This window comes from Bidens hawaiensis, unplaced genomic scaffold (assembly GCF_021521415.1).
Source record: "Bidens hawaiensis isolate Kalapana, Puna unplaced genomic scaffold, B.hawaiensis_p1.1 tig00043655_1, whole genome shotgun sequence".
NCBI lineage: Eukaryota > Viridiplantae > Streptophyta > Magnoliopsida > Asterales > Asteraceae > Bidens > Bidens hawaiensis.
In genome coordinates, this window is record NW_027497749.1 from 82942 (window position 1) to 155030 (window position 72089).

The following is a 72089-nucleotide window of genomic DNA, read 5'->3' on the forward strand; positions in this document are numbered from 1 at the left end:
CCTGAAGCTGGTCAAATAAATCATCAATTCGGGGTAAAGGATAACGGTTCTTGACCGTCACCTTGTTCAATTCCCGGTAGTCGATGCACATTCGGAAAGTCCCGTCTTTCTTTCGAACAAACAAGACAGGGGCTCCCCATGGCGATGAGCTAGGTCGGATAAAACCTTTATCCAACAAATCTTGCAACTGGGTGGACAACTCCTGAAGTTCCGCCGGTGCGAGCCGATACGGGGCTCGTGCTATGGGTGCTGCACCGGGTGTCAACTCGATTTGGAATTCGACTTGACGAATAGGAGGGAGTCCGGGCAAATCCTCCGGGAAAACTTCCGGAAAGTCTCGCACAACCGGTATGTCTTCAATTCGTTTCTCCTCCGCGGGTTTCTCAACAATCTGCGCCAAAATTGCCGGATGACCCTTTCGTAGATACTTCTGTGCTTTCATAAGGGTGATGATGCTGTTGGTCATGCCGCTTCTCTCGCCTCGGACCGAAATGATCTCGCCGGAAGGGGTGGTAATATGGACTATTTTATCATGGCATAAAATCTCCGCTCGGTTCTCGGATAACCAGTCCATGCCGACAACGACATCGAAACTACTAAGCGTAAAAGGAATAAGGTCGATGTCAAAAACATGACCTGACAGTTTCAACTTACATCCCGCAAGTATATGAGTTGTTACTACAGTTTTACCATTAGCTAATTCAACAGGAAACTTAGCGTCTAACGGGGTTGGAGTAAGGTCTAAAAGTTGGCTAAAGGCTTTCGACACAAAACTCCTATCAGCTCCAGTGTCAAACAAAATAGAAGCAAAATAATCGTTTACAGGGAACTTACCGGACACCACATGCGGATCATTGCGGGCTTGACCCGATCCAATCACAAACGCTCTTCCTTTGCCATTTCCTCCACCGTTACTGCCACTTCCATTGCCCCCATTGTTGTCATTATGTTTCAGCTTGGGGCAATCCTTCCGGAAATGACCTTCCTGTCCACATTCAAAACATCCCTTAGTCGTCATCGGTTGCTTAGGAGCACCCTTTGCCGCAAGGTCTCCTCTACATTCTTTCGCTTGGTGACCTATCTTTCCACATCTTTGACACTTGACACGGTCACACTGGCCAACATGATGATAGTTGCACCTGTTGCACTTTGGATACTTCCCAGCATATCCGCTCGAAACCTGCCCGCTACCGTTGTTGTTGGAGTTGTTGTTGTTGTGATTCTGAGTGTTAAAGCTCCGGGTGAACTCGGGTTTACGGTAGTGTTGTTGCGGTGGGAGGTTCGAGGATGAAGATCTGGTGTTGTCGAACTTTCTCTTCCCGCTGTTCGGGTTGCTGTTGTTGTTACTGTTGCTGACGTGGTCATTACTCGGGTTGTCACGGGCTTTAACAGTCGAACCCCTCGGTGGTAACGCACCCTGGGTCACAGCCTGATCCGTCAGTTTGTGAGCCAAACGGATCGCTTGTTGGATCGTGGCTGGTCTGGAAGACGTCACCATACCCTGAATCTGTGGTGCTAACCCATCAATGTACATCTCTATTCTCTTGCTCGGCGGATCCACCATCCGCGGACACATCACAGCCAACTCGTGCGAACGAGTAGTGTAGGCTTCAATCTCCGAACCTACCATCTTTAGTGACCAAAATTCTGATTCTAACTTCGAAATTTCTTCCCTCGGACAGTACTCCTCTCGCATCATGCTTTTGAACTCCTCCCAGTTCATCGCGTTAGCCAGTTCCAATCCAAGGATCTGGACGTTCGAATTCCACCAAGTGAGGGCGGAATCCTCAAGTGTCCCAGCAGCGAATTTGACCCTACTGGCAGGGGGACAGTTACACATCTCAAAGGCCGACTCGGCCTTCTCAGCCCAACGCAGGAAGCCTATAGCTCCCTCAGTGCCCTTAAACGTACTGGGCTTGCAGTCACGGTAGTTCTTGAAGGTACACGTTCCATTCGGACCTCCTGTTTGATTCTGAACGTGTGCGGCTAAAGCGGCCGCGACATGGTCATTCAGCAGAGTTTGGAGTTCAGCTGCAGTCATGCTGATGTTACCACGTCCTCGTCCAGCGTTTCTTCCAGCCATTTCCTAGAATCACAGTATAAAGATGTTAAACATGAATTTTTCTTTCATATACAACACACCATACATGTAATGAAAAGATAAGTAAGAAAGAAATAAGAGACAACATCACATCACAACCACACATTAGTCTAAATAAAAATTCATGATTAAAACCATTGTATCCGCCACAAAGTATTTCCAATCAATCCTCAATTCATAGAAAAATAATAGTTAGGATGGAGACAACCCCTCCATCTAAGCATCATCATTACTAGATGTCGTCATCTGAGGACACCTCTGAGTGTGCCTCCTCCTCAGCCGGTTCTTCCTCCGGTTCTTCTTCGGGATCTTCCTCGGGATCTTCTTCGGGATCTTCCTCAGGCTCCTCTTCGGGATCTTCTTCAGGTTCTACTTCAGGCTCTGCCCCAGGCTCGGCCTCAGGCTCTGCCTCAGGGTCGGCTGCGTTCTGAGCAATCTGCATTTGTAGGATATCGCAACGCTCTAACGCTATTTCGGTTCGGGTCCTTGCTTCTTGGAGTTGCTCTTTCAAGTCTATCATTTCGGCTTGCATCTTCATCATAACCTTCGTTTGTTGATCACTAGCCCCTTGCATATCCTTCATTGCCGCCGCCATGCGGGCAACCTCCTCCTTATTCTCGGTTTCGTCTTTTAACAATCTGGAAACGTTCTCTCTCGTGTAGCGCATGTAACCCACATCACGCTCCAAACATGAAACAACGGCTGCGAGAACTCTCTCTACAGGTTCGGTTATGGGTGGTAGGGTGTTGGGATAAGCAGGGTGGTTCGGGTGTGGCAACGGGGGAACTTGTTCACGGTAGACCATACGTCTGATCATGTTAGGGTACCAATCCCAGCTAACGTTGTTTTCGTAAAGGCTTCCGGATAGGCGGTACCTCTTCGGTGCGGGAGCTGCGAGTTCCGGGACTACGCGGGGTGGCGAGGCGGTAGGTAACTGAGGTTCCTTCCCGTGAGCATGCGTCATCGAATCGGATGATGATGAGGGTGGCGTCGACATTCCTACAGGTAAGCCGTGTATGCGCGCGCGTATGAGCGAAAGAGGTAAGAGATAAGATTACAAGACTACACAAACCTATGCAGTGCGTATTATTATAACTAATGGGTCGTCGCGGTTATAGTCTAGTATGCATGCAGTTTCTAGTTCGCTATAACCAATGGCTCTGATACCAATCTGTCACACCCTCAAAATCCACTAACGGAGTTTTACCGTCAGAGGGTGTGAACTGGCAGGATCGGAATCATTAGTTATAACCAAACCAAAGAAAACGTTTAAATGAAAAATAAGTGCGGAAGCGTAAAACCTTAATTCAAAAGTTGCGTCACGCAGGACGACTTAAAACCAAATGTAAATGTTAAAATTAAGTTTGCAGAGTAAGATGTTTAACAATTAATGCATGCTCCTAAACCGCGCGCCCGCCTCGGCTACCTGAGAATAACATACTAAAAGGGGTCAACACGAGGTTGGTGAGTTCACAAGTTATATAAGATAAATCGTTTAGCGTTTGAGTTCAGCGTTTTCGTTAAGTGTTTTGCGTAACCACGTTACGGCGTTTAAAAGTTTTGCGTAACCACGTTACGGCGTTTAAATGTTTTGCGTAACCACGTTACGGCGTTTAAGTGTGTAACCACGTTACAGCGTTTAAGTGTTACCAGATAATGTTATGTCAAATTATATATCGATAGGTAGCTAATCTATACAACAAGTATTACTAAGTGGTTCGAGACCGAAGCTGACTGTTTATCAAGTGCCCGTCACCAGGTCAACCCAGACCATGGTAAGTGTTAGCCAAAATTACACCCACTCAACCTCCAGTTGAGCTTAGCGTCGGGTGGGGTTTGTCAAACCCAGTAGTACTACTCAACAGTGACTCGCTATTCCAAATATTAACCGGTTCGATGCGTGGGACTTCAAGGGTTACGTGCCGCTTAGCCTCTACAAGTGATATATATAATTTATAACAAAATCTTAAATATGTGTTTATCTCAAAAATGCGTTTATCGGAGTATGTTATCTCCCCCAAGTGAAAAACGTTTGAAAACAGTTCAAAGAGCGGGGTAAGTGAACTCACTGTTTGCGAAGAATATTCCAAATTAGATCACCGAGTGATGCGCGTCGTAGAAAACTCTCTAGCGTTCTAAAATAACAAAGAGATTTTCTAAGTATCGGAACGTTTAACGAGTCTCTAGACTCGGCACATAATACCTATGCACGTATCATGTTTCGTGTTTCGTTTGTGAACCGTGTGTGATTTAAACAAGTACAATTGTGATACGATACACGAGTGAGCAATTACTTTCGTGTCATGTATTAATAACATACTTACAAGCAATTATTCCCGTAAGGGCATTTTGGTCAACAAACAAAGACTAACTAACCATTATTCCCCATAAGGGCAATTTGGTCAATTCATGGCAATCAAACTAGCAACTATTCCCCGCAAGGGTATTTTGGTCAAAATACAACAATTATATAAAAACTATCATATTTCATGCATTCCTACACAACTCAGCAGCTAGTTTCATTGTGACAGAATTTCTACTTGAAAGATTGTACTATTTCACCGATCATATCATCTCAATTAATTCACCAAAAATCACCACTGAAACATACATGTCTTAGGTTTCCAGAACATATTTTATATTATTTTTATTCCATATAGATTTCTCATAATGATCAAAACACTACAGTAAACTCATATCAGTCAGATTCATGCACAACAGAATGTTATTTGCAATTCCCGGTAAACGAAAAATCCAATAAATGCAAGACCACTTGGGTTTGGTTCCTAACTCAGTGAGTCAACTTCCAGAAGTGGAACCAACCCAATTGGCCTCGTAGTTCATGAGATATAGAATTTACAATATAACCTAACAGCAGGTCTAACAGCTCAGCTTTGCATCACGTTTTTGTAAAATCATAAAAGTATACTTCCACTTATCCAAAAATTACGAATTTATACTTTATAGAAACTAGACTCAACCTAGTTTACTGCAGTACCCACAATCTCAATCAATTTTCACGTTTACACTTCGTTACAGTCAGTTAAACATCGTATATATATTCTGTCCAGAATCTGTTCACATCAAAACTCAACATCATAACAATCTATGAACTATCATGCATCCATATAACCCTCTAGACACCATAACTACTATCCATGCATATAAATCACACCATACATACAAGATTAGGGTTTGTGTTTTAATTTAAATCAAGAACAACAATCAATCATGTATCAATATCAATCTAGTTATCACTTTATCATCAAATCAATTCAAGAATCACATGAACAATATAACACCTAGAATCGGCCAGCTAGGGTTTGTTATTAACCCAACAAACATCAAATTCAATCAACAAGGATGTGAAGGATGATCAAATATACCTTCCTAGCACTTAGTTCTTGGATCAAAGACTTGAATTGATGGTGTATGTGGGTGTTCTTGTGGACGGCAGCCGTGGAGAAGGGAGGTGAGAGAGAGCCGATCGGAACTTGTAGGTTAGGGTTAGGATAATAATACTAGTTAGGGTTAAGTTAATAATATATTTATAGATATACAAGTTACATTCTAATCCCTCTACTTTCCAAGTGTTGTTTTTCTAGAACATTCTATCATACTTGCACAATAAGTTAACATGACCATAATATTATCACATAGCACATAATCCTAACACATAGTAATCACATAGTTCGTGTTTTGACGTTTGTCGTTTATTTATCAACTCGTTTGCGTTTCGGTGCAAATCCCGAAAGACTACTACACATGTAGTAAATGTTAAGCGTCATTTAAACCTTAGTTTAAATGTAATGAAGTATGCGTTATAGATTCAACGATCTTTAAAGTTTGAATTAACGGAGTTGAGTTAACGAGGTTAACCTGGAATTGACGATTGTCACATCATTCCCATGTTAAAGAATTTTCGTCCCGAAAATTTGAGTCAAGTCGTGATGAGAGCCTGAAAAAAGTAAGAAGAAAAATTTTCAGTTTGTCATAACTCAATACATCAAGGTTGATGATTAATAATCATTCATGTTCTTGGAGACTAGAAATGGTAAAAAGAATATCTTGATAACTTATTCAAGATAAAACGTGGATCCTTATATTGTACTTAGAAATGATGAGATATAATTCTGATATACTTCTCTAGTTTTGATAATTCGGAAATAACATCGTTAACAAGATTGTTTAGGTTATCATGCTAGTTAAAGAAATCATATGTTAATGGAATGTGTAATTATAACATAATTAAATCAACCAATGGGAGGTTGTGTGAGTTAACTACAATCACCCGAAGTTGTTAGAATTGGTATTTGAGAAATTGAAGTCAATCCTAATCTTTCTACTTTTCTAAACTACTTGTCTACTTAAATTGACATTCTCGTGGTAGTATGAGATTAAGCAAGGATGGACTTAAAAATACACATGCTACTTTCTTTTATGTCATATAATATGTTAACTTATAAATGAGGGACTATACTATCATATATTATTAGGACAAATTTATCACATGTTTACTTAATAATCATCAAGAAAGAATGGAGTGGATTCTTGATCTTAGATTATAACCTTCATATGGTTGATTTAATCATTTAGAATTTCTTTTCTTGTCACCTATACATTATATATAAGTATTTTTATTAAAGTTTAAAAAATCAACCTAAAAATGATTAAAACCCTCCGACAGAACTAAAACGAGGATTTATTATTAGGAACATTTGTGTCCAAAGATCGATACTTGGTTCTTACCAATACTATTCTACATATACGATAGGTACACTTGCCTATTTTGTGTGTGTTCAGTCTTAGTAGAAATCACTTTTATAAATTTAAAACACGATCTTGTGCGAAAGCTAAATCTCTCTCTTTTATATTTTACCACACCGCAGGCACACATCAGTCGGTTTTTGTCACTCCCCGACTTAGAACATAGAAGTGTGCCTACCGGTTGGTATATGTTTTGTAAATTTATCAGAGTATAACGTTTATTTTAGCGGAAGACTTTTATATTAAAATATTATATAAATTGAAAACTTCTCTATAATTAAACAGTCGAGCAATAGTTTACAAAAGATTATTTTAATAGTACAAGGATTTCATTTGTAACAAAATTGAGCCATCTGGGAACACGCTTAACTATCATTCGGTATAGCTCCTAATCCTCGCATTTACCTGAAATTTTTAGAAAATACGTCTATCATATGCTGGTGAAACGGTAACAAAATCTATAAAAATTAATAATCTTTTATTGAATACAAAGTTAGTTTTCTATACAACTCAATGGAGATATCTGATTTATTTTCCCCAGGTTGTTACAATTGTCCTACACACAATATTCAAAGGTTCCTCGGGATTTGCGCCCATTGGAGAACTGGTTGAGACTGATATACAGCATGCTTGCTAGTTAGTAATGTATGAATCCAGATACATGTGTAATTGGTTCGAGTGTTTTTATTTAATGTTTTAGAGATCACGTAATCGCATATAAACATTTTACAACTCTTTAAGACAAATAACCCGTTTATCTTACAAAGTAAAATATGTTTAACTGTTTGTAAAGGTTTAATGTATTCACCCTGTACTGTTCTATTGGGTAACTGATTTAGTAAAAATTTTTGTTTGTAGGATCTTTAACCTATAATAAATAGGTTTACATAAATAATCGGATCGTATTTTGATCAAACGACAGATCATACCGGCCTGGTTTTTTCGTTTCAAACCTCGTTTATAAAGCCTAGTTTGGTTTATAGATTACAACATTTTAAATAAAATATTATAATTTTTGTTGAGACAAACCATGAAGATGAGACGGTCCTATGATCTGGTCTTTGATTGAACCTTAGTTGTGACAGGGTGTAAGTAAGTTTAGATAGTCCATTTTAATGAAATGGACTGTGTCGCAGTGAGACGGCCAGTATAAGCTTGTGACAGGTTGTCTACCTTTTGACTTTAACCTGTATGAAAATATTTTATGACGAACTGTATGAAGGGTTAGGCGGTCCATCTAAGCTTTATGTTTGGCTCGATTCTGTTAAAAATCGTTTAAATCATGCTTCCAATATTCTCTTACATGTTCTATGACTCTAAACATGCTTGCAACTACTTATGCAACTTTTGTAACTCATCTTTACCGAGTTTTGATCTATTATAGCTCGATCATGGCTTAAACGAATGATATAAGAACTTAAACGAGTTCTAGATGCACTATACCTTACTTTTAAGCTACAACAGAACCTAGGATGAAATTGACAACTCTTCTATAGCTACTGGAACACTTGATCAACTCTTTCACAGTAATTGCACTTGGTCAAAAGCATATCTTCTTGCTTGTTCTTGCTCTTAATCATTTAAAACACTAGTTTGGCTTGATTTTGGCGTAGGGAATGATAATTAGAGGTTGTGAAATTACCTATATTTATAGGCCCATGCATGAGGATGAGTCATCAATCGAGTTATGACACTTTAGGTATCAAATTTCAACACGTCTTGCTGACAAAGCAATTATACAGACCGTTTTAATGATGACATAGTCCGTCTTATTACTAACTTTGAGGTTTAGACTGGATTAGACAACCCTATCTCAAAACAACAGGCCCGTGAGATGGTTCGGCTTAAAAGGTAACTTAACATCCAAGTCATACTTTATGATGACAGTCTCATTGATTAAACAGTTTGTCTAATTTGAAATTGCCTATTTACATATTAGATCCTAGGCATAAGCTTATGCTCGGGATGAGCCGGGTGTGGAAGGAGGCGTCACAGATTCCCATCGTCCTTGAATACGGTTTGAACTCTGTCCCTTACGGTATGCTCTGTCTTCTTTGTTGATTTAGGTTTTTCTGCTAACTGTTTCTTTTTTTTTATTTCAGAGGGGAATGACTTGCAGTCGCTCCTGCATCCGCGGGAAGCCGATGGTCCCGCTCGGATGGGTACTCGTGCTCTTGATGAGAACGAGTTGCCCATCTTGGAGCAAACGAGGGATCGGTTTGTGGAGGTCTACCCGCCAGGCCACCCGATTCTGAGCGCCACGCGGCCAGGTAAGGAGTTATTCAACCCTCGACCTCTCAATGCTGAAACCTCTGCTGGAATTCCTCTAATCTTGCCATCTTCTGACGAGGAATCCGCAGATGGTCCTTGGTTGGTGCGGAAAAAGAAGGCTACTGGCGCGAAGGGCAAGGCGAAGGTTGCCTCCACCGCCGATCCGGTTGTCCGGTCTGACTCGGAAACCCAGAGCGAGGAAGCGGCGGGGAACCCTAGTGGTAGTGAGACCACTGTTCCGGAGGTTGAGACGGCTGTCACCTCCGGGCAGCCCAGTGTGACGACGGTGAGCGGCGTGAAGAGGCCGGCTCCATCAGGTTCGTCCCCCGCCTGTCAGAACCTTTAGGTTCAAGAAAACCCGTAAGTATAATCTTCCTTTACTTTAACTGCATAACTTTCCGCCATTATACTTATATATCCTTTGTGCAGGCGTGGATGCTACCGCATTCCAGGGTGGAGCGGGGAGGAGCACCTCCGGACCCATGACGGTAGGCTTGGTCAACCTACCTGAGGCGATGACCCAGGCGACTGCGCGTGCTTCAGTTGGTTCAGTTGCTCACCCAGTTGAGCCAACTGTTCCAACTGTGATGACATCTCCGCCGGCTGTCAGTGCCATATTCACTGATTCCTTCACTGAGCCGGCGGTGAGTGTTACTGTGGATTCTTCCGCAGCAGCGGCCACAGTTGTGAGTTCACCTCTGGTGAGTTCACCTCCGTTGGTTTCTACCGCAGCGGCTTCGACCGTGCCTCCCGCGCCGGCAACTACCTCGCCCCCGGCCGGTTCAGCAGGTATGTTTGGGGCTTCAAGCCCGTTTGTGCCTTCCCATCTGCCTGACCTCTAGGATGGATATCCGTTAGGTTCAGGTGATGGGTTCGGCGGCTACCGGCCTGTTGTCGACCCTACAGGTGCGTAGGGTGAATTTGGCCTCATGTTTTTTTTTTATCTTTTCCTAACTGCTTTTTGTTTTTGCAGTGTCGGATTCGAATGAGGTGTTTGTTCCGCGGTGGAACATCCGCCGGGGAACCACCCTTCGGACGCCTGTAGACTGCGTCGAATGGGCGCGCCACGCCGCCCCCGCTGGTGCGCTGGGGGAAGCCATGTCCAGCTACCAGGAGGGTAGGCTGTCGAATGAACTGCGGATTCTCCTTGCCCGGATGCAGCCGCGCGTCGAGTTACTTTGTCGTGAAAACGACAAGTTAAAGACGGCGGGTAGCCTGGAAGTGGCTCAGGCGCGGGCCATCCGGGAGGAGAACTAGAGGCTTGCCGCAGTGGCTGCGGAAAAGGAGAAGGCCTTCCAGGCCCTTGAAGTTGAAGTTCAGGCCCGTCTCGAGGCCCGTTCCAAGGCTGCCCAAGCTGTTAACGAACAGCTTCGGCTGGCTAAGGAAACTGCACGGAACGCACTTTGTTGGTGCGGAAAAAGAAGGCTACTGGCGCGAAGGGCAAGGCGAAGGTTGCCTCCACCGCCGATCCGGTTGTCCGGTCTGACTCGGAAACCCAGAGCGAGGAAGCGGCGGGGAACCCTAGTGGTAGTGAGACCACTGTTCCGGAGGTTGAGACGGCTGTCACCTCCGGGCAGCCCAGTGTGACGACGGTGAGCGGCGTGAAGAGGCCGGCTCCATCAGGTTCGTCCCCGCCTGTCAGAACCTTTAGGTTCAAGAAAACCCGTAAGTATAATCTTCCTTTACTTTAACTGCATAACTTTCCGCCATTATACTTATATATCCTTTGTGCAGGCGTGGATGCTACCGCATTCCAGGGTGGAGCAGGGAGGAGCACCTCCGGACCCATGACGGTAGGCTTGGTCAACCTACCTGAGGCGATGACCCAGGCGACTGCGCGTGCTTCAGTTGGTTCAGTTGCTCACCCAGTTGAGCCAACTGTTCCAACTGTGATGACATCTCCGCCGGCTGTCAGTGCCATATTCATTGATTCCTTCACTGAGCCGGCGGTGAGTGTTACTGTGGATTCTTCCGCAGCAGCGGCCACAGTTGTGAGTTCACCTCTGGTGAGTTCACCTCCGTTGGTTTCTACCGCAGCGGCTTCGACCGTGCCTCCCGCGCCGGCAACTACCTCGCCCCCGGCCGGTTCAGCAGGTATGTTTGGGGCTTCAAGCCCGTTTGTGCCTTCCCATCTGCCTGACCTCTTGGATGGATATCCGTTAGGTTCAGGTGATGGGTTCGGCAGCTACCGGCCTGTTGTCGACCCTACAGGTGCGTAGGGTGAATTTGGCCTCATGTTTTTTTTTTATCTTTTCCTAACTGCTTTTTGTTTTTGCAGTGTCGGATTCGAATGAGGTGTTTGTTCCGCGGTGGAACATCCGCCGGGGAACCACCCTTCGGACGCCTGTAGACTGCGTCGAATGGGCGCGCCACGCCGCCCCCGCTGGTGCGCTGGGGGAAGCCATGTCCAGCTACCAGGAGGGTAGGCTGTCGAATGAACTGCGGATTCTCCTTGCCCGGATGCAGCTGCGCGTCGAGTTACTTTGTCGTGAAAACGACAAGTTAAAGACGGCGGGTAGCCTGGAAGTGGCTCAGGCGCGGGCCATCCGGGAGGAGAACTAGAGGCTTGCCGCAGTGGCTGCGGAAAAGGAGAAGGCCTTCCAGGCCCTTGAAGTTGAAGTTCAGGCCCGTCTCGAGGCCCGTTCCAAGGCTGCCCAAGCTGTTAACGAACAGCTTCGGCTGGCTAAGGAAACTGCACGGAACGCAACTGAGAGGGCCACCAAGGCTGAAGCTGTTGCTGAGCCTCTACGCATTGAGAATGAGGAGCTTAAAGCCAAGCTAGAGAGGCTCCAGCAGGCTCATGATGCCTTGGCTATGGAAGACGCCAAGAAGCTCCAAGAGATCTTGGACCAGAGGGGCGTGCTTGACCACACTGAGCGGAAGCTAAAGGGCGTTGAAGAGGCTGCTGCTAAGGAAGTGTTGCTCGCCAACCTTAACAAAAGTGAAGCCGAAAGCGCCCGTAACCAAGCTCAAGCTGCCCTCCAGGAGGCTCTGGTTGCCAAGGAATGGCTTCTTCGAGAAGCGTTGTCTCAGGTATACGTAATATTATAATATCTTTACGCTTTTCTTTGTACATAGAAAAGGTTTTGATACTTGTATTTTTTCTTGTAGGTTGTGCATCGAGTCTTCACGGACACATCATATGACGATGCCATGAGCGCAGCCCTCAACGCTTCTCATGAGGATGGGGAAAAGGCCGGCTTCCTGCTTGGTCTAGGATTCGTTGAGAAGGGCATCCCGCCTTCCAACTTCCCTTTATATGATGTGGATACTGAAGCTGTATATGACCAAGCAGTAAACCAGTATGCCGCTTTCTCGCATCCGGTGGTGGAGAAGGTGAACGAAGTTGCTGCTGATGATGATGGGCTAACCATTCTTAAGACCTTCCTTGAACCGCCACAGCCAACTGATGGTGCGGGTACAAGTGGGTTTGGAGGGAGTGGTCCTGAAGCTTGAACCTTTAGATCCCTTCCCACTGTTAGGATAGGTTTACATTGTATAGATTTATATTCTTGTAGGCGGGTAGTTACCCAGCCATTATTGTAATACTTGAATTATTATGGAATACAAATCTTTGTGCGGGTAGGACCGCTACTTTCAGTGGATGACTTGCTTTATAAACGTTATATGACTTGCTCATGCATACTTTAGTTTAAATTAGCAACTTTCCAAGTGTTCTGAATAAGTTAACCTTTGAACGTGGTAGATAATAGGTTGAAGTTTTGCTTCCTTCTTCATGATTGTGCGGGTAAGACCGTCACTTGCACTTAGTAGGATGGCTAAACTTTACCTATATCTGACCTGCGTGGAGGTTTTCCTCGTTTTTTCGTTAGAAATTTTCTAAGTGTTTAGAATAAGTTAACCTTTGAACGTGGTAAATAATAGGTTGAAGTTTTGCTTCCTCCTTCGTGATTTTGCGGGTAAGACCGTCACTTGCACTTAGTAGGATGGCTAAACTTCACCTATATCTGACCTGCGTGGAGGTTTTCCTCATCCTTCTGTTAGAAATTTTCTAAGTATTTTGAATAAGTTAACCGTTCGACGCGCGGTTGTCAATAGGTTAGTTCGGTTTCCTCTATCATGATTTGTGCGGTTAGGACCGGCACTTTCATTTAGTGGGATCACCACACTTTACCTATGACTGACCTGCGTGAAGGTTTGTCGTTTTTTGTGTTTATGCGGGTTTTTCCGCCATCCACACGCAACGACTTTCCACGTGATTATGCGGTGAATACCGGCATATCAGTGTTTTGAATAAGTTAACCGTTCGACGCGTGGTTGTAAATAGGTTAGTTCGGTTTCCTCTATCATGACTTGTGCGGGTAAGACCGGCACTTTCATTTAGTGGGATGACCAAACTTTACCTACGACTGACCTGCGTGAAGGTTTGCCGTTTTTTGTGTTTATGCGGGTTTTGCCGCCTTCCACACGCAACGACTTACTTCCCCACTTATGTATGCGGTGAAGACCGGCATATTAGTGTAGAAAGTTCATAAGTATAAACGTAAGACCATCAGCGTCAATGTGATAAGGAGAATCATTTCCATTAGAAGTGGCTCTGGGCCTTTTCTTTTACGAGTTTGGAATTGATCTACATGCAGACTGTGTAATTGAGCTCCCTTCCATGTTATTGGGAGTGTCATCGAGCCTTTCGAGCCGATATGCACTTGGTTCGGAATCTCGTTGTTTACGCAGTATGTAGTCTCCGACATTGAAGCTGCAGTTTTATTCGTGTTTTCCCCAACTGGGGTTCTACACGCATTAGCCTGCTCAGCGTTCATTACGCCACGAGGTGCGCGAGGGTCCCATCTCTGACAAATGCTTCGACGATGTCCTTCAAGTCTGTGCATTCTTCAGTGTTGTGGCCTTTTGTCCTGTGAAAGTCACAGTATTTGCTCCGATCAGCATTGTGACGATGTCGGATTATTGGAGCCTTTGGCCATGGGAGCTTCTCAGTGGCGAATATCTCGGTGACGCTTTTGGTGAGTGGCGTCCATCTGGAGTTCTGGTTCGACTGTACGTTATCCCTTCCGCCTAACCGATGTTGCAAGCCGGATGAGGTGTCAAAGTTTACCCTTAACTGCCAAATGCCTAGCTTCCGCTTTTTGTTTAGTCGGGCGGTAAGGACGTTGTCTTCTCTTATTTTCTGGGTGTAGAGGTTTGTACTCTGGGGGAGATCTCTACCCAGTTGCTTCTCCGTTTCCGCAAAGCGTTTAGCTGCTGTCATGATGGCATCCCATGTGGACGGCATGCCATCTTTACCCATCAAGGTGCGGATGAGCTCTGGGTCTTTCGCGCCCTAGATGAAAGCAGCGCGAACAAGATCTTCGCTAATAGTGCCCAGACTTAGCTTCTTTGAATTGAAGCGCGTGATGAAGTCTAGTAAAGACTCATCTTCCTCTCGGATGCAGTTGAGGATTGTCCATTGCTCTTCGGTATACTTTCTTTGTTGGCTGAAGTGTTGGCTGAACTTCTGCTGGAAGTCTGCCCAATCGTAGATGTGGTGGACCGGTAGACGATCGAACCACGCTCTAGCTGCCCCAACAAGCGTCATTTGGAACATGTAACACCACGTAGGTTCCGTCCAATTACTGACGGTTGCCCCCGCTATGAATCTGTTCAAATGATCATCTAGATCAGATATACCATCGTAAGTGCCGATGTTGGACATCTGTTTGGCACTTTTCGGGGCGATTGCTTCCGCAATGTCCCTTGCAAATTTGGACGTTCCCGCATTTGCAGCAGTTGGTCTGAAGGTTTTGGAGAAGTCACGTGGGTTTCCACCCGGGTTTTTTTTGTTTGAAGGTTTCTCCAAAATGCCTTCTCGGTGGGGAGTCCGTTTCCTTACGCTTCCCTTTCGCCCTATGACGAGGGTTCGCGTCACTATCGGATTCCTCCGAATCATCGTCCAAGTACTCGCCGAATTCATCAGCCTGTTGGAGTGAACGTAAGCGTTCATCCAACTCAGCTTGGAATTCTTTTTGACGTGCTTCCGCCCACGTTTTAACTTCATCGAGTGTTTGGCGGGGGAGCCTCGTCCGTTGTCTCTCTAACTGGGTATCGGTGAATCCCAGTGAAAGATTATTTACTGCACTTGCCCCAGCTCGGGTAACTGGGGTAGTGTTCGTAAAATTTACTGCACTTGCCCCGGCTTGGGTAACCGGGGTAGTGTTCGTAAAAACTGTGTAGTCGCCGGTATTCCCCCCAGTAGCTGGGGTTGTGGTTACCGGGGTTTCTTGGTCACTCGTTGGTTTTGGGACCGGAGTAACTTTAACCATCTCTCCAGAAGTTTGAAAAAACTGAAAAAGAAGTAGTTCTAGCTTTTATGCACGGATGGCGCCAATGAAGAAACACTAATCGACCCCGTGGGCAGATTAAGGATAATCTGGGGGTTAAATAGATGTTTCCCACGAGGGGTTAGATCCGGCGAAGATGGTTCTTCTGATAACCTGCAAAACAGACACCGTGAGCTCGTCACTGAGAAGGGGGGGTACCTCCTTGTGACCACCCTCCGGCGTGAGAATCAGACTAGATTGCTCTTGAATATAAGTATATATTAAGAGAATGACAAGAGCAGATATCAGGTAATATATCAAGATATGAGATATGAGATAAGATATAAGATAATACCATTCCAAGGTGTTGGAGTATTTATAGCCGAAGGTAGGTTTCCAAGCAGGTACAGCCGGCTGAATAGTGTTCCTGTTCTGCCAACTGTGGGCTACGCACATGCCATGCTGGTGGTTGGTGGGTAGGCAGCGGCTGATAGTGACCAGGCCGGCTGTGTACTATTCCTGTTCCACCAACTGCAGGCTATGCATGTCCTCCGACAGGTTGGTGAGTAGGCAGCGGCTAATAGTGACATACAGTACAAGAGCGTGCTGCTCGTCATACTGTTGTCAGTGAGCTGTCGTATCTTTGGTCAGATCTTTTGTCCATACCTCGTCAGGTACAGTACAAAAGATCCTCCAGTATCGTACGGACTGGCTCATTTGGGCGGGAGTATTCCCGGCTTTGCTCATTCCTTCTTCAGGTGACATTACTGAATTATTTTGAGAGTTTAGTGCCTTGTGCGTGTAGCCTTGCTGCGCGGGTAGCCTTCTCTGATGGCTAGTATCCGCTACTACGGGAACAGGCGGAGTACGTCGACCATTGGGAGGCGTTTCCTGCGGGGACAGCTTGCGTACTGCACGTAGGGACGTCACGTCTCTGAGCATGGTGGGTTCTGCGGATCCAGTTGGTCTTTGCGCAGACGTCCCTTTAAGTTAAGTCTTGCGGGTTCAACCGCGCAGACGTCCGTTAAGGAGTCTTGCGGGTTCAACTGCGCAGACGTCCCTTTTCAAGGTGAGTCTTGCGGGTCCAACTGGGCTTTGCTGGGACCTACCTCTTCACACCCTAAACCTAATAAAATTCTTGGCATAGTGTTCAAACATTATTGAGTCTCCTAAATTCCCCACATTTTCTACGTGCCAAAAAGCAGTAGTGATTGATTATTGACTATGGATAAATCATACCCTGAGACCATTCACATTATTATTGAGCAACATTCGCACATCACGACTTCAACCTCTTGATGTTGGCCAATCAGTTAATTGATACGTATATTTATTCGGTTCCAAAATTATTTTCCATTAGTGGGAAAACACACTGGAACTTTCTTTGACCGAACTATATCAATATATCATCATACTTCTGCTTATGTTCATCCTTGCTTGATCAAAGTTAGGCAAGCTTTTTTTACTTCTTTCTTGAACGACCAACAAAGTTTGGTAACCCAGAATCACCCATTGACAAAAGGTCATCCACTCACACAAACGCAAACAACATAGGTTACCAGACTCGTCAGCAGTTCAAGAGGAAACCCATCACCCAAAGGGCCACTATGGTAGAACCCCTAGCTCACACACGACGTTTAGACACAAATAATACTCGAACCGATAACTTTTCCTATAAAATGTCACCTGAGTACCCTTTAAGCAATAGTACCTTTGGTTAGCGACCCAACTTTTTGAATATGGTGTGTTTTTATTATATTATAGGACAACCCAACTTTTGGAAATAAGGGTGTTTTTTGGGTAGTTAAAACCATGTCAAGTTATTTTATAAATGAAGATAAAAATAAGAAGGATTAGAAGTATTTGCAGCCATAAAAGGAAACCCTTAAAAAAATGAAAAATTAATTAAAAAAATCATAACTTAAAATTTAATAAAAAAAGAGAAATGTAAAAACACAAAAATGTTTCCACCGTCTTCCTCGTTAAATAAATAAATAAATAAACCTTGAAAAAGACACAATGCGAGGAAAAAAGATCATTTGTCTTTTTATTTATCATTTGTATATATATATATATATATATATATATTTGTCATTGATTTTGCATTTTTTTGTCTTTTTTATATTGTGTTATATTACTCAATATTGTGTTATATTTTGCGACATATTGTGTCTTTTTTTATTATCATTATGTTGTTTGTTCATTTTCGGCACTGTGTCTTTTCGGCGTTTTTTTTTTTTTTTTTTTTTGTAACAGGAATGAGGGGGGACATTTTAGTTTTTTAAATTTTTTTCGTTTTTTATTTATATTTTGAGTTGTGACTTTTTTATTGTTTTTTCTAAAGGCTTTTTATGTAACCACAAATCCTTCTTTGATTTCTCATTTCATTTTTGTCCACCATTGCATTTTAACCTTTCCCCGTTAAAACCTTTGGTATAATAGATGCATAACTTTTAAGTGGGGCATAAAATATCCAATTTTTTATTTAAAAAAAATTGCATTTGAAGTAAGTGAAAATAAGGCTGTATAAGAAGAAAACAAATTCAGATTATGTAACATGATATAATATATTATTTCTTTGTTATATTAGTGAGCACTCACGCTTCCTCAAAAAGGGGTGTGAAATGATTTAAACAAACAAATTCTTATGAAACTACTAACTAATTCGTCTGACGAAAACAAAAATGTGAGTTTTTAAATGGGTAACCCATCGGAGACAAGGTGCAAAATATCCTAGTATAATTTAGTTAGGCTCTTACAAATGGAATCCAAGCCACGTACTCATGTTCGTTTGAGATGATGGGGCAAAACTCAATCAGGACGGTAAATCCATAACCAAGTGATTGTAATGATACAAAGTAGATTGACATGGTGCATTGTAACATTTTACACAAATCTTGCATCGACCGTGATCAGGAGAGATTCGTGATTCATAAGGAATGTCATGCCTTGAATATCGTCAACACGTTTTCGTCTTAGTTTGTTGTGGAGCATATGAAAACTTCACAATTAAACATGCTCAGATGGGAGTAGTACCAGGATACGTGACTTCCAATGAAGTCTCTAAAGAACAACAATAAACAAATTTGTGAGTTCCCAAATAAGCAATCCAATGTGAGCAAATTAAGCAGAGAATATTGGTGATACGAGACTGGTGTTATCAGTGACTAAAACCATATTTAACACATTATAATAACATGTAGTAACCTTACTTGAGTTTTTGAGTAAGCATAAAACGAATAAAGCAAATAAAGCGGAATGTCTAGCAGTTCAATCCATTTTAACGGTTACGTATTAGATGTTTTGAAAATCAAATGATGACCTCATTTTTGCAAGCGTCTCCATTTCGGTATCCAGAGTGGTAAACAATACAAAAACGGCCTCCTTATTAGTGAGCCTTAATCGGAAAAAGGGGTGCAAGCTTATATTTTATTAATTTCCAGTTATAATTGTTTATTTGTATTTTTATATTTGCATTTCTGGTATGTTTCGGTCCTTTACTATTTGTAGTGTTCCTATTCTGTCCTTAATGATGTTGGCGTTTAAAAAGAAAAAAAAGAAAGTACTGCAACATAATTAGTGAATGGATCACGGTACGTGAAGTAGATAATAAATCAACTTAATTGAAATAGAATATAAGAAACTAGCTTTTGAACTAGTGAACTATACGGAATTTTTCAAATAAGCGAAATTCAAGAATTTAACCATACGTAATTTAATGATTTACTTTGAAATTTATAAATTAATTATAATATTATCACATACATTTCAAATATTACGTATTTAAATTTTACATTTTGCTAAGATTGAAATAATGTTTTTGACATAAAATCAAATATTATTATTACCTAAACATAATAAATGTATTTTATATGATCAATACAAATAGAACTTAAATAGTGTTTCACAAATTGTAAAATTATAAATATTGTATTTATTCAACGAAATTTGACGCGCACACATAATTAAATATATATTATAAACGTAGATCGTTAGTTATATTACGATAATAGTTTGTAAATCATTATTTAACTAATTTAATAATTCACTATTTGATTTTAAACTTATTATAGATATTCAATAGTTTATATTAGTTTTAAAAAAATAATGGTCAAACTTTTGATATTTATTTAATAGTAAAATCAGATGTAACAGGTTAAAAAAATTAGTATGAATTACATTAAATACCTTTTTTTTATATAGGTTAAAAATAAGCTTATGACCCACAGATAACATGGATTGAGAAAAATAGAGATTAGAAAATATGAGAAAAATTGAAGTTAGTATTGAACGTGGTTAAGACATATCATCCTTATTAATTTTTTTGTTTATTACTATAGATAGATTTCTTTTGTTGAAATTGATTATGTCATAAATATTTGTGAAATTAAAAAAATGAAACTGACGTTTCTGAAAAACAAACATCATGAACGTATAATGTTTTTACCAAAAAAAAAAAAAAAACCTGAATCGATAATGGTTTCAATGTCTACAGGTTTTTTTAGAATGATTATGTTTAGAAATTAAATTAAATTTTTAAAATTAAATAATCACATTAATTAAAATTTTAAGTTAAATAACATAATTGATAAAAACTTTATATATATGAAGTGAGAAGCTTTACATAATTCAAACACAAGTATTATTATTAAAAAATGCTTAATTTTTATAATGAAAAGTAAGATACAATATATATGGAGTATAATTATATTTTAACAAAATAGTAAAAGACGTCATTTATGTTTGAGTGTTTTTTCAATTTAGTCAAAAAATAGCAGAAAACATACTTTATGTTTCAAATTCTTTTCACGTTAAATCCTTTGGTTATAACATAGTTAAATTTTTTTGTTAAACCTAATAATGTTTAAGGCATATGAGGGGTAGTTTTGTAATTTTATAATTTATTTAATAATTATAACTAAAAAAATAAAATTATATAAATCTCTCTTTCTCTTTCTCTATATACCCTCCCTTTCCTGCCACCCACCTCCACCAGCACCGTCACCCACCTTTGCGATAGCCACCACCAACCACTGCGTCTCCACCATCTACCCAATACCTGCAACCGCCTAATTGTCGTCGCCATCCGTCCACGTAATCTTTATCATCACCATCCGAATTCCAATCCATCATCACGACAACCAGTTTTTCCAGTGGGAAAATGATTTAGGGTTAGCGGGTCCGGTCAAGCCAACAACCACTCGCGACGGCAGCGGTGACTTAGGGTTTCCCCGTCGCAAGGATCCAACTCAGATCCGGCTTCATCTCAACCTAGGGCTTTCAATTTGAATGTAGTCGAACTCAAATCCGTCTATACCTCGAAAGCCTAGCCGAAGGTGAATAGGATTGTTAGAATTTGGGTAGAAAGAGAGATTTTGCTCAAATCGTGGTGGTCGTCGTGGCGTTCTTCTTAGACCGGTGGTGGTCGTTCATCTGAGACGGTGGCCAGCGACGGAGAGGATTGTCAGAATTTGGGTAAAGAGGTTGTTTTCCAGATCTGTGGTGGTCGTCATGGCATTCGTCTCATACCTTGGTGATGGTGATGGTGGTGGTGGTGGCTGTTCGTCTAATATGGCGATGGTCGTCATTCGTCTGAGACGGCGTTGGAGTCGTTGATCTGAAACGGTGGTGCTGGGACCGTTCATCTGAAACGGTGGTGGTGGCGTTCTCCATTCTTCAAATCATTAGACCAGTGATGTGTGTATATAATGTGTTTATAATAACATTATAGTATAATTATAATTATAATATAAAATAATGTGTGATTATATACATATATTGTATAATATAATATGAGTATTATAATTTATTAAAAAGGATATTAATATGTTATTGATATTTTTAATTAATAAAATGATGAAATGACGAATATACCCTCATGTGTCTTGCACATGATTAGATTTAACGAAAAACATTTAATTGAGTTATGGCTAAAAGACTTAACGTGAAAAGGATTTGAAACATGAAGTATGTTTTTTGCTATTTCTATGGCTAAAGGATGTTAACTGAAAAAACGTTTAAACATAAATGACGTCTTTTGTTATTTTATCTTATATTTTAGATATTATATTGCTGTAAATTGTCATTAATGTGCGTATAATATTTTGAAATATATTGAAAATATTGTAACTCATGGGTCAAATCATTTTTCACCCTTAACCTATAGATAGCATGGATTAAGGAGAAGAGAGATCAGAAAATTAGGAAGAAATTTTATGCTAGGAATAGGATTGAATGTGGTTAGATAACTAAACATAATTATTTTTGTTTATTAGTATATTAAGATTAAGATAAGATGAATCATTTAATTGGTGTTGTAGACTCTAGTAGTTAAATAAATATTAAGTCAATTGTTCTCACGACTTTTATGGTCAAGATATCTATTATAAACCTTCCAATCGAAAAACTGTGAGCCGCCGCCATGGCCGTAACGTTGATCCACGCATGTTATTTATGTCAATGATTTACTCTTGTTCAAAATTCGGCAAGCGTGTATCCTGGACTAAAACACCATGGAGAAAACACCATCTTTTGGATCTCCAACACCTTTGTTGGTTCCACAAATTCCATCTTTACTTCAAGAACGACTAAAATACCTAGTGGAAAGTTGTCAACAATGGTGGATTTATGCCATCTTTTAGCAAGCTTTTGAAGACAACTATCACAATATTTATCTTTCCTTTGGAGACTATGTCTCAAACCCTCATCAAGGGTCTAGCACCATCGAAGAATTGTTCATGCAGTCGGCTGCACAGTTTGTTCTTGGAGAAGACATCGTTGGTGGCACATATGGCACCGGCTCGTTCGTGTGGTTAGCTGGTGACTACGCTTTGCGGATGAGTGGTGGCAAGAGAGCTAAAGAGGTTTATTTGCATGGAATCAAAACGTTGGTATGTGTAGCGACTTCTAGGGGTGGTGTTGAGTTTGGTTCTTTAGATGTATTGAAAAAGGATTGGGGTCTAATCCAACTTACGAAGTCATATTTTAGGAATGAAAGTGATGCAATTATGGAAGAAAACCTTACTCTTCATCAAGTTCAACCATTCACTCACCAAGGTATGTATATGCATAAATATATGTCTATGTCAATAATGATTTCTTTTTATCTTTAGGTGGTTTAGAAATACAAAGATTTCTAGATGGTTTTATTTTAATTACTTGTAGAAGTTGGTAAGTTGCAACAAAAGGAGCTACTTTGGACCACGTCTGACAAGTATCCGGTCATGAAATCACATGCTGGATTTCAAACCCTGGCTCAGAAGAACTGCGGTGTTCTTTCTTGTTTGTCTCTAGTTCCACCCGAGTTGTCATTTCCAATCAATAACTTAAAAGGTCGCCCCCATGCGACTTCCACTGATGCTTGTCGTTGTTGGTCCAAAGTCCACCGTGCGACTTTCCTATTATACCATTTGAAACTAATATGGTATTACTAAATCACCTGAAGTCTATAATTGGCTTGAAGGAAACTACACAAAACTGAAAACTATCTTCTTCAAAAGAAAAAAAAATAGTCTATGGTTGGCTTAAAGGAAGCTACACAAAACTGAAAAACTATCTATTTTCGCATGTAGAAGATTATAATTTACAAATTTCCTCCTATTATATAGATTTTCGATCTATAGCTTCAAATGCAACAAATACAACCCACTTTTATTGAAATATTATCGGAAATGGATTATATGACCCACGTTTATATTAACTTTCTGCCAACAGACTTATCGTTACAAGATCTACGAATTATTCCTTCTACTTCGACTAGGGAATACACGCCAAAGAAGAAGCGTGAAAAGAACAAGAACACCATAACCGATCACAGAAACGCTAGTTACAAAGACATGGAGAGAGAGCGAAGGGAGAAGCTAAACCAACGATTCTATGCACTTCGAAGTGTGGTTCCAAGCGTTTCAAAGATGGACAAAGCTTCTTTATTGGCTGATGCAGTCACCTACATAGGTGAACTTAAGTCCAAGGTCGAAACTTTAACTAAGAAAGCTGAGAGCTTGCCCTTGATTGTCGAAGATGGTGCCTTGATGATCCAAAACAACTTTAAGCTTGCACTTGACTGTATGGTTAGTGAAAGTCAAGTGGAGGTTAAAATAATTGGATCACGAGCTGTAATTAGGGTTCAATCTCCTGAAGTTAACCATCCGACAGCAAGACTGATGGATGCTATGAAAAACTTAGAGATTAGGGTTCATTATGCGAGTGCAGCCAACATAAGTAACATGGTGATTCAAGATGTTGTAGCTCAGATTCCAGAAGGATTTCCAAACGATGAGGGGGTACTAAGAACTATAATTCAAAAGAATTTGTAAGATTTGATTTCACTGATTACAAATTGATGTATTACCCTTCTTTCAAACTAATAAAATCCGGGTTGTGGTTGTTTAGCCAAGAAAATACAATCATGTTGATGCATGGCATTAATGGGTATATGAAACTGTCACCATTTTTAATGGTTAGTTTTCTACAATAAGATAGAAAAACTTGAAGTCCATATGATGTTTAGCTAAAAATAACAATGGTTCTCTAGAGGTTAATTTTATCACTTGAATGTGCACATTTTAACCATGATTTCATATGTTTTCTCCGTCATAATGCTTATGTTATTTTCCAACAAATTTTCCGTAACACGATTTGTGACATATGCTTAAAAAAGTCTCCAACAAAACTATATTATCTAACGTACTGGAGGTAATTAGATTATTCAACTTGTTTTTGCGTCATTTCCTGCATTTATTTGTTGCGTCTTTTCCTTTGCTTTCCGCTAATTTTCAAGTCAAGCTTTTCATTCTTGCATATGTGTTCTTTGGCCTGAGCCTAACATATATAATAAGTATAAACAAGCAATATCTATTTAATGAATACACTTAGTGAACAACATGTCATTCCTCCTCAATCTGTCGAGTTCCTTATCTACACAACAACTACTAAATCATCTTCAAACTCTGGGTTGGTCCTGAGAATTTACTTGGATTCAATAATTATAAGGTTTAAACTTTTAATAGGGCCCAATAATTTTTACAAGGTGCCATATTTTTAAATATATACATATACACACACATAATATATAAAAAATTTTATGCTCAAGGGAAAAATGGGCCTCTGCCAGGGGTGCGGCTCGCCCACCGGCCATGCATGTTCAAACTCCAATCTCATTAAAATTGTTCTTTCGATCTTTCCCCAATTTCAAAGAGGCGGTGGGAGTTTTGCTGAAAATGTGAAGTGATATGCATGAAGAGATAGATCATAAGTTAGGGGGTTTGAGTGTTAGTGTATGCGCCGCCTAGACCAATGTAATGTTGGATCAGATTAATTATAGAGAGAAAGTTATTGAATGATTGGATGATCTTATTCAATAGTTAATAGAGCCTTATATAGGCAGACTTACAACGGTAGAAAAAAGACTTAATCAAATACATAACAAACTAAGCATAATATTAGGAAATACAAACGTGCAATCTAAATAACTGAACTCTCCTTAGGACTAGGTCCTATTATTGACTCTGCCAAATCTTCCAACAGCAACCATTCCAACTAGAGGTGCACAAACCGGTTTAAAACTCAAAACCGGTTTGGGTTAAAACCGGTTCGGTTTGGGTTAAAACCTGTTCGGTTTGGTCAACAAAAGTCAAAATCGGTTTATGATCGGTTTCGGTTCGGGTTGACCGGTTTCTTACCATGGTACGATCGGTTTCGGTTCGGGTTTTGATCGGTTTCGGTTCGGGTATTGACCGGTTTTTGCCCGGTTATGGCCGGTTTCGGTTTGGTTAACCGGTTTGAAACCGGTTTTGGCGGAGAAAATTACAAACCGGTTCCGAACCTACGGTTTCAATCGGTTCCAAACCGGTTTCTACATAATCGGTTTCAAACCGGTTCGGTTTCGGTTCAGTTTTCGAGTCGGTTCGGTTAACCGGTTTATTTTCCCACCTCTAATTCCAACAACTAATAAAGTTTTAATTAATTCCAACACCATTCCTTAATTGAAACTCCTTAACTCCCAATCTTTCTCTTAAATAACAAAATTGTTCTACTGCAAGTGACTTGGTTAACAAATCTGCTAGCTGCTTTTGTGTGTGACAATGCTTTAACTCAACTTTCTTAGACTCCGCCAAACTCTTAATATAATGATATTTGATATCAACGTGTTTACTTCTACTAAGCAAGGCTGAATTCTTCGATAAAAATACTGCAGACACATTATCACACCAAATGTTGCTTGCACCTTCTTGTTCACATCCAAACTCTTTCATCAGCAGTCTTAACCAGACTGCCTGACATGCAGCCCCAGTAGCTGCAACGTATTCAGTTTCTATGGACGAGAGGGCAACAATGGCTTGCTTCTTGGAGCTCCAGGTTACTACCCCCGCTGCCTATAGAAAACACCTTTGCCGATATACTTTTTCTATCATCAATTGAGCTTGCCTAATCACTATCCGTGTAACCTTCCAAGGCAATTTCTTTCCCTTTCTCATACCATATCCCATAATCAACTATTCCGGCCACGTACCTCAGGACTCTCGTTTTGCTGCACCATAATGGGATGCAGATGGATTCTGCATGAACCTTGAGATAAACCCAACTGAGTAGGCTAGTTCTGGCCTTGTATGAGTTAGATACAGCAAACCATCAACTAGACTTCGAAACATCCTCACATCTACTTGACAAATCTCTTCTTCAATCTTAAGCTTTTCACCACAATTCATTGGAGTCATAACATAGTTGCATTTTTTCATACCAAATTTTCTTAGAATATCCCTTGCATATTTTCTTTGGGATAAGAAGATACCATTACTGGTTTGGGATATCTCTAACCCAAGAAAGTAAGCAAGGTTGCCAAGATCAGTCATTTCAAACTCTATTACCATCTTTTCTTTAAATTCTTGCAATAAACTATCAGAAGAACTAGTGTAGATAATATCATCAACGTATAAGCACACAATGATCAAATTAGTTTCACTAACCTTTTTGACACAAACTGTTGGTTCGGTTTTAAGTCTGACATACGCATGTTGTTGCAAATAGCTATCTATTCTCTCATACCAGGCCCTCGGGGCCTGCTTCAAACCATACAAGGCCTTGTGCAACTTGAAAACCTTGTGTTCTGCCCTTTTACTTCAAAACTAGGAGGTTGCACCACATACACCTCCTCTTGGAGAGAACCATTTAGAAACGCGGATTTCACATCAAATTGGTATAATTTCCATCCTTGTTGAGCAGCTAGAGAAATGACAACTCTAATTGTCTCAAACCAGGCAACATGAGAGAAAGTTTTTTCTTAATCTATTCCATATTCTTGAGCATAACCCTTTACCACCAGCCTTGCCTTGTGCTTTTGAACTTCTCCCTCAACTGAAAGCTTTACCTTGTACACCTATTTCAACCCAATAGCCTTCTTTCCTTCTGGTAATTCGGTTAAACTCCATGTTTGGTGTTTTTCAAGAGCTTGTCGCTCTACCTTCATGACTTCTATCCACTCCTTGTGCTCAATAGCTTCATCAAACGATGTTGGCTCCATAGATGATAGAGCCAATTGACAAGTTTGATAGTCTTCCATAGGCACTGTACATTCATAAACATCTGCAAGTGAACGTACCTTGGGAGTTTTACTTCCTGGAGTGGCAAAGGGGGAAGCATGATCATGGTGTGAAGTTGAGGTATGTGGAGTCTGTGGTTGGTGTGAAGCTGGGGTCTGTGGAGTATGTGGCTCGAAAGTGTCTTTATCCGGATCGTTACTTGCTTCATCATTATTTGGACAACTCTTGCTTGTACTACCCATAGTCATTATGAACTCATCTGGTAGTTCATGTCTCCCTTCACCTTTAGAACCCCATTTGGCCAATTCATCAAAGGTTACATCTCTACTAATAACAACACTTTTAGTTTCTGGATCATAAGGCCTATAGGCTTTAGAATTAAGAGAGTAACCAATAAAAATACATTTCTCGTCTTCGAATCAAACTTCTTCCTGTGTTGCTTAGGTTTAAGGCTATAAGCAACACATCCAAATACTTTTAAATGATGAATAGAAGGTTTACGATCATACCATACCTCATATGGAGTGTGCCCATCTAATGCACTAGTTGGTGACAAATTTCGGATGTATATGGCTGTAGCAACAGCTTCACCCCAGAACACTTTGCTCAGGTTCTTTTCATGTAACATGTAGGTTGCCATCTCAACTATCGTTCTGTTCTTTTGCTCAGAGACCCCGTCTGCTCGGGTGTGTATGGGGCTGTTAAGTCCCTTCTTATTCCTTCACCCTCACAAAAATTCATAAACTCGTGGGATATGAACTCACCTCCACGATCTGATCTTAAAGCTTTAATTTTCAAACTTGTCTCTAACTCTACTTTCACTTTAAACAACTTAAAGTTAGCAAACACCTCTGATTTTTCTTTTAAAAAGTAAACCCAAGTCATACGGCTGTACTCATCCGTAAATAAGAGAAACATCGTGTTACCTCCTAAGGACTTGACGGGCATAGGACCACAAACATCTGCATGAACAAGATTGAGGAGTTCCCTTGTTTTTGATCCATGATATGGGAAGAATTCTCGTGCTTTCTTCCCTTGTTCACAGCCTTCACAAACACTCCACTTCTTTACTTTTGGTAGACCATACACCATACCTTTTGTGCTCAAATCTTGCAAACTTCTTTCATTGAGATGACTATATCTCAGGTGCATATGAGTGTTTCATCAGACATGGCTGATAAACCAATATTGCTGGTTCGTGCAATGTTGAGTGGGAAGGTATTGTTGTTAGACATTGGTATTGAACATACCACTTTGCCCGATTTCTTGTTTGTAATCGTACATACACCATCATCAAATAACAGCTTATGACCAGCCGTCATTAGCTGCCCAACACTAAGGAGATTGTAATCTAATTCAGGTGCATATTGGACTTCCCTGGTCACTTTGTGTTTTCCAGACATTGCATCAAGTTTTATAGTTCCCTTTCCTTCCACTTGGATCTTTTTTCCATTCCCCATTCTAACTTTCACCTGTTGTGTTTCATCAATATAATTAAACAAAGATTTTTGCCCAGTCATGTGATTCGAGCAACCACTATCAAGGAACCACACATCCTTGATTGACTTAGTGATCTCATCTTGAGCCATAAAAACCTTTTCATCACATGTAACGGCCATGTAAACTTGACCTTCATCATCATTATCTCCTTCTACTGCAGCACCTGCTTGAGGCTCACTCCAGCAATCTCTAGTAACATGTCCAAATTTCTTACAATTGTGACACTGAATATCTCTGCCTCGTCCAAAAACTCTTCCACGGCCTCGTTCACGCCCCCTATAGGAGCCACGACCCCTTCCTTTCGCAAATAAACTTGTCTTCTCCTCTTTTGCTTGGAGAACCTGTTCCTCTTGAGGAGCTTCAACACCACGATTGGCTCTTGCTTCATGGGCCTATAAAGATCCCATTAACTGGTCATAGGAAAGTGTTCTTAGGTCTTTAGACTCTTCAATAGCAACTACAACATGATCCCATCTAGCCGGTAGACTTCGAAGTACTTTCTCCACAACAGTCTGATCCGTCACATTTTCCCTATACGATCGTTTCTAATTCACTATTTTCAAAACCTTTGACAAGAAATCCGCAACTGGTTCTCCCTCTTTCATCTGAATCGTCTCAAACTCTCTCCGAAGGCCTTGCAACTTCACCATTTGAACCTTTGAATCACCTTGATACTCGTTTTGCAGGAGTGTCCAGGCTTGTTTGGACGTAGAGGCTCCTGCAATTCGAGAGAAACTATCATCATGCATAGCGGATTGGATGAATGATAGGGCCTTTGCATCTTTCTTTCTGTTTTACTTCAATCTGGGACAATCTCCATCAGCTTCATTGTATCCCGTACCAACAAAATCCCAAAGATCTTGCGATATCAAAATAGTCTTCATTCGAATCTTCCAGAATTCGTAGCCTTCTCCTTTGAAGATTGGAAGAGGAGTAGAGGGTAGACCGCTTATGTTTGCAGCCATTGACAAAATTTAGGGTTTTAAGGATTATGAGAAATAGGGTTATGAAAATTCTGGGTTTTAAGGATTATGAGAATTAGGGTTATGATGAACACGATCGAAGTAATATCAGAACCTTGCTCTGATACCACTCTTGTTAGATCAGATTAATTATAGAGAGAAAGTTATTGAATGATTGGATGATCTTATTCAATAGTTAATAGAGTCTTATATAGGCAGACTTACAACGGTAGAAAAAAAGACTTAATCAAATAAATAACAAACTAAACATAATACTAGGAAATACAAACGTGCAATCTAAATAACTGAACTCTCCTTAGGACTAGGTCCTATTATTGACTCTGCCAAATCTTCCAACAGCTAATAAAGTTTTAATTAATTCCAACATGTAAGTGCTACTACCAGAACACTCAGTCGGATTTTGTGTTTCCAGAGGATGAAACGCGAAAGAAAGTATGTGCTAATGAAGGTTTTAATGTTCAAACTTTAGTTTTTATTTTATTATTTTATTTTTCAATATATATATCTATAGTATTTGTTAAAAAGGGTATTAATAAGAGTATTTTGATATTTCACACTAACTTAACATAATAAATCTAACGGTGTTAATGAATTTTATTTAAATAACAAACTTTTGAAACCACAAAGATAGGAAAAAAAATGAATTAAAGTGACCAAGCCATATGGACGAAAATAATTTTACTCTTATAATTATAATTATAATTATAATAATAATAGTGATACTTCTTGTGGCCTCTAGTACTTAAAAATGACAATGTAGCAAGGTGTGTTGGATATTGTGGAACGGTTCGGTTAAGTCAACGCGGTCGACCGAATGTTAACCTATAAGAGTTACACATTGGGTAACGAACATCAAACCCGCTTAAGTTAATTAGTTAACTAGTATTGACATATAATTACGAGATATTAATGTTTATTTATCAAATAAACATGGACCAGACTTTTGAGGGCCTGGTGGCCCGATTTAGATCAACTAGCATATTAGTTAATCTAATTAACCTAATCAAGTAGGCTAATCATAACACAACCCTAGCCACCAAAGTTCTCTCTCTTGACTCCCCCCACCGCCATTGGCCAGCCCCTGCCCGTCGGAGAGCCATTGCTACCTTGCGTCGCCACTGTGCAGCCACCGTCGTTCGTCGCCACTGCCACCGTGCACCGTCACCAGCGGGTCTCGTCTCGTTTAGTCTTCTAGCAAAGTTTTTTAACTCTTGGTGTCTCAACCGGTTATTCATTAACCATGGTATGATTTTTCTCATCGGAAGATAGTATAATAAATTGTTTAGTATATTGACTGTGCTCGCATTGTTTGTAACTGGATTCTTTCGGCTTTTATTTTGGTGTTGATTACTTGTTTTCATTCCGCTGCGTTTATATTAATTAACCGGTTTAATTAACAAACCAACAATTATCGAACCCAGTTCTTTTGATAATAAAAGTTTGCCTGATCACCACTAAACCCAACAGTGGTATCAGAGCATTGGTTACAACATACGAGTCGGTACCAGTTTTTTTAACCAGAATTAAAACACAAACTTTAACTGGTTTTAACTGATGACAATTAGATGCACTTAAGTCCATCCTTGTGGTTGTTTGTGTGTCATGACCCCGTGACCTATTCGGTCTTGCTAATAGGCTCTAGCAAGATCGAACAAATTTTAGCCATATAGACTTACATATTTCTTTTGCTTTTGTGGTTGCTTGTATTTTATAAACGTTATATCATAACTGACCTCATACCAATATATATTTTAAAAGGAGCTTTAAAATATTAAAACAATCATTTTAAAACAAGTTCTAAAAGAAGTTTTACAACTTGACAAATTTTGTTTTAAAACAAACAATAATCTATTATGTTTTTGTGAATTAAAACTAAATTTAATTTTCAAAATCTTATAACTTAATAGACTTCTAATAACTTAAAATTGGTTATATGTATGACGACAAACTTATTTTTAATAGGTTACTAAAACTAAGTGTCCTGGGAGATGAGAGGGTTCATCATTTTGTCCCGATTAAATACAGTAAAATTGGATTTTTCTCTATTCGGTAATTATTAAAATTAAATCTAAAATTGGATTTTGTCCCGATTAAATGCCATCCTACTATAAACTACACTTGGCGCATACTGTAAAACTTTAAGTATTTGGAGTCACAACACCGCACTTGATTTTTAGCCTGTCTCTCCAAGGTGCAAGGGTTTTATTGACACATCTGGCCCTTCCACGATTAATTGTACTAGGATGACTATTCATTGAAAATACTAATAATTTATCTTTTTCTTATTAAATAGAGCATATCACCAAGAACCTGTTAGCTCTTTAGAGAAGAGGCCTACAAGACACAAGTGTTTTTAGAGAAAAAAAAAACAATACCATTAGTATCAGAACATAATCTTGATACAGAGAGAAGATTATTTCTAAAATGTTGTACTAAAAGAACATTTGACAAGGAAATATTATCTGTCAAAGGAACAATCCCATGTTGATGGACTGTGACAGATGTGCCATTAGAAAGAGTGATGAAAATTGGATTTTTGAGAAAAGAAACAATTGAAAATAAATTTTGATTATGGCACATATGATATTAGCACAAGTGTCAATGATCCATTTAGAATAATATTTTGAAGAATTGCAAGACATTATACCTCGGAAATAGTCCTGATTGATGGTTGTGGCACTGTTAGCAGCATATGTGGTTGAAGTACCATGTTGAACTTTAAATTACTGCAATAAAACCATCAAATCATGATATTGTTGCTGAGTTACTCCTTGCTGTTGTTCATACTGACTTTGATCAATTTTTTCTTGATCTTCAGCAAGGTTAGCAAACTTCTTTCCTTTGGTGAACTTGAAAACTATGGGGAAACCAATCAACTTATAGCATCTATTCACCGAATGCTCATTTCTCTTGCAATAAGTGCATACCAAAGTTCTCCTATTTTCCCCTATTCTTTACTGGTAGCATTCATAGAGGCAGAAGATGCAGTGAAATCAGGGGTGGTGTGAACTTCCTTTTGCTTCTCATCTTGCATTAGAATACCATATGCACAGTTGATAGAAGGAAGAGGATGCATCATCAGAATGTTACTTCTGATCGTGTCATAACTAGGATTAAGGTCAACAAGGAATTGTATCAACCTTTGAACCTCATCTCTATTAGCCAAAAAAAAATGAGCAACTCCACAAGTGAATGAGGGAATGATATTAATCGCATTCAGCTCATCTTAGGTTGACTTCATTTTAGCAAAATAATAGCAATATCACTGCTTCCTTGATTGATTTGGCAAAGGTTCTTTTGCAACTGATAAAACTTAGCACCATTTGTCTGGCCATAGCAGGAATTAAGCTCATTCAAAAGAATCTGAGCATTTTCAGCATCCAAAACACTACCATTGATGTCACTTGTGAGAGTGTTGAAAATCCATTAGATCACCATGTCATTACAATGCTGCCAAACCGCCAGGCGCCAGCTGTTTCTCGTTATCGGCATGGTTAAAGTGTTGTTGATGAAATCGAGCTTGTTCTTAGCTGACAGAGCAATCGTCATTGCTCTTTTCCAAGCTCCGAAACCAATACCATCAAAGAATTTAAAAACGAGAATCATACTGGAAAGATCTGAAGGGTGAAGATAAAGAAGGTTGGAGAAACAATGGTCATATTTTGGAACAACTGAACTGTTCGAAGCTGCCATTGAAAAACAAAACAAACGCACAAAAAGAAGGAACATAAGAATTATGCGTCGTATATCTTATACGATGTTTAAGTATATACGCTGGAGACTTATGTGCCGTTAATTGGAAACCTATACGACGTATAAGTTGATCAAAAAGAAAAATACAAGATTTTGAGCGAGAAAGAATAAGAAAAGATCTGAAACTTTGCGAAACTGTTCAAACAAGAATATGCCATGTTTTGAACTTTTGATGAAGTTTGAATGGTTAAAACTTCTGGAATGATAAAAAAAAGGGAGAAAGGAGAAGAAATCTCACAAGAGATTGAATGAAACAAACGAAATTGATGAAAGAACAATCAGTTCTGAATAAAGCACAAGAATGATCAAAGAAAATGATCGGATGAAGATGAAAAAACGATGAAACGAATAAAAAAAGCCAGTTGAAATGAAGAGCAGGATTAAGAACATTGCTCTGGTATCATGCAATCGTTGAAGAACGATGACGCAGAAAGAAAAGAAGAAATGAAGCAGGGAAGGAAAATTCTATTATCTCGTAATGAAAAATTACATACAAGAAACAAAACAAAAACTATATATATGCACCATCAAACATACACACAGTGTAAGTTAGACATCATGTAAGTTACATGTTGTATATAATATACGGCACGTATATCCATATGCACTTACATACTAACCAGTTAATTAGGATTTCGGGTTGTAACCGGTTAGCAACAGGTTAATCGGTTTGGCTATGCATCTTTACCACACATTACTTTTAGCTTATCAAAAGATTTGACGTTTTTCACTATTATCGGATGTCTTGTCGTTTTTCACTATTTTGGGTTGTATTAACGAGACACTTAGAATATTAAATATAGCTTTTAGTCGTCTTTCTTTACCTTGTACTTAAATATAGCTTTAGTCGTCTTTCTTTACCTTGTACTTGTGTTGTTTTAGATGAAGTTTGCATATGTTATCATCATGTTATACATGATATCAAAGTACGTTCTGTGTGTTTTTTTATCTTATGTTTTGAAGACTATAATTCCAACTTTTGTTGCCGAATCACATGCTGTTAGGCGATTTAGATTTAGGTAGTGTTTGGTATAAAGGAATGGAGGTTGGAATAAAATGGATCATTCTAAAGGAATGAAATTAAGTATGTTTGGTTGTCATGCATCAATAAAATAGATTATTTCAAAAGAATGCAATTCTTTCTATTTATAGATTTTTTCATTCCTTGAGATAAAGTGTTTTTTTTTCCCATTCCTTCAAAGAATGGAATGAAAAAGGTATCAATAATAATAATAATAATATTAATATTAATAATATTATTTTTCTATTACAATATAAATATTATCATTATTATAATTATTATTTTGTTATCGATGCTATTTTTCTATTATAATATAAATATTATTGTTATAATTATAATTTTATTTATATTATTATATTATTTTTATGTTATTTTCTCTATTAATTAATGAAAATAATATGTGTGTAGTTTACTATTTAAAAATAATAATATAAAGTGATGATCAATTTTATTCCTATATAGTAACCAAACAAAATAATGGAATGGTAATGATTCATTTCATTCATTTGTCAATTCCATTACCCCGCTCATTCCATTCCCTTATTCATTCAATTAACTCATACCAAACAGACCCTTAGTTTAACATAATAATTTGACAGTTTTCATGTAAGTTTTTATATCTCTAATTAATCTTTGTGGATTTTAAACGTGGAAACCAACAGGGGCGCAACTTTAGAGGGACCAGGAGTGGCCGTCACTGTCTTTTTCTCCGTTAATAGGGTAAATTTTGTGATTTTCCTCAAAAATTTTTATAGGTATTAAGCGCGGTCACTGTCAAATTATTTTTCTAAAGAGCTACCGGTCACCACCAATTTTTTTTAAATATAATACCCTATCGTTTGATTTTTTTTATAAAACCTCACGGTTTTTATAAACAAATGCTATAAAAATTGTAAAAAACTTAGTTTTTAATAGCACTCAAACTTAAAGGGGCTTGTTGTAAATTGTTAAATAACATAATTTTAAAGAAAAAACAAAAAATAAACGAGAATTTTAACAAATGGATCGGCCTCACCTGCTGCTCCCTTCTACCTTTTGTTCTGTCTGAGTTCGCCAATCGCCACCGCGCACTGCCCCACCGCCGTCCGCGCTCATCCACCGTCGCCGTTCATCCCCGCTCATCCACCACCGCAAGGTAATACTTTATCTGCTATTCCTTTGTGTTATTGTGTTGTTAAATCAATTATTATAAAATTAGGGTTTGTAATTGTGAATTGGAGATTTAGGGAATTTAGTCAATTAAGCTTGTAATAGGTCTTATATGATGAAATTTTACTCTAACTTAACCTATTTGAATGAATGAAAAAAAATTATATATATGGATGTCTTATTGTTTGATCCGACCCGAACCGAACCACCGACACGAACCGAATCGCCGACCCGAAAATTTTTGGGTCCGTGACTTCGGTCACCGCCATGGCGAAACCCAAGCTTCGCCACTGGAAACCAATCATAACCTAAATTTGCTTCCTTTGCTCTATATTCTTTATGAATCTACTCGATATTCCACAAAGTACTTCGAGCATACAGGTTCATGAATCATACAACCAACAATACATTCATGTGTTATTTTGTTACACGCAAAAAAAAAATGCATGCACGTGCTTTTTGTATCATACGTATACTAGGTGCATGTTTGCGACTTGTATTTCATGCACATGTATTGGGAACTTTAAATAGATTGGTTCGTAGTAAATGATGGTGTGCTTATTAATGTTTCTGTATTTCATGCACATATAGTAATGTTTAAAAAGCTTTTAAAAGTTCGCTCACGGTCTATTTCATGCACAAGCATTTTAGTTTTAGCCTTATAATTCTCATTATGTGCAATCATAACATCCTTTAACATACCAATGGTAATATATATAACTTAAAACATCTTTGTTTGATTCCAAAGCTATCTTTTCATCATTAATTAGTAATTTCAATGCTTCAAATTTCCCAACACCAAAATAAGTTATTCTCATACATATGGTAAGTCATGAATACTTGTATGTATACTCATTTTATATGGGGCGTTACATGCAAACATGGATGTACAGTGGATATATATTTGGCCGATCCAACTATGAGTGAGAATGGCAATGCCGTAATGATTTGTGGGAATACAACCCTGCAGGGTCATATGAGTTGTATTCTTAACATGTCAGTGTACCAATATAAGTACCATACACTTTTACCTTTTAAAAAGTTAAAGAGATGAAAAATTGACCATCGCTTCTATTCTTCAATCATGTCAAAACGTGATACTTTATCATGACCTCTTATATCTTTTTTAACATTAAATATAGGAAGGACATTTGTTATTTATATTTTTTTTCATGAAACTAAATGTTTTGATGTGATGAAGTTTACTTGGAATTAGTAAAGTTATAACCCATACTTTCTACCCACACCATTTATATTTGGTGTGGTGACAAAGATAGTTTAATTTTAAAATGGTAATAAAGCGTTTGATCCCAACTAGTAATGTTTGTAAATATATATTTGATTGTTTGAAAAATAAATAAATAATAACCCGTACTTTATGTTTTTATTTTTTTATCTTATTTTAACATGGTTTAATACAAATAATCAATTTTAAGTAAAAAGTTATAAAAGTGCATAAACAAAATAATCTTTTAGGTGAATTATTATAAAAATGTCATTTCAGCCTTGGTTGGCAAAGACTCTTATCCTTGTAAATGAAGACCATAGCTTAAAACCTAACATGAGAGTAGACTTCTCTTGGAAGTAGTTAACAAAGAGTAGAAGTATGGATAGATGGGTGTTTGTTTAGCCGTTTCAAAAAAGGAAAAGAAAAAAAATATAACGAGAACTACATAAATTTTGTTCTAATTGTAGTATCTATCTATACAAATACATAATTGCCTAGTTTTAAAATCCTATGTGGCATATCTCTAGTCGCCCCCGGGGCCCTTTTCATGCCACCATATTGATTTGCCGTTTTTAGAACCGTTTTACCCATATAAGGTATAATTAAAATCCGGCTTTATTCTTCCCTAATATCTAAAAACCTCTTTCTACCTACCGTTTAATCACTAAACCTAACCAGTAGGGATGAGCAGAAAACCCAATTGCCGAACCAAAATTGAAAACGCCAAACCGAAAAAACCAAAACGAAGTTAATTTTTTGTTTTTTTTCAAAAATCAAATTTTTGGTTTCAGTTTTCCATTTTCGAAAAAGCAAAAAAAAAAATGATACGATTGATGGTGATGAAAATTATGAAGATGATTAAGACCAAGACAAAACTTGAAGATGAACAAGATAATGAATGAATATTGAGACTAAACTTTTAGTGTATTTTTATTAAGAACTTTGTTAAATTTTAAACTCTATTATTCTAGCAACTTTGTATTCGTACCTTATTTTGTTGTTTGAAGTCAATATATATGTGGTACTCTAATATACTCTTACAAACTTAAAATCATCATTTTCATTAAAAAAAAATTTTTTGGCAATGTCTAAACATAATTGGAAAAAAAACGACTCTAACAGGACTAAACCCGAAAATAACCGGAAAATCAAAAACCAAACGGTTTGTATATTCAAAAAACCAATGACTTGGCTTCAGTTTCGCCTAATAACCGAACCAAACCGAACCGTGCTCAGCTTATAAATCGAGACAATCTTCCTCAGGGTTGTATCCTTCAGGGATTTCTGTTTATTCGATTCAACGTGGAATGATAACATGTATCTTTCTAAACCCTAAATCCTTCATTCATTAATTTTCATTGTTTGTCTTTGCCAATTTCATGTTCGTGGGTCTTTAATCCGTTTGCTAAGTTGCTTCTAACATCCTGAAAATTTTGAACCAATTCTTACATTTCATAAAAGATGAAGGACTAAAAATATTCTCAAAATATATGATTGAAAATGAGAAATAAGAAAGTGGATTTGTGCCACAATGATAAAAAGATAAACAAGTGAGCTCCTTCTAAGGAGAAAGGCTCACATGATAATATTCTTGTATAACAAGACATTTGGTGGCCTTAATGAGGATGCGAAGCACTCGATGCGCAAGGGCACAGGCTCGGACGATGGGTATAATGTGACACTTTGATGGCGCACTTTACACTAAGAAGGACCAAAACGAAAATTCTTATTTTTTTCTTCCCATTTCGCTATGCGAGGGAAATAAACAAGCCCATCGCAATACACGATGAAATCTCACAAAACCCCATTTGGCAGTGTCGTGCTACGCGGTGACCTTAACCCTCAAATCATCACAATGTACGATGACTGGATTAAGTAACCGGAACACAAATCGAACCATGTGGCAACACGTGGCACAATGTGACAGGCCTAACCCTGAAGTTCCGACGGTTTAAACCCTGATACATGACGTAGAGTAGAAGTGTTGCTCGACCAAGCTTAAGCATCTAACTCCAAGTACCTGTGTAAGGTAGGGCTTCCGCTTAAGTTAAATTTATTATATGGCTTTGACCCTAGTCGAGGGGTATAACTCATGCATTGATCAAATATAAGTTAAACATAGTTTTTCATAAGACAAGGTTATAGTCAAAATAATATTTATTTATGACTAAGAAATATAAAGTTTTACATACAAAGGGTATAGCTAAATTGATGTTTTTTTCTTAAAGAAGAAACATAGTATAGACGTTCCTTCGTAAAGAAGAGGCGTAACATATACTTGGTAAATAAACAAGGAGACTAAAGGTCTAAATTTTTTTATACAAACAACTGATTTGACAAGGTCAAAGATATGCAAAACAAACTAAAGGTCTGATCTATATCATAGTTATTTACAAAATTTATTCTTGTACCATAGGCCCGAGGTAACTCAAAGCATGAATCTGTGAAAGCGTTGATCAGAACAAAGGTGAATATGCTCATATCTGTAAAACTCTTTAATCTAGTTAATTACCTAGAGACCAAAGTTTGCATAGGCTAATATATCCCTAAAATTTTAGTATCTATCGGTGGTCAGGCTAGCTATGCGTGTGTCTGAATCCTTACATATGTGGGCACAAGGTAGGCATACCCTACCATGCGTGGTACAAGTTCTCATCTCATTTAGCCAGTCTATAGAGTTGTATGGGCTTGACTAATATGATATAATTGGTACTCTGGTCTAGTGGGCTATTGATTGTTTCGAGTGTGAACTAAAAGTTTTCATGCATGTTTTAAAGCAAGCATGTTCACCAACATGTATTGCTGAAATATTGTATAAACTGTTTTACAGGTAAGCAGGATTAGGTTATTGGAGATGACGGATTGTCATTAGACGATCTGATGGCTCGGATGAAGTTTTATTTATAATATAAATGATGTGAATTATAGTTTTACAAGTTAAACTCTTTTGTAACCACATCGGGAGTTTAATCCCGACATTTTGAATATAATAATATTCTAATCAAAGACTTCCACTTTACAACCTTAAACTCTGATATAATTACAAAACATGTATCAATGATGGTCGCATGCCTAGGCCCATGGAGTCGAGTGTGACAATGCTCAATTTGGATATCATCATTCCAGGCCAGATCATCGTCTTTTTTTTCTCTTTGATTTTCATACGAGCATCATACATATCGTTTATTATTTATAGGATGGATAGATGTAGATTTAGGCATTGCTTTTATTATTAATGATGGACGATGATTGGTAGAACCATTACGGTGGAATGGATCTATGTGCGGTTGTTTCTTTGTAATTATATTTTCTTATTTCTTAATTACCTAATTGATTGAATTTTTATGCTAATGTTGTAGAATAAAAATCGGAATTTGAAGGTACCAGTCACAAGACTTAACAGATTAACGTTGTTCATGGATTGATTAGGTTTGATGATCAGTTTACACTGTCATTCTTTTTCTCCATTGTTTATTAATCTGGTGAGGTTTGAATTTTATTCGCTTATTTTATTTTCAATATTACCTAATCGACTGAACTTGGATTCAGTTGTTACAATTGAATTAGAGTTAATTGCTGATGTTTTTTATGTTTTTTTATAACTTTATGAAACTTTATTTCTTGGCAGTTGTAAGTGACATCTCACTTTCTACTAACAACATAATATCTATTCAGATTTGCTGATTTGGTGGATAAACACAATGATGAGTTGGCAGCTCTCAAGACATCGAGCAATGGGAAACCTTATCAGCAGTTTGCTGAAACCGAAGTGCCAATGTTTGCACGTTTGTTTTCGTATTATGCTTGTAAATAGTTTTTACCGGCTTCTTTTTTTTGTGACGAGGCTTCGAATTAGGATTTGTAACACGCATCCTCAGTTATCATTTTTAAGGTTTTTAAATTAATTTACATAGTGGGTTAAACGACCTCTTTTGTTAACGCCTTCTGATTTGTGCAGGCCCTCAATTCGTAGAAGGTAGCTATTGCTGAACAAGCTCAATCGTCCACGGTCACCTCGTCACCTACCTTTTACCACGTGTCATAATATAGAACATGAAATATGTGATTACTTTCCCAGTTGCATGTTACTTACCTGTAAGGATTCGAACGAACACGATTTGGTGAATTAGGTTAACTCAAGCCCTAATTCTTCATTGACACAACTTAGCTTTTGAGGCTGAACCTGATTGGCCTCAATCTACAGCCAAACTTAAACGAGCCAAAGTGGATCAGCTCATTTGTTTTAACAAGGGCATGTCCGTTTATGTTTGTTCATTTAAAATCTAACTACGAACATAATTGAACAAAGATAAACGAACATAAATGAACAAACGTAAATGAACGCAAACAAATGTATAAATGAACACAAACGAACAAATATAAAACATTAAGTAAATGATTCATTCAATGTTTCATTCAAAAACGAGCATAATGAACAAACATAAACAAAAATAAATTGTTCAGAATATTCTTTGCAGTTTATTACAAACCCATGTATGTAAAAGTAGCATATTTTATATATACTATGCATGAGGATTTAGTGAATTTAATATGTTCGTATTAATATAAAAAGAAAGAAAAAACTAAAAGTGGCCCACGTAATACGTGAGTATAAAACCAGTATTGTATGTTATATAAAACTGTTTTTGCAGTAGACAACAAAATATGTTAAAGAATATCCATTTTATCAAATAAAGTATTTATAGTAAAATAGATTCCATATAATCAAAGATTTTATACACTTGGATAATTCGTTTTTTCTAAGATTAAATTTAAAATATTAAAACCAATATAGCCAACCTTATATATTAGTTATAGTTTCGCTATAGATTAATGTTATTTTGTACTGGATAGGTTATACTTTTCAAGGCCCAAATGCTTCATAGCTTTTTATAACTCAAAACTTATGTAACTTGCAAGATGCAACCCAGATTGTTTTAAGAATGTTATAGCGGGCCTATGAATAGACATGAAGAAATCGGGTTTTGTGCCAAACTGGTTTTTGAAAGCCGAAACTACAAACCGGTCAAACCCATTCGGAACGTGTTACAAGTCGGTTTGGGAAAAAAATTGGCTTTAACTGGGTCTTTTTACTTACGGTTTGGATTACGAACCGGTTTCAAAAAACAAGAATACAAACCTACGGGTTGAGGGTTACAAACCGGTTTGGCTCAAACCGATTTTAAACAAGTTATGGGGCAGTTTGGTCGGGTTTAGCAAGCCCAAAGGGGTTTTTTTACACCGCTACTTGTGAATAATGATACTGATTTGAGATAATAATAATAATAATAATTATTATTATTATTATTATTATTATTATTATTATTATTATTATTGTTGTTGTTGTTGTTGTTGTTGTTATTGTTATTATTATACTAATACAATCACCCAATTAAACATCAAATAAGGCCATGGGGTTATAGGGTATACTCTAACCCCTTTTAACTCTATATAAGCACCATATCACTCATTTTATCTCTTCACTCCAATTCACCTCTATTAATTGTTAATTTAATATATCGTTATTTGTCTTTTAACTCATGAAAAGCATAACCTATGGCCCCCTTTTTAACAAATATAACACAAATGAAGAGTCGTTTAATACATATTTAAAGTAACATGTCATCTTAATTTATGTTGAGGTTAGACTTTAAAGTATACCCATGACCTAAGAATGTGTTTTTGTTTATCCTTTTGGCAACAATTTTATTGGCTAATTAAATGCAACTATAGGTTGTATATTACATTCTACCTTTGCTTATAGCCAGGGCCGACCCATGGGTGTGGGCGTGTGGCTGGGTGGTCGAGGGCCACAAGCCCAACACCCCGCTAGGCCTGAATTTTTTTTTTTTTTGAAAAAAATTGTATGTATTTTTATTAAGGAGTTTTTACATATTTCTCCTTACTAAACCTACTAATTTACATATTTCTCCAACCCTAAACATCAATTACATATTTCCCCTTTCCCAAGCAAATTACCCCTTTACCCTTGTTCCATTAACCATACCCATAACCAAGCAATTAAAAAATAATACTACCGGAAAAAAGTGAAAGGTCAATTTCTTTGCTCGACGACTCCAGCAGGTAATCTGTTATTCAATCTTCTATCTTCTTCTTCTTTAGGGTTTTATGTCTTTTCTTTTGTGTGCTCGTAGTTCATTCTATAATATATTGGTTTATTACTATTTGATATTTGTTAATACGTGGTCCATATGGAGACGTCTGTCATAGTTTGAAAACAGCATTAAAGATTTATAATATGTAGGAAGATTTGTTTAATACATTGGGCATTTGGTTTTTTTTATTTGTAAACAACAATAACGATTCAAAATATAGGAATGGGATTTCGATAGGGATTAATATGGTTTAAACCTGCTGGTTGGATTCATGGTTTACACTATAGTAAAATATCATTTATGCTTGAAATCTTATAATAAATAGTTTTGGTTATAATAAACATTTGTTTTGGTTTATTTACATTAGGCTATTAAGACGAAAACATGGATGTTATGGAAAACTACTCATTTACACCAAGATGGGAGAATATGGATCAATCACCAACAATAGAGAATACATGTATCCAAGTATCTTCTAAGTACAAGATAAAGTTAAAATATGGAGGCTACTTTCGGTTAGGAAAGAACTCATATAAAAGACGCCATTGTTTTGGCTCTCAAAAAAGCATTTACATTGACACATATATATATATAACTTTAATGATTTGATTGAAGAGGTTGCCACTCATTATCCTTCTAATAGAGAGCTCATTTTCTCACTTTATTACATTGATAAATACGCCATTGAGCAATCATATATTAAGGTTGATTCTTATGATAACTTTCAATTAATGTTTCGCATGTATGAGTTGGAGAAAGAATTAACCGTTTATGTGACGACGGACAATAATGTTGAGATATGTTCGATGCAACAAAGGTAATTTTTTGTTTGATAAACTTTTAAGACAGAATTACAAATTTTGTCCTTTAAAATAAGACGAATTACGGTTCGTGTCCTTTTCTAAGTTTCCTTGCAGGCGGTGTACTTTAAACTTTTTTTTCCTACAAGTTTTGTCCTTTACGCTAACTGGGTTAGAAAAACTCAGTTAAATACCCTCACGTGAGACGCATGTGAGGGCATTTTTGTCTTTTCGTCTATATCATGTTATTTATAACACCTTCCCCTCCTTTGGGCAGCAATGTTGATAAACAGATCTGCAAACCCAAACTCCGGCAAGGCGGCACACAACAAAGGGAATAATCAACAGGGCCATGATGGGACGGTGGTGTTGAAGGATTTCTTACTTTTGCTGATGCAAACACCAATTTCCGGCATGGCCTTAGGGCCGTCCACGATGGCGGCGAAGCCGAAAACCGAATCTCAATTTTCCGGCGACCATTTCTGTGTTCAAGTCGAATTTCTGGCGACCACTTACTCTTTTACAAATCGTTACATGAATTCTTGATTCGTGCAATCAATTTATGGATTCATAAGTTGCCGACTTGCCAACGACGCTATGGCGAGACGTTAGGGTTTTGACTTTGTGTCTTTGTCGCTGGACTTGTGGCGGATGAATAGGAGGTCATTGACGGCGTCATTTGAGGGTATCATCTACGGGAACTGTTTCTTTCTTCACCGACGTTTCTGGGGGCGGGTACATCGGCGACGTTGTCGACCGGAGTTGATGACTAGGGTTTGATTAGGAATAATTTCAAGCTTGTTTGAATCTTCGCTCTTTATTTGGAATTCGATGTTGGGAAGCATAAAGAGTGGTGAACTAGAGATTAAAGATTTGGGGGTGAAGATGCCGGAAGAAAGATGGTGAAGTCGTTTGGGTGAAGATGCTGGAAGATGATGAGGGGGTTGGATGTTGAACTCGTACGATGGATGATGAGGGAGTTCAACGACGGCGGCGGTGGAGTTGGAAGAACTGGCGGCGGCGGCGGTGGAGGTGGAAGAAGTAGGAGTGTAAGTAGGAGTAGAGTTAGAGTAGGAGGTGGGTGTCATTTTTGGAATTAGGGTTTGGGTTTGATGGGAAAAAAAAGTTGCAGGTTTGGTTTCTTCAATTTATGAGAGAGAAGAAAGGAAGATACATAGACAGTGTGAAAAGACAAAAATGCCCTCACATGCGTCTCACGTGAGGGTATTTAACTGAGTTTTTCTAACCCAGTTAGCGTAAAGGACAAAACTTGTAGGAAAAAAAAGTTTAAAGTACACCGCCTGCAAGGAAACTTAGAAAATGACACGAACCGTAATTCGTCTTATTTTAAAGGACAAAATTTGTAATTCTGTCAACTTTTAATATCTTGTATAAATAAATTTTTTATAAGAGTTGTACATCGTTTGCAGGGGTCGGGATGGAGAACAAGATGAGGAACATGGTGAAGAACATGGTGAGGAAGAATCAGAGTATTCATTAAGTGATGATAGTTATCATAGCTATTATGGTACGGATACTGAAGTTGATAATACGGATACTGAAGATGAGCCCAGGAATCACAGCCGAAAACTTATAGAAAGGAAAGTCGAATCATTACAGTAAACTCAACGTTTGAAAATGTGAATGAGTTTAGATTAGCGTTGGCTCATGATGCAATCACAAAAGGATTTGCGTACTTTATTGAGAAAAGTGAACCGAAACAAGTCACGGCAAGGTGTTTCTACCTAAAGTGCAAATGGAGAATACATGCTTCTCTCATGCAAGACGGTATCACATTTGAGGTAAGTGTTGACTCGGAATGTGTATTTTTTTAAAAATCATGTATGCTTTTTTATTGCTAATAAAATGTATATTTTTTACTGGAATGATGTAGGTTAAGACATTGATAGAACCACATTCCTGTTCTCGAAGCAACAAAAGTGTTGCTAAGGTGGCAACTCAAGGATGGGTGGCAAGTGTGATTATAGATAAGCTAAAATCTGATGGGGATGTTTCACCTATAGAACTCCAAAAGTGGATTATGAAAAATTACAATGTTGATGTACCGTACATGAAAGTCCATTGAGGGAAAGAACAAGCTCAAACTAATATTTACGGGAAGTGGGATGACTCATTCTTGAAGATGAATGATTATAAAGAAGAACTACTAAAGCGAAACCCGGGGAGTGTTGTTGAGGTTGGGTATGAGACAAAAGGTAATAAAAAGCTATTTTTACGCTTTTTTATTTCACTAATAGCTTGCTTGAAGGGGTTTCTTGATGGTTGCCACCCATACATTTCTCTAGATGCATGTCATCTGAAAGGGAGGTTTAATGGGGTACTAGTCTGTGCCACGGGTGTTGACGGTAACAATTCTATCTTTCCCGTGGCTTATGGCGTGCTAGAATCAGAAAATAAAAATTCATGGATATGGTTTCTTGAGTTACTTAAGAAAGCAATTGGTACGCCTAATGGATTAGTTATATCATCTGATATGCAAAAAGGTCTAGACATTGCGATTACACAAGTATATCCTACCATTGAGCATAGAGAATGCGTTAGGCGCCTATATAGTAATTTCAAGAGGCATTTTCGTGGTGAATTCTTTACTAGAAACTTCTGGCATGCTGCAAGAACCTACCGTTTGACCGAGCATGAACGATTATTAAATGAAATTGGCGAAGCAAATAAGGATGCACTTACTTATCTTAATGAGAATCACAATAGGATTTGGAGTCGTGGAAAGTTTGGAACAACATCAAAGTGTGATTATATTACCAATAATATTTCTGAGGCCTTTAATTCTTGGATAGGTTGAGGTGCGTTATCTGCCGGTACTTGACCTCCTTGATTCTATTAGGGAGATGATTATGGTAAGAATGGATAAGAAAAGGAGGCTTATAAGAAAATGGAAGGGTACCTTAGTACCTAATACTAAGAGAAATCTCAACAAAATCTCTAAGGTTAGTATAATCTTTTAAATATTTTTTTAAGTGTTTTGAGTGAATTTTTTTAATATAACTTGAATGTTGTATGTAGAATTTGGGCGGGTATGAAATCTGTAGGAGTGGTGAAAACCGAGCTAAAGTAAAATACATGGGCCAAAGTTGGGAAGTTTCACTTGATGAAAGAGCATGTACTTGTCGGCGTTGGCAGGTTAAAGGTATTCCTTGTGTGCACGCAGCAGCTTATCATTTTCACAAGGGATGCAAATTGGGAGATATATGTTGATTCATATTTTAATATTGACAAGTTTAAATTAGCTTACACTTTAGAAATTGCTCCAATGCCTACAAAGGATCAATGGGTGCATATAGACACCGGGGAGAAGATACACCCACCTGCAATTAAACGTCCACCAGGAAGACCAAGAAAGAATAGAATTAAACCAAAAGACGAGACTACAAAGAGACAAAAGTGTAAGCGTTGTGGTGAATATGGACACCGTCAAAAGACATGCAAAGATGTACCAAATCAAGATCAACCCTCAACAAGTAAAACGAAACGAGGAAAAAGTGCATAAATTCTTGTTTCTTACAGTTTTTAGTGTTTTGTAATGTTGGTTAAACCATTTTGGAATATTTTGAAGCTAGTGTATTGCAACTCAATTAGGGGTGTTTGGTACAATGATTGTATGATTCATTTTGGGATGATCATACATTTGACATCTTTTTTAGTTTTGTTCTCTTATTCTAGTTCATGCATGTGCTTTATAGTTTTTTAGCTCCGATATGTTTCTTCAAACGGTCCCAAGAAACGAAATGTTTCTGTTTATATATTTGTCGATTATTAATTTGGTGTTCACGAATTTTAAAGTACCTTAAGCCCTGAGTTGTGAAGTTGTGAAATTTTAAGCCTGGTCATATCCATAATCTTGATACACGTACCAGTATATTGGTTATACTTTTTGGTGGCAGGCAGCTATACAAGAATAAAAAGGCCAAGCAATTTGAAAGGATAATATAAGTCACTTATTGTCAAAGTAATATTTTTATTGTAAAATATTATGAAATTTGATGCTATTAAAAAGGGGACATATCTAAATAGTTGTTTAATTAGTTTATGAAGGGTTCAATTGTCATTTAATTAGTTAATTTTAATGAAATGGGTAAATATGTAATATATATGGTTTAGAAAGGGAATATATGTAATTGATTTTTAGGAGTTGGGTATATATGTAATAAGTTAACTTAATACAATCACCCAATTAAACATCAAATAAGGCCATTGGGTTATGGGGTATACTCTAACCCCTTTTAACTCTACATAAGCACCATATCACTCATTTTATCTCTTCACTCCAATTCACCTCTATTAATTGTTAATTTAATATATCGTTATTTGCCTTTTCACTTATGAAAAGCATAACCTATGGCCCCCTTTTTAACAAATATAACACAAATGAAGAGTCGTTTAATACATATTTAAAGTAACATGTCATCTTAATTTATGTTGAGGTTAGACTTTAAAGTATACCCATGACCTAAGAACGTTTTTTTGTTTATCCTTTTGGCAACAATTTTATTGGCTACTTAAATGCAACTATAGGTTGTATATTACATTCTACCTTTGCATATAGCCAGGGCCGACCCATGGGTGTGGGCGTGTGGCTGGGTGGTCGAGAGCCACAAGCCCGACACCCCGCTAGGCCTGAATTTTTTTTTTTTTTTGAAAAAAATTGTATGTATTTTTATTGAAAACAATATGTATATTTAATACTTAAACACAACTACATAATCATTTGCTTGGTCTAGTGACAAATGGGTATTACTCAAAATCAAGAGGTTGTGGGTTCTACCCTCAATTGAGACATGTTTAATCTTTTTTTTATATAAAAGTTTTTTACACAACCCAAATTATAACCAAGTAAACCCATATAAAAATTGGGCTGTTTAAAATCAAACAAAATACTTCTTTTACTTAAGGCCCAAAAATATTTTCACCTTCGGCCCAAAAGTTTTTTTTCTTTCTTGGAGCCGGCCTGCATATAGCTTTTTCCTAAAATATTATTTAAACCAGGTGACTACATCAAGGAGTCCTAGACTCGATGATGGTTGACGCTACGAGTGCATTCCACATAAAAGGGACAGAGGGTTGGATTTACACTGTTATTACCCTATGAAGAGAACTTTAAACGTGTTTTCTTTGTTTTCCTATGTAATCAAACCATCGTTTTAACTCAGGGAATCCGTAATAGTTTTACAAAAAGTGAAAAATATACTACCACGTAAGAGTGTATAATGATTTCACATGAAAGATATATCAAAAGAAAAGTGTGCGGATGTGATTGGTTAAGAAACCAATAAATTAAACACAAGCTCTCAACACTCGCGGCCCATGCCATTTCTTCGTCCACGCTCATGCCCAAAACACTTGGAAAGCCCCCCACCCGTTTTGGCGTGTTAGGCGTTTTCAGACGATGTGAAACTTGTTAACCCACTGTGGATGCTCTTGAGGTGCTATGATAAGCATGTTAATTAACGAGAAAAGATAAATCGAGCTGAACGTGTTTGTTTTTGTTTTGTTTTTTTTTTTTTTTTTTTTGGCTGGGATGAGGACCCTTTACAAGTCACGTTATACACTTGTGGCTAAAAGTGAAACAAATAATGCTAGTTCAAGAGGATTGAGTATTGGGCAAAACTGATCAAATCAAGTTTTTTTTTTTTTTTTTTTGAATCGGTTGAAATTATAATTGGTTTGAGTTATGTGTAAAACTTTTAAATACATTACAAATAATTAGTGTGTGTGGACTATGAGTTGAGCTATGAGTAGATTAGATTGGTTTTTGAGACGTTTCCCTAAAGTTTAGTCACACTAGTTTAACATCATAATGTTCTAAATAAAACAATTTAAAAGATGTTATCACATTAATGTTAGTATTTAGGCACGGGTACAAATTTTAACAAGAGCATTTTTCTAAGTTTTAAACCGACCTTCAGGCTTTGTGGCATTAAAACTACCAACAATACACTACATAAATAAAAATGCTCAACCACAAAAAGAAATTAATTGAAAAAATATATAATAATGAATCAAGATAATTGTGACCTTGGGTATGGGAAATTAATCAAAGGACCTACTCTAGACCAAAATAGTAACCAAATGAGTTGATGGAGGCGTTACACATATAGGCATATATTATCATAGACTATAGATACATAAGAGTCCAATTCAAACTCATTATCAAATAATCAATATGCAACTTACTTTGAGGTCATTAAATTCCCCGCCTCTTAATTTGGCGACCAAGCATATAGTGAAAACCTAAGCAAAATGTTTTATTATCACGTAAATGGAAAAGAGCTCATATATATTAAGGTAGATTTTAAGTTTGTAGACAACAAGAATGTCGAACAGGTTGCAATGAATACGGTAAATAAGGCAATAACTGGTTCGTTTGTTTGAAATCTGAAGGTACTACTTGAGGGTTAGGAGTTAAATATTCAAGCTGATGGACTGTTTGGCAATCTTATCTTGAATCATTAAAAGGTCTGACCGATAAAAAGATAGACTCTAAATCATTCAGCGTGACTCTAAATCTTACCCATTAAGAGACTCCATTAAAAGGCCTGACCGATAAAGAGGCATACTCTAAATCGTTTAGCGTGACTCTAAATCTTACTCATTAAGAGACTCCATTAACCATTAAGATGTGTTTTTTAGTAAACCAAACACACTCCACCTCTACCCGTTTGAACGTAGCCTCTTAATGGAATCTTTAAAAGGCTAACAAATAGATTTTGGGTTGTAATACCTAACTCTTTTAGTTAGCTAGTTGTATTTGAGTTGACAAGTTTAACACATTTAATTAAGCATGCCTTTAATTAAATAGACATTTTTAATTAAACAAGGCAACCCCAGTCTATTTAATTACAACTTCCTTGCTACATACCAACTCATTTAACATGTTATGATAAATGGGTTAAACGAGTCATGTCTGAGTTACATGATCTTAAACGTATGCAGGTTAGGGTTGATGTATTTTGACACAAATTAATAAAAATACAACTCATGTTGGGGTTTGAACAATTCAACTTGTTAACTTATCAACCCAACAAGATTTGACACCCTAACATAAACCACATAACATCCCAATTTTTTAGTTTATTGAATAAATTATTTAAATCTTGAAGTTTACATACTTTTGGATTGTTTTGGTGAGATTAAATGATTATCCTTGTTATATAATAATATATGATGTGACCTACAAAAATGTTTTAAGGGTGTTTGGGTGATGATTACGACACTTAAGGTGAAATATTAGCTCGGTTATTAGTTCAGGGACTGAAAGTTTCAAGTTTTTAAACTTAATTTAAACACCTAAATATGTTAAGGTTAGACCATGCTTTTGGGGATACTTCAAAGTATGATGTGTGTGTTTTGAAAGTAGCTTGAGAGAAAGAGCAGGAGAAGCTAATGATCAAGAACATAATTCACTAAGATTGGAGTTTATTGGAAATCAAACGCGAATATGCTATCCAGTCCTCAAGCTAAGAAGAACTTGGTAAGCTAATCTCTAACCAAAGCCTTCAAGTTAACGTGTAAGTAAAATCACAATTTCATTTATTATTTTGTGGTAGCCTAACTTACATGAGTAATTTACTTATGTAGAAATAATGAAACCGGCCCTATTATGAAGAAGGGCTATATGTGTGCTTGTTTAGGGTTTTAGGTAAATAAATGAACTATAATATAAATTTATGGGTAAAGTTGGTATAATTTAGATAAAAATTCTTAATAAATAACAACTGTGTATATAATCATTGATGATTATCTAGGTCAAGCTTTTTAAAGTGTTGATAGAAATTTAGGGTAAATTTACCTAGATTGTTGAATTTGAGGGTTTCATGTTAACTGAAGTTTAAACAATCTAAAAATGAGTAAGAATTGTCAAAAACATAGTATGCATTATGTTTTCAAACAAGGTTGATGTTAAAGAAATAGAAATGGGTAGGTTTTGATGAATTTATCCTTAAATTGGTCAACATGTTAAAAGAGAGTGAAATATAAAGTGGGTGATAGAAAATATTACCAATTAACTCCAACACCTTTAGTTGCTAGATTAAGGGATGATTGTGTGTATATTATAAGTTAAAGTGACTCATTCATAGCGATATGGATCTGTATGTCAATAGTTTGCAAACATAACATAATGTGATTGACTTTAGGAATTCAATAAACCAGTGTAAGCAATCAAGTGTTACAAGATTCTAAGACAATTGTGAACAATCATGCAACCCTAAATATGAATGTATAAGTTCAATGTATATGTTTTAGTTTGTAATATATATATATATATGTGTGTGTGTGTGTGTGTGTGTGTGTGTCTTATATATATATATATATATATATATATATAAATATATATGTGTGTGTGTGTGTGTGTGTTTTATATAAAAATTTGACAAATAAGTTGAATGTGGGGTTCAAGTGAATCAAGTCATATAAGACTAAGTACTCAGGAGAATAAATCACAATGGTCATGTGATTAAAGGATGTAAACATGATTCAAAATTATGATTATGGGCATGATGTAAAATTACCAACCACGTGTGAAAAATGGTTAAATAGTTACAGTGTGTACGGTTGTCAAATTGATTATCATAGTTATGGCTTGGTGATACTGCTTGAACTAATTATGTATGTTATTTTATGAGTTGTGCATGTTAGATTGCAGCCTTATAAAATATAAAGTATTGTAATGAAATGGTAGTTTAAAGACGCTAAGGGGAACAATAAATGTTAATAGTGTATAAGCCCCCTTCCCGATGCACCATACATTAGTTTGCATAACAATGATGAAAAGCCGCTTAAATACGTTGGTGATATGTTGAACAAGGAGGCTATACAGTCGTATAATATACTTAAGCGATCGTATGGGGTTAAATGACTTAAAGCGCTCATATACCTAATGGTATATGCTCATATACTACCAGGTAAACATTACGCATTTGTGAATGGCTTTAACATAGGTGATTTAACGTTTGACTCTCAGTTAGCTATTTCGAATGTTTTATACTTCATATGCATTCATTAAAAGCACATGAAAAATGAGGTTGTTCATGATCGGGTTTTGGGATGAAGAAAATGATGCTTTTGTATGTGGCGGACATTATTATAATTTTGTCAAACTTGGTTAAATGTAATGTTTGCAAAGTATGCAGTAATATTTTAAAAGTAAATATTTCATGATCACAAGTTTTGAAAATGTTAATATAAAATTCCATAATTTAATTTAATTTACTATAAGTTGCTTTAAAAAGAGGGTTCAATAATGCCTCAACGGCCTACACATTTACATGTTAGAATGCTCGTTATGGGTAAAGATTTTTCGTCCTCGGTGGTGATGTGGCTGCCATAAGGACTAGCTAGGCTACGGTAAGAAAGATGATGATTTTCTTTGAGATGTCTACGTGTCGGCGAAGTGGCTGAGAGGAGGATAAGGGCATCAACGAAGTGAGCTACAAGAAGAGGAAACAATGGTGAGTGACATCCATACCGTTATTTTAGTGATAATCATGTCGTGACGGTGATTTACGGTTAGCAGTGCCCATACCGTACAGTCTTAATGAAGAAAATAGTCTATAATTAAATGTTAGCATAAATATCGAACCTTTGATGGGGAGTTGTTATTTTGGTGCATTTCTTAAATATAATTCTCAAATGACATGTCACTTAGAGCACCCATAATGAAGCCACCGTCTCCTTCCTCATACCCAAATTATAATGGAAGTGGAAGTAGTCTTCGTGATTCCTCGAAGCCTCTCCCTTTGCCATTCTTCCCGATTTCTCCCGCCTTTCTCCTCTTCTTCTTCGTTTGCTTTTCGAATTTGTGTAGTGACCCTGAACCATAGTGTTTTTGTCAGGGCTAAAGGAAAAGGGGTGGTGTTCCTGGTGATCCAGAGACCTCTACCAGCTCACCCCGATACCACTCTCCACACCCCAAGAAAAATATAAGTTCTTATTCATTTTCACTTGACACATTAGAGTTATCATACTCATACCTCAAGTTATATCGAAATCTAAAGTAACCCCACATTTGTGGTTCACTACATCCCATAGCCTATATTTTGATTGTGGTTGTGAGTAGAAAATGCATTCATGAATTAATTATGAAAATATTTGATAAAGAAAAGGAAATCAAATGTGACAAATTTTAAAAAGTGAATAAATGTTATTGATAAATGTGTATTTTAGTTAAAGTTATATGGATAGGTTATAGAGACGAATTAATTTTATTATTACTGATCTAATACAATTCTTTTGGTTCTTGACAATCAAAACATCAATTGATGTATTGGTCTAGTGATACGATGTCATGTTCTCATAAAAGTGATGTGCCACCTTAATCATACTAGATCAAACTATGGGTCATATTTTTCTGTTAGATTACCCTGGTGTCACACCCCAACCAACGGCGGAATACGTTAAGACGAGACGATGATTGTTCATAACACATGATATTACACGTTACAATAGTTTCTTAATTCAATTCAATATCAAGCAATACATAGATACAATAAAATAAATTGTTTTATAGTAATCTAGGTCCAATCATGCAATCCTATATCTTGCATCAGTAATATTCAACAAACAAATTTTCAATACCTGAAAAACATGCGAGAGTGTCAACTGAAAATAGTTGGTGAGAACAGGTTTTAATAAAATAAGTTTTAAGTTGAAAGCATTCCATATGTGTTAAGTTACTTGTATACTTTGTGATTACAATCAAACCTCTGACTCGTTTAGCGAGTCGTCTAATCCATGATTTGACTATTATGTTTAATGTTTAATGATTGTCGGATTCTGAACACACAGGCCTCTACCCGAGGCCTGCATGGACGGGTCGGGCCAATAGATCTATCATCATACTACCACGGGCTTAACAAGTTAATGGTTGTCAATGCGAATGTGTATACACTTGTAATGATCACGCACATGAAAATATAGCTTGAATCAAATAGCATGTAAAACAAATTAATTATGCATGTTTTCCAACCCAAAGTATAAAACGTTTAAAAGCATGTAAAAGGGGTTATAAACTCACCTTTGTTGTTGATGAATTGAGACTTGTAACACTTTGGTTTAGAGTCCTAATGATCGATAAAGTTGTTATTAGGATGTTACTATATTTCGGTGGAATAGAATCTCCGACCTTAGGTTCCCAGGTAAAGGTAAGTGGGTCCATTCATGCCCGGACACACCACTTGGTTTTTCGTTAGGCCGTAGTCTTGGTGACAGAACCCTTGGTTGAATATCTATAGATTTGGTGTTTGACTGGAAGTACAATTGGATGATAGGGTTTCAAGTGATAACTTTATGGTTTAGGGTTTTAGATTATCTTTCCAGAAAAACATAGGTTGATTGCTGTTTAAGAAAAGAATTTTTAAAAATAGTAAACCTTTGATTTATATCCCGAAAATTTTATATGTTGTAACCGTATGAGTTGTTTAACTTATATACTTTTTATAAGATTTAAATGTTTATAAAAAAATATATAACTCATAGACTACCGAGGGGTCTGATTCTGAGTTAGTTAAGTAGAGAAATCACTAAAACTCTGTAACTTAACGAATTAAGGCATATTCAGTGGGATAATTTTAATAATCCAGTGGCAAATTCATAAACATGGGTGAGTTATGAAATTCGTTTTGAGGCTAAAGTTATCTGTCAGGATTTTCAGCAAGACCATTTGTTAAAGAAAAATAATAAAAACAAGAAAAATAATAAAAACGTTTTTAAATTTTGTAAAATTTTACACCAAAAATTACAGAGATACTAGACACATAAAGAACTAATTTAGGTTTTTGAAATTCGTGATTTGAATACATTTTGACCAAGATATAAGCATTGAAATAAAAGGTTTTTCTGCAGAATGAAAGAACAAAACATTAAACGAAAATCAGAACTTATTTGGAAGGAAACGAGTTGTGAATCTTTGAGAGGATAAGGATAACGACTTTGTAACCTTTGGGCTTTGGAATATGCAGATTTGGAATGAAATATGAGGTTGCTAGGGAGTTCTATTTATTGGGGTGTTTCAAAAAGAGATTAGGATGAATTAGAGATAAAATTTGACTAGGTTTTGAATTCAAAATTTGGATAAGGCAAATCTTAGAGATCAAGAATAGAATATTCTAGAAGATTCCTTTTAATTTAGATTAAATTAATAATGATAAAATTTTAATGTTAAATTGTAACATCCTAAAATTTTAATGATGAATAAAGGAAGTTATGTTTAGTGATTTCGCGTAATTAATTAATATCGAGTAAGGAGCGGGTCTTGGACGTGGATTAATTGAGATGGGTTAAATGAGAATGGGATTTCAGGGATATAAATACCCCCAAAATCCCAAAATATCTTCATTTTCACCAAACTCCCTAACACCCCAAAACACACACACACACCACACACATACCGCCGCCGGCCGGCCGAGCCAGGGGAAGAGTCGGGCAGGTCCGAGAGAGAGATTAGTGTACTAGCAAGTAAACGAGATCCAAACAAGCCCAAAAAGGTATGATTCTTGATCTTTGAAGTTTAAAGATCCAAGCTTTTTAGTGTATAAGCGACCGAAAATGGTCGGGAAGTGTAGTGGGTGATATTGAACCATAGCAAGGGTGTTAAAATCGCTCAAAATGCTGGAAAGAAACCGAACAGCGGCTGTCTGGGCAACTTCGCCTGCATCTGGGCAACTTCGCCTTCAAAGCGATGAACTTCGCCTGCAAGCTAAGTTCGCCTGATGAACTTCGCCTGCAAGCTAAGTTCGCCTGATGACAACTTCGCCTGAGGCCAAGTTCGCCTAATTGATAACTTCGCTTACGGCCAAGTTCGCCTGATGACAACTTCGCCTAAAGCCAAGTTCGCCTGATGACAACTTCGCCTAAAGCCAAGTTCGCCTGATGACAACTTGGCCTGCAAGCTAAGTTCGCCTGATGAACTTTGCCTGCAAGCTAAGTTCGCCTGATGACAACTTCGCCTGAGGCCAAGTTCGCCTAATTGATAACTTCGCTTACGGCCAAGTTCGCCTGATGACAACTTCGCCTAAAGCCAAGTTCGCCTGATGACAACTTCGCCTGAAGCCAAGTTCGCCTGATGACAACTTCGCCTGAAGCCAAGTTCGCCTGATGACAACTTCGCCTGAAGCCAAGTTCGCCTGATGACAACTTCGCCTGAAGCCAAGTTCGCCTGATGGCAACTTCGCTGTAAAGCTAAGTTCGCCTAGCTGGTAACTTCGCCTAAATCTAAGTTCGCCTAAGGTTAACTTCGCCTAGAGCTAAGTTCGCTCGAGGGTTAACTTCGCCTATAGTCAAGTTCGATTAGAAAATAAAAATCTAATGAAAAATGTGTTAAGACAGTTAATGGAAATAAAATTTTTCCAAGCTGACCTGGCAGCTCGACCCCAGCCAGGGGCTCTGCCCCTTGGACCCTGCTAGGGGCTGCCGCCCCTAGACCCCGCTGCCAGGGGCGCTGCCCCCGGACCCCCGTTCGTTGTGGGTCATATAAAGATAGACATACATTATGAGAAGTGATAGTTAATTGATACGTATACTTGTTATACAGTCGGCCGTGCACAACTGAAGAAAGGAATTACGATTAACGGTGAACGTAACCGTGTTCAGGTGAGTTTCTAGCCCCATTCCTTGTTATGTTTTCGGGGCTGTGTGCATACTTGATGTGTTGTTAATACATTTATCCTAAGTGATAAGTGTATGCCCTATGTGATATATGTGTTATGTAAGAATGATTGCTTGATGGTACGTGAACGATCTTCGGATATTGCACGTACTGTCAGGTTGTAATGCTATGTATAAGGTAAGTATAATATGAATGCTTATGCGTATGAACGTGATAGAGATAATAAAAGAAGGAAATAATGATGTATGATCGTATGGTTACGAAAAGGGTTCCGAGCCCTAATAATACTCGAGATATGATGTATGGTTGTATGGTTACGAAAAGGGTACCGAGCCCTAATAATACTCGAGGTATGATGTATGGTTGTATGGCTACGAAAAGGGTACAGAGCCCTAAAAATACTCAGGGTATAATGTATGGTAACGAAGAGGGAATCGAACCCTACAAATATTTGAAAACTAGGGACCAGACCCTTATAATATCTGTGAGGTTAGGTGTCACACCCGGCCCTGAGCTGCGGAAACAGCCGGGCGCGCGCGAGCGGGGATTGATAATTAAGCACGGGCCATTGCAAACATTCAAAGATTTTCATTGCGCATGAAATGTTTAATACAAATACATTACATTGTTTAAAGATTACATAAAAACATCCAAGTATAAAAACTGTTGAAGATTTCCACGCCATATCCCCTTTGCGCGGCGGGAACAACCACGCGCATCGAAGGGATAGAACTAAAATCTTCCAAAAAGCTAGTTTTAGATGTTCAGCGTGAGGTGCTCTAAGTGTGACTCCATGCGTTTCCTAGTTATCTCCTGAAAGACACGTAAAAATATTTGAATCAGTATAAACTGAGTGAGTTCACAAGTTTTAGTAACTTGATAAATCGTATTTGCATCATAATCATTCTGAAACATAATTCTGGTAGCATCATTAAAACACATGCTGGGTAAAACATAGTTCTATCAACATATTCTGATAAAATTGTTCCGCGGTTTACGCGCGAACATTTCTGGGAACTGTGCTCGTCTGTGTAAGTGGCACTGCCACTACGAGCGAAACAAGTAATACTGTCCCGCGGGTTACGCGCGGACACTTCTGAAAAATCGTGCTCGTCTGTGTAAGTGGCGCTGCCACTACGAGCGAATAATACCGTCCCGCGGGTTACGCGCTGACGTTGTGCCGGAAAACAAGGCGCTCGTCTGCGTAAGAGGAGCGACCTCTACGAGCGGGCTCAAACCCATAGTACTGCCCCATGACCATACTAGGCACTCGTCTGTGTAAGAGGAGCGACCCCTACGAGTGGGCGGATCAAACCAGCAGTCCCTACCCTTAGAGTTCCAATGGTAAAGTGATCACTTACTCGAGTTCTAGCGCACATACATCGAAAACCTTAGATAACCGTTCGCATTGCTCATTATGAAATATAATTTAAACACATAATCGCTTGCATAGCTTGTAAGTATACCATGATAAAACATCATTTAGGTACGTGTCCCTCGCCCCGAAAACAGTTTAAAATAGTGAAAATAGTGGAAATAGGGGCTGTGAGACTCACCTGTGGTTCTTGTTAAGGGATTAATCGAGATTCGGGTTTTCTTGGTGTTGGCCTCGGAATCGAAGGTCTAGAATACGATTAAATAACAAGAAGTATATATATTAAGATCAAGAAATAGGAGAATATAAGGGTTGGATAGTAGGTCTCAAGGTTATATTCTCGGCTTACCTAGTAACAGGATCGGAGCTGGAAACAACGGATGCTTGGGAGAGGATTAGTGCAAGTTTGTAATTCTTTGAAGTGTGTTTTGGTTGATAATTTAGGTTACAAATTTATAGGCAAACTCAAGGGAACACAATCCCTTGCTTTAGGGGATTGAAATCTTTTCATATCTAGGTGTAATGATGATAAAGTATGGAAATTATTATTATTTATTTAAGAGTGGAGTGGTGGATAAAAGATTTTGATTTGATTTGGACAGAACATGCAGGTCTGGGGTTGGTGAGAATAGGGTGGCTGACAGTTGACCTTTCATGTTACAGTGTGCTTTTTCAGGTACTTTTGTCAGTGTACAGTAAAAAGTGGAAAATCTCTGAAACACGCTACTGTTTCCTTTCGGGCGGGAGTAATCTCCTTATAACTGGAGAATAGACTAAGTGTTCTGCGCGTATAACTTTGTGCGCATAGCTTTCTGCGTGTAGGACATTTCTTTGCTGCGGGTAGATACGTAACCTTCTCGCAGTTAGGGACATTTGAGTTTCATTTGTAGATTCTCCAGGTGGTCTTGGTATTTCAACATAGTGATCAGTCATGTTGAAGTCAATTCCATCTTGGAGCTTCAGACAAACTAGTTCTCAACGTTCCCGCCATGCGGGGAGGTTAGTTCCCTTCCGCACGCGCATAAACGATGTAGGATGCACCCGCCTTAGCATTATGCGGGATGGTCAACCCATAGACAACATAACGTTAAGTTACATGAAAACATAAAGCCAAAACATTCACGCATGGCGCATATAACATACGCTCACGCTGGTTCTTAACATGGTGCGCTCGCGCAGGGCGCACATAACAAATGCACGCGCTGACTAACATGGCGCGCTCGCGCAGGGCGCACATAACAAATGCACGCGCTGACTAACATGGCGCGCTCGATATTTACAATCACCTAATTATTAGGTTGATTACTTAGTTTATAGGATTAAGAAATTTACCGGGTGTCACATTCTCCCCTCGTTAAACGAATTTCGTCCCGAAATTTAGGAGACGTTGCTGGCAGAAGCCATGCTCTGAAAGAGGTGTGGGTATTTCTTGCGTATCTGGTCTTCTCTTTCCCAAGTGAACTCAGGCCCACGCCTCGAGTTCCATTGAACCTTTACTAACTTGATTTTGCTTCTGCGTAACTTTTGTTCTTTCCAATCGGTTACTGCTATAGGTTCTTCTACGAAGTGCAGCTGTTTGTCGATGTGAATCTCTTCCAACGGCAAAATCAACGTTTCGTCAGATAAACACTTTTTGAGGTTGGACACATGAAACGTATTATGAACTCCACTGAGTTCGGCGGGTAAACGGAGCTTATAAGCAACCGGACCGATCCTTTCCAGGATCTCAAATGGTCCAATGTAGCGTGGATTCAACTTTCCTCGCTTGCCGAAACGGGGGACTCCTTTCCACGGAGAGACTTTCAAAAGTACTTTATCCCCTACTTGGAATTCCAATGGTTTCCTTCGCACATCTGCGTAGCTCTTCTGTCTGTCGCGCGCTGTCTTAAAGCGATCCCTTATCTGAAAAATCTTGTCTGTTGTTTCTTGGATCAATTCTGGACCAGTCATTTGCTTGTCACCCACTTCAGCCCAGCACAGTGGGGATCTACACTTGCGCCCATACAAAGCTTCGAACGGCGCAGCCTTAATGCTTGTGTGATAGCTATTGTTGTAAGAAAATTCAACCAATGGAAGATGAGTATCCCAGCTACCTTCGAAATCGATTGCGCACGCGCGTAGCATATCTTCCAATGTCTGGATTGTTCGCTCGCTTTGCCCATCCGTTTGAGGATGATATGCCGTACTCATGTCCAGACGAGTACCTAAAGCCCCTTGTAACGATCTCCAAAACCTTGATGTGAACCGACTATCTCTATCAGAAATGATGGACACTGGGACTCCATGTTTTGAAACTACTTCTCGAATATACAATCTGGCTAACTTTTCCATCTTATCGGTTTCCTTGATCGGCAGGAAGTGCGCTGACTTAGTTAGCCGATCTACAATAACCCAGATCGTGTCATAACCCCCAGGTGTCCTTGGCAGTTTGGTGATGAAGTCCATAGAGATTTGTTCCCACTTCCACATGGGAATTTCTGGCTGCTGAAGTAACCCCGCCGGCTTCTGATATTCAGCATTTACCTTTGAACACGTCAGGCACTTACTGACATACGTCGCGATGGCGCCTTTAAGATTGGGCCACCAATACAGCGTTTTAACATCTTGGTACATCTTGTCTGCGCCAGGATGTACGGAATACCGCGTCTTGTGAGCTTCGTTCAATACCTGTTCGCGCAATCCTCTCTTGAGAGGGACCCATATGCGGTTAGCGAAATATAGATTGCCGTTCTCTTTCAGTTCCAAATTCTTAACCATACCCCCAAGGCATTCGTTTTTAACAAACTCTGGTTTCAAGGCTTCTTGCTGAGCGTCTCGGATGCGGGTAGAGAGATCTGCGTGAATGGTCAACCTTAGAGCCTTGACTCGTAGCGTTTTTATTCGCTCCTTCCTACTTAGCGCGTCTGCTACCACATTCGCCTTTCCAGGGTGGTACTTGATTTCACAATCATAATCGTTCAACAATTCAACCCATCTTCGTTGCCTCATGTTTAAATCCTTTTGATCAAATATATGTCGAAGGCTCTTGTGATCCGTAAAGATTACACACTTTGTACCATAGAGGTAATGGCGCCAAATCTTTAGCGCGAAGACAACCGCTCCAAGTTCTAAATCATGCGTTGTGTAGTTCTTTTCATTGGTCTTGAGTTGGCGTGAGGCATACGCTATGACTTTGTCTCGCTGCATAAGGACACATCCGAGTCCCTGATGTGAAGCGTCGCAGTAAACGACGATGTCATCCGTCCCCTCGGGCAGAGACAAAATTGGCGCACTACATAACTTCTGTTTCAACATTTGAAACGCTGCTTCCTGGTTTTCGCCCCAAACAAACATCCTGTCTTTCTGAGTTAGCGCGGTCAGAGGTAGAGCTATCTTGGAGAAGTTCTCAATGAAGCGTCGATAGTAGCCAGCTAGTCCTAGGAATTGCCTCACCTCAGTTGGGGTTTTTGGCGCTTCCCAGTTTTCGATGGCCTTGACTTTGGAAGGATCAACGTGTATTCCTTTCTCGTTTACAACGTGACCGAGAAAATGAACTTCTCTAAGCCAAAACTCACATTTGGAAAACTTCGCATACAACTTTTCTTTCCTCAACAATTCCAAAATCGATCTCAGGTGTTGCTCATGCTCGGCCTTGGTCCGAGAGTAAATCAGAATATCATCTATAAACACAATCACAAACTTGTCCAAGTATGGTTTGCACACACGGTTCATCAGATCCATGAATATAGCCGGCGCATTAGTTAGCCCGAAAGGCATCACTAAGAACTCATAATGGCCATATCTAGTTCGGAAGGCTGTCTTTGGCGCGTCTTCCTCATGGACCCTAAGTTGGTGGTATCCTGACCGTAGATCTATCTTTGAATAATAACTGGATCCCTGCAACTGGTCAAATAAGTCGTCAATCCTCGGTAAAGGGTACCGATTTTTGACTGTCAGCTTGTTCAGCTCCCTGTAGTCAATACACATCCGGAAGGAACCATCCTTCTTCTTTACAAACAGTACTGGAGCTCCCCAAGGTGAGAAACTTGGGCGAATGAAACCCTTATCCAATAGCTCCTGTAACTGATTGGATAGTTCTTGCATCTCAGATGGAGCTAATCGATAAGGCGCTCGTGCTACTGGCGCAGCTCCTGGGACCAAATCAATGCGAAATTCGACTTGTCGCGGCGGCGGTAATCCGGGCAGATCTTCAGGAAAAACTTCTGGAAATTCGCGCACTACTGGTAAGTCTTCAATTCTTCGCTCATCTCCTTTCTTCTCTACTACATGCGCTAGGAAGGCGTAGCACCCTTTCCTTAGGCACTTACGCGCCTTTAGGCACGAAATCAGTTTCGTCGCAACTCCCCTTCTTTCCCCTTGAATTACCAAGGTTTCTCCGTTCAACAGTGGGATCCGAACCTGCTTCTCATGGCAAATAACTTCCGCGTGGTTCTCGACTAACCAATCCATACCTACCACAATGTCAAAACTTCCCAAGTCTATTGGTAACAAGTTAATATTGAACCCGTGACCTCCCATGACTATTACACATTCTTCAGTTCTTTCGTTCGCGCATAACTGCCTACCATTGGCTAGTTCTATAGTATAAGGCGTGTCTAGCCTACTGGTTGCTAAGCCTAGGGAGTTTTTAAACTCAGCAGATATAAAACTTAGGTCAGCGCCAGTATCAAATAAGACAGATGCAAAATGTCCGTTAAGCAAAAACGTACCGGTTACCACATTCGGCTCTTCTTTAGCTTCGCCTGCGCCGATCACAAAAGCTCTCCCGCGAGCTTGGTTTCCCCTTTGCGGGCAATCCCGACTGAAATGCCCTGGCTTTCCGCATGCGTAGCAGTTGTCACTGGCTCCAGCTTCTTTAGCACGGCAATTCACCGTCTTGTGTCCTGGCCTGTTACATTTGGCGCACGTGACGCTCGCGCATTCACCCTCGTGGTGAAACTTGCATTTGTTGCACCATGGGTAAGGGCCACTGTATCCTTTCCTTGGTGGCTCCGCGGCTTGGATCGCGTAAATCCTTGCGCTTTCCTGCTTCTTGAACGGTGGCTGCTTGGAGTCGGACCCTCGGTGGTGAGAGTTCCATTTCCTCTTGGGATTAGAGGTTCGCTGCTCGGTTCCGCGCGTAGTTAACAAACCCGCACGGACCGTATCCCTTGTAAGGGTGATGGCCCGCGCTACCGCCTCATCAAAGGTTGGAGGCGCTGCGGCGTTGAGCGGAACCCTAACAACAGGAGGTAACCCAAAAATATACCTCTCGATCTTCTTTTCCTCCGTGTTTGCCATGTCTGGCACCAACTGGCAAAGCTCATTAAACCGGTTGTTGTAGGCGTCGATATCCGTTCCTACCATTGTGTGGTTCCAGAATTCCTGTTGCAGACTCTGGATTTCTGCGCGAGAGCAGAACTTTCTCATCAACATTTCCTTCAGTTCCTCCCAGGTCTTGTGGAGAGCAACTTCTCGCCCCAATGTTTTCGTTTGAAGCTTCCACCAAGACGAAGCTGCTTCCTGGAACATGCAGGTCGCGTAAAGGACCTTCTGGTTCTCACTACATCCGCTAATGGAGAGAACTGTCTCCATCTTGTCAATCCAGTTGTAGAGCCCAATGGCCCCTTCGGTTCCCTTGAATGGCCAAGGCTTACAGGCCATGAATGTCTTATAGGAGCATCCTTTGTCCAAGGCTCCTGATTCGGGATCTGGGGTCTCATTCTGACGACCCTGACTTGATTCGGCCTTGCTGGCCTCATGTGTCGCAATCGCTTGCGCGATTATTTCCGCGAGTTCCTCGGGTGTCATGGTAATTCCCTTGGCTTTAGTTGGAGGCATTCTCGCTTTAAAAGAGAATGGAAATATATCAAACTTAGCGCATGTACTCTGAGCACATAATGTTATCATTATTTACTAGACAGTGTGACCCGTGTTCCTAAGTGTGTGTATAGTTTCTTTTGAAAATATTTTCTTTGAAAAATATTTCATGCGATTCCCCAACGGTTATAGTCTAGGTTAAAACTTCTTTTCCTAGTTCGCTATAACCAGTGCTCTGATACCAATCTGTCACACCCGGCCCTGAGCGGCGGAAACAGCCGGGCGCGCGCGAGCGGGGATTGATAATTAAGCACGGGCCATTGCAAACATTCAAAGATTTTCATTGCGCATGAAATGTTTAATACAAATACATTACATTGTTTAAAGATTACATAAAAACATCCAAGTATAAAAACTGTTGAAGATTTCCACGCCATATCCCCTTTGCGCGGCGGGAACAACCACGCGCATCGAAGGGATAGAACTAAAATCTTCCAAAAAGCTAGTTTTAGATGTTCAGCGTGAGGTGCTCTAAGTGTGACTCCATGCGTTTCCTAGTTATCTCCTGAAAGACACGTAAAAATATTTGAATCAGTATAAACTGAGTGAGTTCACAAGTTTTAGTAACTTGATAAATCGTATTTGCATCATAATCATTCTGAAACATAATTCTGGTAGCATCATTAAAACACATGCTGGGTAAAACATAGTTCTATCAACATATTCTGATAAAATTGTTCCGCGGTTTACGCGCGAACATTTCTGGGAACTGTGCTCGTCTGTGTAAGTGGCACTGCCACTACGAGCGAAACAAGTAATACTGTCCCGCGGGTTACGCGCGGACACTTCTGAAAAATCGTGCTCGTCTGTGTAAGTGGCGCTGCCACTACGAGCGAATAATACCGTCCCGCGGGTTACGCGCTGACGTTGTGCCGGAAAACAAGGCGCTCGTCTGCGTAAGAGGAGCGACCTCTACGAGCGGGCTCAAACCCATAGTACTGCCCCATGACCATACTAGGCACTCGTCTGTGTAAGAGGAGCGACCCCTACGAGTGGGCGGATCAAACCAGCAGTCCCTACCCTTAGAGTTCCAATGGTAAAGTGATCACTTACTCGAGTTCTAGCGCACATACATCGAAAACCTTAGATAACCGTTCGCATTGCTCATCATGAAATATAATTTAAACACATAATCGCTTGCATAGCTTGTAAGTATACCATGATAAAACATCATTTAGGTACGTGTCCCTCGCCCCGAAAACAGTTTAAAATAGTGAAAATAGTGGAAATAGGGGCTGTGAGACTCACCTGTGGTTCTTGTTAAGGGATTAATCGAGATTCGGGTTTTCTTGGTGTTGGCCTCGGAATCGAAGGTCTAGAATACGATTAAATAACAAGAAGTATATATATTAAGATCAAGAAATAGGAGAATATAAGGGTTGGATAGTAGGTCTCAAGGTTATATTCTCGGCTTACCTAGTAACAGGATCAGAGCTGGAAACAACGGATGCTTGGGAGAGGATTAGTGCAAGTTTGTAATTCTTTGAAGTGTGTTTTGGTTGATAATTTAGGTTACAAATTTATAGGCAAACTCAAGGGAACACAATCCCTTGCTTTAGGGGATTGAAATCTTTTCATATCTAGGTGTAATGATGATAAAGTATGGAAATTATTATTATTTATTTAAGAGTGGAGTGGTGGATAAAAGATTTTGATTTGATTTGGACAGAACATGCAGGTCTGGGGTTGGTGAGAATAGGGTGGCTGACAGTTGACCTTTCATGTTACAGTGTGCTTTTTCAGGTACTTTTGTCAGTGTACAGTAAAAAGTGGAAAATCTCTGAAACACGCTACTGTTTCCTTTCGGGCGGGAGTAATCTCCTTATAACTGGAGAATAGACTAAGTGTTCTGCGCGTATAACTTTGTGCGCATAGCTTTCTGCGTGTAGGACATTTCTTTGCTGCGGGTAGATACGTAACCTTCTCGCAGTTAGGGACATTTGAGTTTCATTTGTAGATTCTCCAGGTGGTCTTGGTATTTCAACATAGTGATCAGTCATGTTGAAGTCAATTCCATCTTGGAGCTTCAGACAAACTAGTTCTCAACGTTCCCGCCATGCGGGGAGGTTAGTTCCCTTCCGCACGCGCATAAACGATGTAGGATGCACCCGCCTTAGCATTATGCGGGATGGTCAACCCATAGACAACATAACGTTAAGTTACATGAAAACATAAAGCCAAAACATTCACGCATGGCGCATATAACATACGCTCACGCTGGTTCTTAACATGGTGCGCTCGCGCAGGGCGCACATAACAAATGCACGCGCTGACTAACATGGCGCGCTCGCGCAGGGCGCACATAACAAATGCACGCGCTGACTAACATGGCGCGCTCGATATTTACAATCACCTAATTATTAGGTTGATTACTTAGTTTATAGGATTAAGAAATTTACCGGGTGTCACATTAGGGACCAGACCCTTATAATATCTGTGATGTTAGGGAATCGAACCCTTCTAATATTCGAAACTAGGGACCAGACCCTTATAATATCTGTGATGGTAGGGACCAGACCCTTATAATATCTGTGATGTTAGGGAATCGAACCCTTCTAATATTCGAAAACTAGGGACCAGACCCTTATAATATCTGTGAGTTATAGGGCGAAAGGCTCTTTAAAATGTATAATTATGTATGTAAAGAAAGTATGAAGGTAACAATGGAAGTAAAAGCACTTAAGTGTGTATGAAAGAAAGTTAAGAGGTTAAGTATGAAATGTAAAGAAAGTATTGTATGATTATGTGATTAACTAGAACTCACTCAGCGTAGCTGACTTTTAGTATGCACGCAGGTGAGTAGGATGAGGCAGCGGGCTTGAGCGGGGACACATGGCAGAAGAATAAGAGCCTGGCATCTGAAGACTTACGATGTTTTAATTTTAATGTTTTAATGTGAAAGACAAAGGACGTTTTGAGACAAGTTATGAAATATTGTAATGTTTTATGAAAGTTTTATATTCCGCGTAAATGTTTTAATTAACTCTGATATTTAGAACTGTGTTTATGAGTAAATCCAACACGAAAGTAGGGTTACCGGTAACGGGGGCCTTACATAAATGCTATAAAATATTAATCTAGGCGTTCCCGGTTAAACACGTCACATTAACGACTAAGCATGTATATGTTGAAATGAACATAGAATCATGTAATTGTTCATATAATAAAAGTGTTACTAACTAGAAATAAATAATATATGATTCCATAACAATATAGAAGGTGAACTAATACACAAACATTATTAAATACGAGTATAAACTGACAATTTCATGCATGGAAATATGTTATATTTTAAATACTTATATCCATCTACTAGGTTATTAACCCGTGTACTACACGGGTGGAAATTAGTAAAATTATCAAGTAAACATATATGTTTATTTATTTAGAAATATAGAAAAATTTGAATTAATATGAAAAAATAAATTTACACACACACACACACATATATATAAACCAGTTTCTAAGTAATCATAATTTTGAAGGAATGATTAATTAATATTAACTATTAGTAAAATCAGATCCTTTTATACTATAAATAATGTATTTCATAAATAGTTAAGAAAAAAAAGTGGTTCAGAATTTGAAAATAATACTAATACAATATAAAAGAACCAAGTCATCATCTTCAATCAAACCCTATAACTGATCCCAATCTGAATGACCAAAATTTATATTTTTTTCTTGCTATACAATTGGAAAAAAAAATAAACTTAAGGTTTTGATTCATAATAAAAAGACAAGTAATTGGATGGCTTAAATACCTTGACTGATACATGATTCGAATAACGACGGCGGGGGGGGGGGGGGAAGCTAAATACAAAATATAAAAACGGTTGGGGTGAAAGGAAGCATTTGTCAGTTGGGGTGTATGCTTGAAAAAGAGGATAAGTCGGTATTTAAAAGTGTCTATAGAAAATATGTGTTTTAAGGCTATTATGACAATTATTAATCAATTTCATAAGATAGTTAAAACTTTTTATGGTGAACCGGCAATTTAGTTCATTCCAATTTAAATTTAAATGAATGAAATAATTATTATAATTATTCCTACAATTCAACTTTCTTTAATTACCTATAAATCTTAACCGCCTTATGTTTTAACTTTACTTGAATTTACATTTAGTGATATAAATCACTTACTCTAAAACAATCATCCAATATTAGAAATAATTTTCAGAATACAAAAATTATTGAATTTAACATAATTAAATTGTTAAATTTGAAAGCACATTTTCTAATTATTAGCTTATTTAACCATTTATTATGATTTGAAAAGAATAATGATTTAAACCATTATTAACAATCTGTATATTATATTATTACGTCATAAGAACAAGTTTAAATAGCCTCTCATAAAAAAAAATATTAAGTTTACAAAATTTGAAAAACGATTTCACTATCTAAATATTCGTATAAAAACATTAAACTTTGGGGTATTCCAAAAATCAGAATGGGTTGGGTTTCGGGTTCAAAAATTTATGAATGTCACACTTTACAAAATCATACAATAAGAACATAAATTATCAATTATCGGTTTTATCAAATATCTCATATAACTAACAAACGGGTCATGAAATATTCGGATTAAATGGGTCATGGGTGTAACAACCGTTACTTTTCAATTCCGAAAACCCGACCCGTTTCAAAATTTTGATATAATTCGTCGGCATTTATTAATGAAAGTATTGAATTTCATATCATTTATAACTCATGTTTAATATTTTATTGTTATGATTTTTATTTATGATGTTTACGATGTTACAGAACCGATCGCAAACTCTTTTTTCATGTATTTTATTCCCAAATTTTATTTTATCATAGTCTATTTATTTAAACTTCTCAAAAATCAAACTTTATTTCTTTTGACTCTTTTTGAAGATATTTCATGAACCTAGACATGTCTCCATAGTCAATTCATCATTTGACTCATTCAATTGAGTCAATTCCATGATTTTCTTCATAAGACTAGCCTTATTACTAGCCATCAATTTAATTCGTTTGACCCTGTTTTTAATGGTTCTTTGCCTATATATACTAGCCTCTACTTCTACAAATCTTGCATCACAACCCATTTCACTCCCAATTATGTTCTAGCTCTCTAATTTGTGTAAAGTCCAAGTTTGACCAAAGAAAGTCAAACCGCCCAAGTTCAAGTTTATTTGTTTTGTCTTGTGTTCACTCCTCGGGTTAGTATGTTGATTTTTCTGCGAGTTTAGTTTGTTTAGGATATTATGCTATATTAAAAATATTTCAAATGACATTAGTCCGACTAAAGACAAACTCAACTCGCTTATGTTCATTTTGGACAAAGTTTGGTTATTTTTGTACATATAAATTTTGAAACATAAAAAGTTTTAACCAATGAATAATATTTTTACCATGACGGAAACGAACCCGACATAAAAGCGGGTTCGGGTCCGACTAAAAACAAACCACTCGCTTAAACTGTTTTCTTACTCTTTAGGCCTGTCTAACTTTCTTGAACGGCCGAACTCATAAAAACTGATTAACAAATATCACAACCCAAATTCTAAATAAATTTTACCAACTTGGGTATTTTTTTGTCAAAAACATTACTAAACCAACTATGGAGGGAAAATATATTTTTCGTTATAAACTCTAAAAATCCAAACTTTGAACAAAACATATCGTCGCTTTTGATATTTTGTTTCATATCCGGTATTTTGAATCTGGAATTTATTTCGTAGACCGTTTGCCCAACTGAACTTGTCCGGTTTAGCTCGCCTAAACGCTTACCTCGCTTCACTCGCTTACTTTAACAAGTGAGTTTTCATAACCCCTTTTTACTTTTACACGTTTTGGGGTGTAGCACGTCCAAACTTGGTTTTCTTGTGTCAACTAAAATTCACATGTGTGTCTTGTATGTATTTGTTTTGTATCATATTGCTTGTAAACTATGTGATTATGTGCTAGTTGTTTACTGTTTTTTGTTGGTGGATACACATACTCATAGTAGGAGGGTCCGACAGGACGTACCTGTGCTATCCATTTGTTAATGGCGGTATCATACACATACTCATAGTGGGAGGGTCCGACGGGGCGTACCTGCACTGTCCATTTTAAATGGCGGTATCATTATCATTATTTTGTACTCCAAGTAGCTCGGCGAACGGGGGTTCCTTAGTAAATTTAACTTATGTCAAGCGAACGGAAATATCATGTATTTACTTTTCTTTTGCTTTATGAATGAGACGATACATCTTGACTTGTGAATTTTTACTCTTTTCGTATTATATATATGCAAAACTTATGAATTCTCACCAACATTACTGTTGACAAAATATATTATTTTAAACGGTGCTGCAGGTTAAAGTTTAAGGATTTAAGACTAGATTAGTTGGACCATTAGGTTATTAGAAACATATCATAATGAAATTTCAAAGTTATTGTATTGTGTATTTGTGAAGTAATGAAATGAAATGAATATAATTATTGTCGCTTTAATAGCGTTACGAGCTTATGAGTGATCTGTACGTCACACCCGGGCGTATTCCGCTTTAGCCGGGGTTGTAACAGATTGGTATCAGAGCCGTAACTATAAGATAGGTTGCTAGACGTATCGGCCTAGTATAGTTTAGTTTATTTAGGGCCAAACTGCATGTATACTCTATGTGTTATGTGCCCGCACTTATATTAAAAGTTCATTCATACGCTTTTATTTATATTTATAATATTTCATAACGTCTCCTGCACACATATTCACACACAAACTCCAAGGCATAGGCCTAAAACAAAGATTTTCAAAAACTTTCAAATTGATTTTTTGGGTGTTTCCAATATTTCTTCCTCATAAATCGCATCTTCATACTTTCAACCGTGATCATGTCCTCTTGTGATAAGGATATGGTTACACTCCTTAGGATGTCATACAAGTCATGGTGATTCATGCAATGTGTGACTCCGACCCTCAATGTTTTACAATGTGTTTTAACTAAAAGTCTGACAAGTCGTGGTGATACATGAATAACCAACTTTTGGTTTCGATTTGATTTCACATTTTTGATTTATGTGTTTTAACTAAAAGTCTGACAAGTCGTGGTGATACACGAATAACCAGGTTTTGGTTCGATTTGATTACACATTTTTTATTTTTATTGGAACATACAAGATATGATAATTCATACAACGTGTGATTCCTGAGACTCAATTGTTTATATTGCGGTTTTTGAAAAGTCATTGGGTTATGTGAATAGTCGAGTTTTAATTCGTTTTCTTGTGTTTATATATTCATAGAAATTTCTAAAATTTGTGCTATTACACGAATTGTCAAAGTTTCAACCCGCTTTCTTTATTTATAAATTCTATTATTATAATTTAAAAAAATTCAAAAGTCATGGTGATACATGAGTATTCGAGTTTCAATTCGTTTTCTTTATTTATATATTCAATTTCTGTTTTGGGTTTTGAATTGAAAATTCGAAAGGTCATGGTGATGCATGAATAGTCGATTTTCAATTCGTTTTCATTTTCTTTATTTATAAATGTCCATTATTTCATATGTTTTGAATTGAAAATAAGAAAAGTCATTGTGATGCATGAATAGTCTATTTTCAATTCATTTTGTTTTCTTTATTTATAAATATCCATTATTTCTTATGTTTTGAATTAAAAATACGAAAAGTCATGGTGATACATGAATAGTCGATTTTCAATTCATTTTCTTTATATAATTCATTTATTATTAATATTCAAAA

At 38.0% G+C, this 72089-nt stretch overlaps 3 protein-coding genes across 3 annotated transcripts; 2 read left to right on the forward strand and 1 right to left on the reverse strand.

Moving 5' to 3' along the window:
• Positions 1–22151: 22151 nt before the first annotated feature.
• Positions 22152–23729, forward strand: LOC143594458 (transcription factor bHLH14-like). Its single transcript, XM_077073773.1, has 3 exons — positions 22152–22470; positions 22579–22695; positions 23128–23729. Exons 1-3 carry the CDS (start codon positions 22152–22154, stop codon positions 23727–23729), a joined length of 1038 nt encoding a protein of 345 aa, XP_076929888.1.
• Positions 23730–26463: 2734 nt separating this feature from the next.
• LOC143594461 (uncharacterized) lies at positions 26464–29523 on the reverse strand. Its single transcript, XM_077073776.1, has 3 exons — positions 28577–29523; positions 27752–28546; positions 26464–27300 (listed from the first exon to the last, which is right to left on the reverse strand). Exons 2-3 carry the CDS (start codon positions 28101–28103, stop codon positions 26789–26791), a joined length of 864 nt encoding a protein of 287 aa, XP_076929891.1. The 5' UTR covers positions 28104–28546; positions 28577–29523; the 3' UTR covers positions 26464–26788.
• A 16121-nt stretch (positions 29524–45644) lies between these two features.
• LOC143594459 (uncharacterized) lies at positions 45645–46319 on the forward strand. Its single transcript, XM_077073774.1, has 2 exons — positions 45645–45717; positions 45760–46319. Exons 1-2 carry the CDS (start codon positions 45645–45647, stop codon positions 46317–46319), a joined length of 633 nt encoding a protein of 210 aa, XP_076929889.1.
• Positions 46320–72089: the final 25770 nt, after the last annotated feature.

What these genes read in the sequence shown, in the direction of transcription:
- LOC143594458 (XM_077073773.1), top strand. Translation starts at nt 22,152, where the DNA reads ATGCAGTCGGCTGCACAGTTTGTTCTTGGAGAAGACATCGTTGGTGGC. An exon ending in TCAACCATTCACTCACCAAG is followed by an intron (nt 22,471 to 22,578) that starts GTATGTATATGC and finishes AATTACTTGTAG; the next exon opens with AAGTTGGTAAGTTGCAACAA. An exon ending in GAACTGCGGTGTTCTTTCTT is followed by an intron (nt 22,696 to 23,127) that starts GTTTGTCTCTAG and finishes TTCTGCCAACAG; the next exon opens with ACTTATCGTTACAAGATCTA.
- LOC143594461 (XM_077073776.1), bottom strand. Translation starts at nt 28,103, where the DNA reads ATGCACCTGAGATATAGTCATCTCAATGAAAGAAGTTTGCAAGATTTG. An exon ending in GAAAGTAGAGTTAGAGACAA is followed by an intron (nt 27,301 to 27,751) that starts GTTTGAAAATTA and finishes CTTATGATCCAG; the next exon opens with AAACTAAAAGTGTTGTTATT.
- LOC143594459 (XM_077073774.1), top strand. Translation starts at nt 45,645, where the DNA reads ATGAATGATTATAAAGAAGAACTACTAAAGCGAAACCCGGGGAGTGTT. An exon ending in GGTTGGGTATGAGACAAAAG is followed by an intron (nt 45,718 to 45,759) that starts GTAATAAAAAGC and finishes TTTCACTAATAG; the next exon opens with CTTGCTTGAAGGGGTTTCTT.